Raw genomic sequence first — 60,948 nt, forward strand, 5'->3', positions numbered from 1 at the left:
CGCCTTCTTTGGTATCCAACTTGTCATAAACCTCCTTATATACCTTAGCCCTCGCGTTTCGAACAACTTTTTTAGCTTCCTTCTTTGCTATCATATACTTCTCCAAATTCTCATTATCACGACTCTTACTTAGATTTCTATAACACTCTCTTTTAACCTTAATAGCTAATTTGACATCTTCGTTCCACCATGATGTATCCTTACCTAGTGGTGCACCGCCTTTAGACTCACCCAATACCTCCTTAGCTACTTTTCTCATACCACACGCTATCTTATTCCACATTGATTCTGAATCCTCCTCGAGACACCAATCAACTTCCTTAACTACCTGCTCTACAAACATTCCTTGTTTAGCTCCTTTCAGTGCCCACAACTTAATTCTAGGATCTATCCTATGTCTATCCCTTTTGCGGCATTGTCTAATTCTAAGATCTAAAATTAAGACTCTATGTTGTGTAGCTACACTTTCTCCTGGTATAACCTTACAATCGATGCAACAACCCCTATCTCTCTTTCTAAGTAGGAAAAAATCTATCTGACTCGTATTAACCCCACTTTTAAATGTTACTAGGTGAGACTCCCTCTTCCTAAACCAAGTGTTTGCTAAGATCATATCATAGGACAAACAAAAATCTAAAATCCTTTCTCCACTTTCATTTCTTTCTCCTATACCATAGCCTCCATGGATATTCTCAAATCCATCCCTACTAATGCCTACATGTCCATTAAGGTCACCGCCGATGAAAAGCTTTTCTCCATAAGATGTCTCTTGTACTACTCCATCTAAATCTTCCCAAAATTGATGCTTAATGGAATCATCTAAACCTACTTGAGGTGCATAAACACTAATAATATTAATAATATCCGTACCTAATACTAATTTAATAAGTAAAATTCTATCACCCTTCCTACGGACCTCAACTACATTATCTATAAACTGACGACTCATAACAATCCCTACTCCATTCCTATTCCTATTTATTCCTGTATACCAAATCTTATATCCCCAAGGTTCTATCACTTTAGCTTTCTCACCTACCCATTTGGTCTCTTGAAGACATAAAATATCAATCTTTCTCCTACACATAACATCTACTAACTCTACCAACTTACCAGTAAAAGACCCTATGTTCCAAGTGGCTAACCTAATTTTATGGTCTTGGACTAACTTCTTTACCCCCACCCGTCCAACAAAGCGAGGGAACCCTTGCCTATTTGACACCACACCCGGGCGTCGGTGTGACGCGTCGCTTCTGGGCGACGACCTAGCAACCCTTGCACATTTATCACTGCCTCTGGGCCTAGAGAGTACAGCGCGTCGCTCAGTAGGGAACGCCCCAACGAAATTCTCATATTGGTTCATTTTCATAGGATATGACAAAGTTTTTATGCTGGCTGTCACAGGCCTACCGCAACCCTCCTCCTTTATCCGGGCTTGGGACCGGCAGTGTATAACTACACAGGCGGAGTTCAAATTCACAAATGATATTCAGAAAATTATAAACAGGCTGCATTTTGTCTCAAAGAATAAAGAATGCATCATCAGCAAACAAAGATGACTCCAACAAAAGCCTTTCACTAAAATTGAAGAGATTAGGCCTTCACTTTTTGCAAGATGTAATCGTTGACTAAGTCTTTCTATCATAAGTAGGAAAAGGAAAGGGGGAGATCCCAGACAAACACCTCCGTTGCTAAGAAATTCCTGCCATGGTTCCCAATTGATCACCACCACGAATTTGGGAGTGGAGATACATTGTGTGATGCATATCCGCAAATCCTAATCGATGAAGTGTGTCCTCCAGGAAATGCCAGTCGACATGATTGTAGGCTTTAGCAAGATCTATCTTAAACATAATAGAAGAGATCTTGCTATGCACCATCGAAGTGACTAGTTCATGAGATACGAAAATACTTTGTTGAATATTATGACCTTTCAAGAAAGCTCTGTGATTATCTAAAATGATACGTTGGAGGATGGGGGGTTCATGCATATCACCATTATCTTGGTAATACAACAACAACAACTACGCCTTCATCCTAAAACAATTGGGGTTGGCGATATGAACCAAAAAAGAAAATCATTCTGGGTTTTCCACATGAATCCTTCTCCTCCAATCATTTATATCCAATGCCATGTCCTCGGTGAAGTTCAAAGCATTCATATCATTTTCTATCACCTCCATCCATGTGTTCCTAGGCCTACCCCGACCTCTTTTAACTAATATATTTTCCCATTTCTCCATCCTTCTAACTGGAGCATCATTAGGCCTTCGCCGAATATGTCCAAACCACCATAAACGATTCTCTCTCATCTTATTTTCAATGGATGCAACACCTACCTTCTTACGTATCTCCTCATTCCGAATCTTATCTTTTATTGTATTTCCACACATCCATCTCAGCATACGCATCTCAGCTACACTCATTTTTTGAATATGATGTCTCTTGGCAGCCCAACATTTCGTACCATATAAAAAATTACACAAGCTAATGAGCTGGAATTTAAAGAAAGTGTGAGCTCCTTCTTACTTCAGGATGAGGATAATGTGAATCGAGTTAATACTCGAAAAGACTTTGCCTTTGGCAAAGAAATCTTTGATGACCACACAAACAATTTTGGCAATAATGGATCAAAAAGAGGTGCAAAAGCTACTTGGGAAGTCGTTCGGGCGAGAAGGGATTTCTCTATCCAGATTAAAAACTAGCAACTTCCTCACCATAAACAAGTTTATGGAGACTAACATTTTCTTCAATGCTTAACAAGAAACACCATGGATCCATAAAAAATATTGGTGTCGACATTAGACCCAGTAAAAAATTTAGAGAAGTAATCAAAAGCTTCTCTAAAAATGTTCTCCCGACCAACCATGCTAGAGCCATCTTTTTGAAGCCAATGTATTTATTTGCGCTGCGTATCCGTATTGGCCACTAAATAGAAAAAATGAGAGTTGTGGTTCCCTGCATTAAGCCATCGACATCTAGATTTCTTACGCTAGTTTGCTTCTTCCATTTGGAGAATGTCTGATAACTCATCTTAAAGAAGAGATTCTTTCTTGATGGCAGAAAAGATCTCTGCATCCACATGAGCCTGTAAACTAGAAATTTCTTTGCTAATGTACTTCTTTCAAGCTTGGAGATCACCTATTGCATGCTTTTTCTACTAATGAAGGTGTTGGCGAATTACTATTAGAAGCTTGGACAGTACTAGAAACATGGGGCAGCCACTGATTTTCATAGACCATCCACTTCTGACTACTTCTTGACAATCTAAATGAGTTGCACATGATGAAAAGAATTTAAATTGACAAAGTCATCTTGATATGATGGTTTGTTGTGAACACACACATTATAATTCAACACTGATTTGGGAAGGGCAGTCAAAGCTGATGCAAGAATTCAAAACAACCAATGGTCGTTGATGAAGCATCGATCCAATTGTTGGCTCGATAGTTAAGACCTAGCTGCTTGTTGTGCCATGTGAAATGACAAGATGGGCTATCCACTTCCATGATGAGGCTTGTTGATTCAATGAACTGGTTGAAATCTTTAGAACTCGTATGATGAGAGGAAGAACCCCAACACTCCCATAAAGAACAAGTGGTGTTCCAACATATGAAAAAGTCAAGGAACATGTGCTTATACCAGGAGGAAAGGAGAGGCCGACACTTCTTTGCACCAGAACTAAGGAGAACCATTCGACGGGGCCCACTTGAGGGAGTGTCTAACTGGAGTACACGCCCTCCCTCTCTAAAAGCCTTTCATGATTAATTAATGAGTACTTAATTAATTACTCCCTCTTAATATATAAGAATCTCAATTAGTGAAGAAGTTTTATTAAAGGAAGGACTTTGGAATCCTTTTTCAGTCTTTATTTTTTAGTAGGATTCTTTATAGATTAGGTGCTTAAATATAAACTCTATTTCAAAATTGGCATCTATAAATAAAGGTTTATGGTTCTCCTCTATACATTGAATAAGATAATGAAGTTTTTCAAACTCCATCTCTCCCTCTAGCAATTCTCTCTCTCTCTCTATATATATATATACATCTATAACTTCCTTAGGTTGGTTCATTATCCATTTCAAGGGTCTAATCTCTTCTTGTACCTGTATCTTCGCTATAAAATAATTTCTACCATGAAATTAGATGTAAGAGCTCTATCAATCGTGGTTCTGTTGATCAACCTTTCTTACGAACATATCTCAGGTATTTATATCATTTATTGGACCTCTATTAATCTCTAACATTTTCTAAGGCCGCCTAAGCCATTTAAACTAAGACCACATCCGAATGAGCAGTGCAATCTCATTCTACCAGTTATTTTGCCTATTCTTACAGCATCGAAAAAATTCCATTTAAGGATATACTTGGTCTAATCAAGGAGAACTTTGATTTTAGGCCATGAATGATCGATTGATATCAATTTGGAAATGAAGAGGGGGCAATTTCGGGTTCCAAAAGGCAGATGCTTATGGGCACTTTGGACGTGATGATCTAGACTTCACATGGGAGACTGTTAAGCTGCTCAAGTGGGGAAAAACCTAACTGCAGTGCTTTAAGGATGCATAATGCTTGTTGGTTCATACAACCTCCATGTCATTCTCTTTTCTTATTTTGTGTGCTTTGTTTGTTTTTGCTTGAGTCTACTGTGAGAGTAATCATGCAGCTGGATTCTGCATTTGGCTGAGTCTATTTAAAGCGCATTTTTTTTTAAGGAAGAGTCTGTTGAAAGCGAGTTGTGTTGAGAAAACCAGTCTGTTCAGACTATGAATTTAATGACAAGATGGAAAGAAGAACATATACTAATTAAAGAGTAAGATTGTAACTGTATTTCTCCATACTAATTAAGTTCCATACTTAATTTTGAGTAACTTGTGTCCACTGTTTCACCAACGGGCACTGCTTGTCTGGCTAGTGCACGTCACCTTGTGTTGGGAGGTTGCAAGTTCAAATCTCAATGGTATCATTGTACAACTGGTAGGGGTCAGCCTAACCCCAACTTGCCTTTCAAAAAAAAAAAAAGCCTTGTGTCCACTGTTTCGAGCCCAACATTATCTTCATGGCGTTGAGTCGTTGACTCGAAGAGTAAGCTTGCAACGGTATTTTTCATTACTAATGAAGTAACATACTTAATTTTGAGTAACTTGTGTCTACTGTTTCGAGCACAACATTATCTTCATGGCGTTTGAGCAGTTGACGCGAGAATTGAAATAAACAATAGTCCCATATCGAATGTTTTACAAAAGATTAAACTTTTTATAAAACAAGATTCGTCTTAAATTCAATGTGAGCGGTGAAGAAATTGGCGCCCTTGTGGAGTTGAGTTCCTTCCACGCTTGTCCGATTGTAGTGACGAACGATGGCGCATCTGAGCTCAAAATATTTTTTATTTTCTCTTTTCCATTTTTGTCTTCTTATGCATTTTAGTATCTTCTTCAGGTGGGTCACGTTTGGATCCGGAAATTACAGGAAAATCTGAGACCATGATATCATCAGATACCTTGTGTTCTGATGCCGTTCGTTCATGCGATGAACGGCATTCCAAATACCATGGTTGGGTTCGACTCTTCATCTTCTAAATGGGTCCTGTTTTCGTTTTAGTGCTGTTGATGCTCTAGATGAATGGCATCTATCTAAGGTTTGCAAAATGAACATCTGAAAAATACTTCATATATATGGTATGTGAGATGCCGTTTTTCACATGGATGAATGACCTCATCTTCTAAATGGGTCCCACTTTTTTTAGAGCAGTTAATGAACGGATCTAAGGTTTGCAAAATGAACGGCTGAAAAATAGTTCATATATATATGGTATTTGGGATGCTGTTCATCACATGGATGAATGGTTATCATAGCGAGGTCTGACGGATAACTCTCCGTCTCAGAGCTGGCTCTGACTTTATATGCACCCATTGAAAATGTGGCCAAATGTACTGATTTTACACAAAATACTCGCTACATTTGTTCTGAATCCAGCCCAAATTCAGCACTCTATCATGTGTTTCAAGCCCGACCTAGATCTAGAAGCTGACCCACTCATTGAAGTTTGGATCCAATATCAGGTCGACCCATTTGCAACCCTATTAGATCGTAGAAGAAATTAAGTTAAAGTCCTAGTCACCAATATCGCCACCTTTTTCAAAATACCACAATAAAATCAGAAAATTTTCAAAAGATATATTATTACCAAGAAAAACATGATATTTTCAAAACATCACTTGCTTTGAAAATATCATGGCTTTAACCCAATATTAACACAATAAAAGAAACTTTTTCCCTAGTTTCTTATAATATCTACATTTTTATTTATATTTTTATAAAACGTTATCTTTCCCAAGATCCTCGTGAAAAAATGCAACTGTAAAAAGACAGAGAGAGACCAACGGACAGGAGGCTCCGCTTGTTTGACAGGAGCAGTTAATGCCCATCACCTTGTGTTGGAAGGTTGCAAGTTCGAATCCCAATGGTATGGTTGTATAACTGGTAGGGGTCGGCCTAACCCGAGCTTTCTCTGTCGAAAAGAGAGAGAGAGAGAGAGAGAGAGAGAGAATTCAACTTTGGTGGGCTGTAGTCCATAGAGTTGGTGTCCTGGCCATTTCATTAATCTTTTTTGGAATTTTTTTTGGTTACTTGTGTTATTTTAATGCACCACCTTCTTCTACTTCATCTTCCTTTCCTTTTCCTAATTATTGTTCTCAGGTTTTCGTTCTCATGATTTACATGCAATTTTCATCCTTGGGCGGCATATGTTATTCTGGTGAAGGGAATTTCTGGACTCTCTTCCAATCTTAGTCATTGAAACAGTTCAATTTCAGGTGGGTGATCGTTAATTTCTGTCCAGTTAGCAGCACCGATTAAGACCCGGGTTCAGACCCAAAACTCCTATTAATACATGGATCCAGGTATAGTTTGTGAAATTTTATACTAGACCCGAGTTTCGATTAAGACCCACAATTTTTCAATGTAAAATTGATAAAAAAATATTATTTTACTGGGTATGATCCGGGTGTGGGAATGATTTTTCTTATAGTGGACCTAATTAGACATGGGTCCTGACCCAATACCATACCTGAAAATCGGTTTCAAGTCCGGTTTCATCTGGGTCCCAACCCAACCCAACCCAACCTAACGTACCCGTTGACACCCCTAATATAAAGAGTAACTCAGGTGGTCACGTAAGCAATTTCTTGAATAGGTAGGCGTTTATCTTCAATGTTCGAGAACTTGGGCCGTTAAATGTAAAATTGTCATAAGTATATAAATTACTCGAATAAAAAGAAAAAAGAAAACAGAAAAGATAATAATCCACCATGGCATCATCTCCATCCACCACCAAGTTTATATAAATTACCCAAAGAAAAAAGAAAAGAAAAGAGAATAACCCACCATCGATCCACCAACTCTCCCAACAAACCCCTCTGGGCCACCACTTTCCACCTTCACATTTGTGTAGAATGCAAGTCAAAGCGAGTGAGGACAAACCCACATGACCGACTGCACAACATGGCCCTTACATGGTTGGTAGAATACCAACCCCCAATCATAGTGTTGATGAGCAAAGAAGCTATAAATAGCTCATTCCTCTCTAGCTTTCTCATCATCCACCATACTCCACAATCTTCTACCTGAGCTCAATTTGCACTTATTTCACACAGGCTTGTGGAAGGTATGCACTTATTTCACACAGGCTTGTGGAAGGTTATTTGCTTATGTCATGCATTTGTTTGGTTATTTGACTGTTAGGATAGCAATATCTTGAAATTTACTTTTGTATTTCTCTCTCTCTCTCCTACCCTGGTTCATATGTTCTAAAACTATCCTTTGACAAAATCTCATGTCTACTGCAATTGGTCCCTGGGAAGCACCCCCAAACTAATTTCTCTTTCCACTTGTCAAATGATTAAAAGGTCCAACGGTAGCGACATAAATAATGGATATCATCCTTGCAACCAATTTTCTCTGTCCATGATGGTTGTAAAAAAAAGGATCATAGTCTGACCAGAACTCAAAACAGAGAATTACTGCTGCGTTCAACCCACATGACCCTATTAAGTCACTGTAGGCTTTCAATGCCACCAACTAACATTAGAAACACACCATCTGTGGTAACCTGTTCATGATCAAAGGCAGCAACCAAGTTTCGCTGTCCATCATAGATGTGAGGAACAGAACACAAATAAACCAGAACAAACAGAGTATTGTTCTCTTCCACCCACTTCTTTAGTTGAATATCCTTCTTTGCACATGAACTCTATTTTGTTTTGTTCTTTTCTAGAAATGCTAAATATATGCCCGGAGGTTGAGAATATATGAAGGGCAAAGACCCTAGTTGAAATTTCCTTGTTTACATATCAACTCTGTTTTCTTACTTTTGCTCATCCTTCTTTACAGTAGCGTATGCATCTAATGTTTGAAACATAGTTACCAGAGTGGGAATGGGAATTCGCATGAAATCATGATTGAGGGAGTGAGAAGCTAGTAGGAAGCAGCATATGAAATCGTTGACAAAGTGATATGTAAAAATACATGAGCATAAGAATCAGAATTCTTAAATGAACTGAGATTTCTGAAGGAATCACGATTTTTGAACAAACAAGTTTGTCACGACAAAATTGAGATTCTCAGCTTATGAGAACAGGGATTCTTGAAAAAGTTGGGTTCCCCGGTCAGGAGAATCCAGATTCATATCCTGGAATTGAGTTTTCCATCATTGGGATTCATGATTCTTGATGAATCTGATTCCACTTTTTACAAATCATGATTCCCGTGTAGCATAAGCGATTCTGGTAACTATGGTCTAAACGTCATGAAATCGACATTCTGGACTTATGAGAATAGGGATTCTTGAAAGAATTGGGATTCCCATTCAGGAGAACTGAGATTCTCGTATCATGTAATTGAGTTTCCCATCTTTGGGATTTGTGATTCTTGATGATTCTGATTCCACCTTTTATAAATCATGATTCCCATGTAACATAAGCGATATTCTGGTAACCATGGTCTAAAACACTCAAAAGCTTCTCATTTATATAAGTTTTTGCTGACTGTCAACAATTTTGGCTGTTGCAGATGGACACTTTCCTCTTCACCTCAGAGTCTGTAAACGAGGGCCATCCTGACAAGCTATGTGATCAGATCTCAGATGCCATCCTCGACGCTTGCTTGGAACAAGACCCAGACAGCAAGGTAGCATGCGAGACATGCACCAAGACCAACATGGTCATGGTCTTTGGAGAGATCACAACTAAGGCTCAAATCAACTATGAAAAGATCGTTAGAGACACATGTAGAGATATAGGCTTCGTCTCTGCAGACGTTGGCCTGGACGCCGACAATTGCAATGTCCTTGTGAACATTGAGCAGCAAAGCCCAGATATTGCTCAAGGTGTGCATGGCCATCTTACCAAGAGGCCAGAGGAGATTGGTGCTGGTGACCAGGGCCACATGTTTGGATACGCCACAGATGAGACTCCCGAATTCATGCCTCTCACCCATGTGTTAGCCACAAAGCTTGGTGCGAAACTCACTGAAGTGAGGAAGAACGGCACCTGCCCATGGTTAAGGCCTGATGGGAAGACACAAGTCACTGTTGAGTACAGAAACGAAGGAGGTGTCATGATCCCACTGAGAGTCCACACAGTCCTTATCTCCACACAGCATGATGAGTCTGTGACAAATGAAAAGATAGCAATAGATTTGAAGGAGCATGTGATCAAGCCTGTGATCCCATCAAAATACCTTGATGAAAGGACTATATTTCATTTGAACCCATCTGGTAGATTTGTCATTGGGGGACCCCATGGTGATGCTGGGCTTACAGGAAGGAAGATCATAATTGACACCTATGGCGGGTGGGGTGCTCATGGCGGTGGTGCATTCTCAGGTAAGGACCCTACCAAGGTGGACAGAAGTGGTGCCTATATAGTTAGACAGGCCGCAAAGAGTGTGGTTGCTTCAGGCCTGGCTCGTCGCTGCATAGTTCAGGTCTCATATGCAATAGGGGTGCCTGAGCCACTCTCCGTATTTGTGGATACTTACAAGACAGGGAATATCCCAGATAAGGACATACTCACTCTGATCAAGGAGAATTTTGATTTCAGGCCGGGGATGATTGCTATCAATTTGGATTTGAAGAGAGGGGGCAATTTCAGGTACCAAAAGACTGCTGCTTATGGGCACTTTGGACGTGATGATACAGACTTCACATGGGAGACTGTAAAGTTGCTCAAATGGGGAAAAGCATAAACTACAATGCTTTAAGATGCGTAATGCTTATTGGTTAATACAACTTCCATGTCATTTTCTTTTCCTATTTTGTGCTCTTTTGTTTTTTTTTTTGCTTGAGTCTATTGTTAGAGAAATTATGCAGCTGGATTCTGCATTTGGCTGTCTATTGAAAGCGAGTTATGTCCAGAAAACCAGTCTGTTCAGACTGAATTTAATAAGATGGAAAGAAGAACATACTATTTAAAGAGTAAGCTTGCGATTGTATTTCTCCATACTATTTAAGTTCCATACTTAATTTCGAGTAACTTGTGTTTCGAACTCAACATTATCTTTCTTCATGACGTTGAGGCGTTGACGTGAGAATTGAAAGAAACAATAGTCCCATATCGAAGCTTTTATAAAAGATTATACTTCTTATAAAAGCAGATGTGGTACCAATGTAGCGAGCTGTTAATAAGTTTGGTGTTTTGGTGGAGTTCAATTTCCTCCACGCTTGTTCGATTCTTGTGACTCTGAACATGACATCATTGTCTTTGGGCAGTCCATCATTTCATCAAGTCTAACACAATTCTAATATTGACTCATCCCATTATTGGTACAAAATAACTTAATTAAGCATCCATTTGATCACTTTGGTGATTACAAATGCATTTTAATAACAATTCAAATATCATTCTTTATGTCAATATTGTCTATATGATGCACAAAAATACATATTTCTAAGACATTAATGAAAACATCATGCATCATAGCATAATGTGAGAAATAAACTAAGTGTTATACATGTAAAGTGCTTAAAACTTCTTAATTGATTCTAAACTGATGAATCAATCACAACGATACTCCAAAATGGTCCAAGAGAGCCCCAAAAACATTGAACCGACACCATAACCATTCAAACCGATCATTTTATACATAAAATATTCAAAAAGAATAAAGAAACAGTGAAAATGGCTTCTGAACCGGTCATAAAGCAGTGAAACGGTCCAGAAAACCCACAAATCGGTTTGAAAAAGCTTTGAACCGATCAAAAAAGTACTGAAACAGACTAGAACAGTCAAAATCGATTCTATAAAACATTGAACCGGCCCTCAAACACTTAGAACCAGTTCGGTTATGCCTAGAACCGGTCCCAAAAAACAAGGAACCGGTCTGAAACTGATAGAACCGGGCCCAGAACCGGATGAACCGGTTTTGGAACCGATTTGTCCAGTTCCTGACAGATTTGTTCTGGAACGGGCTTTTCCAGTTCTGAACAGATCGGTTCTAGAACTAGTTTGTTCCCTATTATCCGGTACGGGAACTGGATCGGGTTCAATGTGGAACAATATCCGGGATCCAAAATCCAAATGCATCTGGGTACCGGGTCATTAGTCCGGGTCGGATACAGTGTTAGATCTGGATCCAGAAAGCTTTATTGGACCCGGGTCATGACCCCCCCGGATCGGGTCTGCAAACACCAGACCCAATCCAAAAAGTAAAATAAAACCTATTAGGGTTATTTTTTCATTCTTCTCGAAACCTCATAGAGAAAAAAATGGGGGGAAACTGCTAGCGATGGGCCGACCACCAGCGACCGGTGGGCTGACCACCGGTGACCGGCGGGCGGACCATCAGCGATCGACGCCTCTGGAGGAGCACAAAGCATCGCCGTTTCCCGGCGTTGAGGCTCGACCCAAAAGCAAAAAGGGGGTAAAGACGAGGCAACGACAAGCAGACGTCGATCCTCCGGCGTCTCCGGCAGCAAGGAGCAGAACAACGTCGGGAAAAGGTTTTCCCCCGCGTCATTGAGCCACCTTACGCCGGCAGACATCCCTCGGATGCCGCATGTCACCGAACGGCAAAAGAAACCCATTTCTCGGCGATAAACCCTCTCCCCTCCGGCGCTTCAGCCCGCGGCGACCCCGGATCCGGCTGTCCCAGCGGTAAGGCCCTTCCCTTCTCTAGTTTTTTTTTTTAGCAGTATCCCGGTGACAGATGCCGTCGACCGAGACACGAGAGAAGAGAAAAATGGCATAGCTGAGTCGCTGAGTCACCGAGTCGGGTCTCGAACCGAAATGGTTCGATTCTCGAGATGAACAATTTGACCCAATTTAATAAAATCAGGTCTCTCTACGGGTCAGGTCCAACTAGATCTGACTAAGATCCAAAAAGATCTGAGTTTGAACCGGTTCCAAAAATGGACCCAGCCCTAAGAAAAAACGTTGATTCCTTTTTTTCATCTTTTCTGTTTTAACAGAAATACAAAGAGAAGAAAAAACATGGATCGTAGGGGGACAAACCAGACTTATAACCGTGGCTCTGATACGACAATGTGGAGAATCATAGGAGAAACACATTATGTATAACACGTTGGTGAAGAGATATTGTCACATACCTGTCCCTGCCATGGCGTTTATGCGAGAGACGGGCAATCTCCTCAGCCGAACTACTCCTGTCGATGAGTACATGCCTTTAAGCAGTGGGTGAGCAGAGACCGATCTCTGTAAGCCTTCAATTTCACACACAGCCACTGCCCATCATGTGGTGTATATGTAGGTATCCAAAGGATACTTTCGAAGGGTCACCATGCATCATACCAAAAGGTATGATGTATGAGAAGAGGCACTTCCGAAAGGTCACCATGCATCATTCCAAACGATATGATGTATGGGAAGAGGCACTTACGAAGGGGCACCTTGTTTTCCAACACACACACCTATAAATGAAGATTTACTAAGTGCATCGGCAACTGACGATAGATGTTGTATTTCTTATATGCACTTGATCCACGTTGTATAATGTTGATGACAGATAATTGTTGTGCGAGTGCCAGACCATCCCTGCACCCCTGCACCAGCCTTGAAGCGTGCTTGTGAGCATCTTCCACTGATCACTTGTATGTGTGCTTCTGCCTTGCAGCCTGTGACAGTGCTTATAACAAAAGCCATTGACACGACGCCTTCACTCTATTGTGCTTGTGTGCGCGTTTGGATGATCTAGCGCCTGCGTGCGCCACTTCAGTTCCGCACTTGCGTGCACATTGCTTTGTTTAGCGCCTGTGTGCAGCACTTAAGTTATGAGGGACCAAGCTCTAAACGGGCCGAGACAGGACCAGTCCTATGCCCACCCCTACACTACAAAAAAATAGTTGATTAGCGACGGAGTTATATCGTCGCTACTTAGCGACGGATTAACGAGAGAAATGAATCCGTCGCTATATTTGTAGAATTTTACGAAACTAGAGACATATTATATTCCCTCGCAAAATCCGTCGCTAAGTAGCGACGGATTGTGCGAGAGAATATTTTGTCGCAATAAATACGGCAGTTAGCGACAGAATTGCGATGGCTAAAATTCCGTCGCAACATAGCGACGGCCTAGGCGACGGAATATTTTCTGTCGCCTTTCATTTTTTGAATTACGATGGCTTAGCGACGGAATTAATCCGTCGCTAAATGTCGCATTACCCCTAATCCCAGCCCTCTTTTTCCTTTCTCCTTTCGCTGCTCCCGCCCGCCGCCCTCTCCCTCCTGCCGCCCTCTTCCTTCGGTCGCCCTATACATCCCGTCGACCTCTCTGTCGGCCCCCACCGTTCGCCGGAAGTCGATCTCCATCAACCTTCCGCTGCTGTCGCCGCTGCCTGGAGCAACCGCAGGTATTTCACCGTGAAATGGATTGGGGGTCGACCCCCTGCGTTTTCCGGCAGGGGTTCGACTCCGCCAGAAGGTCGACCCCGGTAGGTGGTCGACCCCCTGCCGTGTCCGACCGGGGGGGGGGGGGTCGACCCCCCGCCATGTCTGGCCGGGGGTCGACCCCCCGCTGTGTCCGGCAGGGGGTCAACCCCTTTTGATGTCCGGCAGGGGGTCAACCCCCTGCCGTGTCCGGCCAGGGGTCAACCCCCTGCCTTGTCCGGCAAGGGGTCAACCCCCTGTCGTGTCCGGCAGGGGGTCAACCCCTTTTGATGTCCGGCTGGGGGTCGACCCCCTGCCGTGTCCGGCCGGGGGTCGACCCCCTGCCGTGTCCGGCCGGGGGTCGACCCCCTGCCGTGTCCGGCCGGGGGTCGACCCCTGGTTTCTTGCTCTTCTTTTTCTTTTTTCAGAAATTAGGGTTTTTATTTTATTTTCATTGTTTAGTTTTCTTTGATTTTCATTGATTAGGATTTTTTATTTTGATTTTCATTTATTAGGCAATTGAATCAAATTTCTTAAATTAAGGCTATTTGTAGTTAATTTAATTAGGGTTTTTTATTTGATTTTGTTTTATTAGGGCTTTGAATCAAAATTTAAAAATTAGGGCATTTTATAGTTAATTTGATTAGGGTTTTCTTGGATTTGATTAGAGCTTTTATTTTTATTTTCTATGATTAGGGATTTGAATCATAATTTTTTTAATTAAGGATTTTTAGTTAATTTGGTTAGGACTTTAAATCAAAATTTTTTATTTTATTTGAATAAATTACAAAAGCCTGTGCACTCTGTTTGCAAAAACTAGCTCAACTTTTAGATTATTACATTGTAGTGCCTGCTTATCCATGATAAAATTCAATAGCCACTTGGTGTATAGAATTACTCCTTTTCCTTCATTGTTAATATCCACTCTTACGTTCTTTTGTTATTGGAATAAGAGATAAATATTTTAACCTTTTTTTTTCTAACCATATATGGCTAACCAATTAGTTTATTACCAGGCATGTCCTTTTTATAAATCATTTGTTTAGAGTGAGTTTTTTTTCATGGTGACTTCATTTTAAAACATCATTTTTTTGTGCAGATTTCTCAACGGAACTCGCTTGTGCTCCGCCACCCATGGTAAGTAAGTGACAAAAACAATGCAAATCGGGTAAATACCCGTGGTGAGTAAGTGATGCAAGCGCATCACATGTTATTTAATTTATTGAATATAACACTTTATTGTTCACACACTCACTTAGTTGTTGATATCTAGGACTGCTTTGTTGGAGTTCGGAGATCATGCTGAGCATGATTTTAATGTATGAATATGGAAGTGTTCTTATTTTTGGAGTACGGAGTCCATGCTATGCATGGTAGTAGTTAGTGGGATATTGAAGTGTGTTTGTTGCAGGTACATGTTTGACATTTGTTTGATATGAATTATTTCGATGTATTGCAATGTTTGATGTGATTTTATCCATGCTTACATGTAGTTACTTTCAATTTGATTATGTCTTCCATGTGAAATTGTATACTGAAAGCATGCTTCAAATGAATGTATCGTGTCATGAATAGTTTGCACATGAAAATATTAAGTTATCAATGCATGCATCATAATTCTTGTGATTGTATGACATCATATATTGCATAATAAATTTGATATTTTCTTCATCATAGCATTCTGATGGTTCTCTTTTAACTGGTTAGGATATTATTCGTAACATCATACGACAGAATGACTGCAAATTGTGAATGAATGTACCGTAGGATAGTGGACAATGAGTTATCGCATGAATATATGGATGGTGTCGACAGTTTTATTGAATTTGCAACGGCAAGTGTCAGTACGGTAGATCTCACAGGTCGGATTAGGTGTCCCTGCAAGATTTGTAAGAATAATCGATTTGTAGAACCTCATGGCTTTAGACATCACCTATACAGGAAGGGTTTTGTGAGTGATTATCAGAACTGGACGTTTCATGGAGAAGAATTTAGAAACGATTTTGATGCACGGGTGAATGTGGTGCACGATAATCCATATACGAATTTGATATTTGATGCTGCAGGAACAGAACTGGGTTCTGCTATGAGTTCTAGTGATGTAAGAACTGCCGTAGATGAAGAATCACCAAACGATGCAGCTAGTAGATTTTATGATTTACTTAGAGATGCTGATGAGCCACTTTGGAACGGTTGTGAGAGTCACACTATCTTGTCTGCAGTTCTTCAACTAATGAATTTGAAGTCCGAGTATAATTTGAGTCAATCATGTTTTGACCGTTTGTGCATGATTGTGAAGAGTATGTTGCCTAAAGATGAGAAATTGTCATAAAATTTCTATCGTGCGAAAGTTATGGTCAACGCTCTAAGTATGGGTTACAAAAAGATTGATGCTTGTCCAAATCACTGCATGTTGTATTTCAAGGAGCAGGAAAATGACATATCATGCCCGTCATGTGGGCATCCTCGGTTCAAGCCAAAGACAAGAGGCAATGGTAGCACAAGATCAAAGGAAGTTTCATACAAGTCGCTCTGCTACTTTTCTATCACTCCTAGATTGCAGTGATTGTATATGTCTTCAAAGACAGCTAAACACATGAGATGGCATGCAAATAAAGTTTGACACGATGAAAACAAGATCACGCATCCTGTTGACGCTGAAGCTTGGAAGCACTTTGATCGTACTCATCAGAACTTCGCAATGGAAGTGCGAAATGTTAGACTCGGTCTATGTACAGATGTATTTAATCCATTTGGGGGTAGATCAACTCCATACTCATGCTGGCCAGTATTTGTAACTCCATACAACCTTCCACCAAGCTTGTGTATGAAACGTCCAAATCTTTTCTTGTCTCTGTTGATCCCTGGTCCGACCTCACCTGGCCAAAATCTTGATGTATATCTAAGGCCATTGATTGATGAAGTTGCTTTGCCTGCCTTAGAGCACATATGAGCATGCTATAATCACATATAAAGTTGCTTTGCCTGCCTTAGAGCACATATGAGCATGCTATATTCACATATTCAATTTTTTGACTGCCTTAGCACACATACGAGCATGATCGAATCACATATATAGTTTTTTGCCTGCCTTAAAGCACATCTGAGCATGGTAGAATCACATATAGAGTTTTTTTAGATGCCTTAGAACACATATGAACATGCTATAATCACATATTCAATTTTTTGACTGCCTTAGCACACATATGAGCATGATAGAATCACATATATATATATATATATATATATATATATATATATATAACTTTTTGTCTGCCTTAGAGCACATATGAGCATGATAGAATCACATATAAAGTTTTTTTTACTGCATTAGAACACATATGAGCATGCTATAATCACATATTCAGTTTTTTGACTGCCTAAAAACACATATGAGCATATTATAATCACATATTCAGTTTTTTGACTGCCTTAGCACACATGAGCATGCTATAATAACATATAGAGTTTTTTTACTGCCTTAGAACACATATGAACATGTTATATATCATTTATGATAGAATCACATATAAAAATTTTGGCTTTGCCTGCCTTAGAGCACATATGAGCATGCTATATTCACATATTCAATTTTTTTACTGCCTTAGCACACATACGAGCATGATCGAATCACATATATAGTTTTTTGCCTGCCTTAAAGCACATCTGAGCATGGTAGAATCACATATAGAGTTTTTTTAGATGCCTTAGAACACATATGAACATGCTATAATCACATATTCAATTTTTTGACTGCCTTAGCACACATATGAGCATGATAGAATCACATATAGAGTTTTTTTATTGCCTTAGATCACACATGAGCACATGATAGAATCACATATAGTGTGTAATTTATTTCATTATATTTTGTTTATCAATACTGACTGTTCTTTTCTTGTGTAGGCTGCTAGTGATAATCAGGGTAGTAGAGCTGAAGGGACAGATAAAGACAATGAACAAGAAGACGCACAAAATCTTGGCGATGATTAGAGGACTGTGTTGAAGAAGTTCTATTTTTTTTATTTTTCCTAATTGTAATTGTTGAATTGTAAATAATTAAACTTCTTAATTTTAAGGTGGAACGATTAATTGTTGTAGATTCTTGTTATATGAATTTTTTTGTGTGGTTTGTTTTTTATTTACAGGAAATATAAATTGTACAGGAAATAGAAATTGTATAGTTCTCGGTAATTAATTTTCAAATAAATTTTTTTTAATTTTTTTTCGCGTTTGCGACGGATTAGCGACGAAACCATCCGTCGCTATTCATATTAGTCTAGCGACGGCATAGCGACGGAAGTAAATCCGTCGCCAAGCCGTGGTCGCCGTTTAGTACCGGCGGATTGGCGACAGAATATAGCGCTCGTTATTCCGTCGCAATTAGCGACGGACCTGGTGACGAAATAATTCCGTCGCCAGTTAGCGTCGAAATATTCGCGACGTAAGCATACTGTCGCCTCGTTGTCGCTAATCCGTCGCTAACCATGTTAGCGACGGATTAGCGACGGAATGTGGTCGTCGCTAATCTACTGCTTTGTTGTAGTGCTACCTGCATCCAACAGTAGTACTTTTTTTATGACAATGGGGCAAAATCACCTCACTCATTGATGCAATACACCAGCTTCAGCTTTGCGGCAAAGAAGCTTTTGAATTCGGAGTGTCCTAGTGCCACTTGCTAGACCATATCACCCTCTTCTCTAATATAAACACATCTGAATTTGGGATGGATTCAGAACAAATGCATTTGACCACATTTTCAATGAGTGCATATCAAGTCAGAGCCAGCTTTGAGAGGGAGTAATTCAAAGTCAGTGTAGTGGTAAGCTTGCGACTGTATTTCTCCATACTAATTAAGTTCCATACTTAATTTTGAGTAACCTGTGTTTCGAGCTCAACATTATCATTCTTCGTGGCGTTGAACCGTTGACGTGAGAAATGAAAGAAGCAATAGTCCCATATCGAAGGTTTTATAAAAGATTATACTTCTTATAAAAGCAGATGCGTTATGAGTTATGCTCAGCTGTGAAGAAATTGGCGTTTGAGTGGAGTTGAGTTTCTTTCAAATCATTGTGACAAGTATCATGATATTTACAAAATTTTTGCAAAAAAATGTGAGAGTTACTCTAAACACTCTTTCTGTAAAAAGTTATAACTTAAAACCCTTAGTTTGCAAAAAACAAAAAAACGCACCTCTCTCTCTCTCATTGTTTGAGTTTTTTTATACTTTTTCTAGGATTCGTTTGAGGTTTTTTTTTTTAACTTATGAGTCTTATTCTAGTCTTTTGTTTAAGACTTTAAGTTGTGAAAATTTGTACCATATATAGGTGTTAATTACATACCAAGTCTTTCCAATTGCTTTAGCTATTGCATAAAAAAAAAGGCTTTTTTGGTCCAGCCTATATCCAAAAAAAAGATATTAGTATACAACGTAGAATAAACAGTTGAGAGTTCAAATGAAGCAACTGACCTGCCATCTTCCAACCATTGCAACCTCAACCTTTGCTTCTGCAAAATTCCATTGTTTCAGTACCTGACAGATCTAATTAATTGTAACATATGGTCTAAAAGTTACATAATTGTTAAAGAGATATTACCTGAAGGAACAACCCAGTAGTAGCCAGTAAATCCACGAAAATGATCTATCCGAAATTCATTAAAAAGATGATAGGCGTGCATTATTCGTTGTATCCACCAAGAGAAACCATCCTTTTCCATAGCTTTCCAATCATATAAAGGACTATAAAACAAACAACAAAACAACAAGTATGAGCTTACATCACGCACCAGATAAGAGCATATGGTACAAAAGTTAAAAATTTCTATAAAACACTACATACAGAGAGGTGATGAGGGATAGGGAGGAATAAGAAAAAAAATGTCTGTCATCATCAGTAATCTCACAGTCCAAAAGATGTTCTTGATATATCTTTTATTTTTTATTTTAATTTTTAATGTTTGAACTACTAGGTATTCAATTTCTTGTATTCATGAGTGTGTTCAGTTCATTGATGCATGTGTATCAGCTCTATCACATATTTATGTATGGTAGACTCCAATTTGTCAAAAATTGAAACTAGCCAGCCTAGGTGCCATCTCAGCGCCTAGGCTAGAGCAACTAGGCACTGGTCCCATTTTGGTTGGGTATTAGGTTGTTGATCTTTGCTTTGGAATGGTGTGTGGTTTGTGGGTTTGGCCCCATCCACTTTACCAAACCCCTTGGGGCTTGAACTTCATAGTTAAATTCCATTTTTAGACAAGAGACTGATGTGGGGTTGGATCCTGCCAGGATTGGTTTCATGGTTGGATATCTGGTTTTCAGAATTTTGACACCAGGGAAAGCTTCCCAAGATTTCTTTACTTTTTTCTAAGCAATCACATATTATGCCAAGGAAGAGATCTTATGCCACTTAATAATTAGGTTATGATACTCCATAAGATCCATATGCTATATGTTGCCATCCTGGTTTTAAGTTTTCACGTTTCTTGTTTTTATGTATTCATGATTTTTTCTTATTCTATTGATTAAAATATGCAAAATATTCTGTTTTGATACATTCAGCTAAATATTTGATCTATTTTGACATGTTTTGATGTGTTCTATGTAGGAAAAAATATAGAGAGAAATAAAGATGTATTATGGAACCATGCTACACTACAATCAGATGATCGATTACTTTGCAACTATTGTAAGGTACATTTTAATAAGGGGATAACAAGATTTAAGTATCATCTTGCAGGCATACCAAATAAGGATGTTGTTGCATGTGAGCACGCAACATCAAATGTGAAACATTTAGCATTGGCTTCATTTCATGAATTAAAGCTCAAGCCATTAGGAAAAAATAAAAAATCACAAGTTATTTATCTTCTACTGGAAGCGGCTCAGATTCTACTTCTATAAGAATTTTTTCTACTTCTCCAAGTATAGGTATAGATCAACGAAATACTCTAAGTGCTTTTATAAAGAAGAAAGAGAAAGAACATGCAGATATGTGTGTAGCAAAATGTATTATCATGAACAATTTACCTTTTAGGTTAGCTAGAGATGATGCATTTAAGGAGATGGTTAATGCCATTGCAAATTGTAGACTTGGTTATACCTCTCCAAGTAGTGAAACGATTAGAACAAAATTCCTTCAAAATTTAAAAGGACAAGTTGTAACATTTATTGATGAGGTCAAAAAGTCATGGTCGATATCAGGATGCACTTTAATGTCTGATATATGGACAAATAAAAAAAATCATTCACACATAAATATTTTGGCTTCATGCCCTAAAGGCACAATATTTTTGAAATCTAAATGTGCTAAAGGGAAAAAAACTGGTGAATATATTGAGGAGTATATATCAACTACTATTGAAGAAATTGGATCTGATAAAGTAGTTCACTTTATGACAGATAATGGCTCAAATTACTTGAAAGCAAGGGCTGCAGTGGAGGTAAGATACTCTCATATTTTTACATCATCTTGTGTTGCACACTGTATTGATTTAATGCTTGAAGATTATGATAGATTGCCTAATTTCTCTCATACATTATTGGATGCAAAAAGGATTACAATCTTCATGTATAAATCATAATCAATTTTGTAACTTATGCGAAATTATACAAATGATAGAGATATACAAAGGCCTGAGGTTACTCTTTTTGCTACTAATTTTTTATGTTTGTAATCTATATTGAAAATGGAAGATAAGTTGAGGTTTTTGGTTGCTTCTTCTAAATGGAGAAATTTAGAAAAGGTTAAAAAAGGAGGAGAAGGCAAAGATGTGACTGATATTATACTAGGAAAGGAGTTTTGAAAAAATAAAAGAGAAATAATTGCAACAACAAAACCACTTATAAAACTTTTGAGGATGGTACATGGGGATGGTTCTACCATAGGTTACTTGTATGAAGGTATAAATCGTGTTAAAGAAGAAATACAAAGTTTTTATAAATGTTGAGTAGATAAGTATCTACGAATATAGGACACCATTGATCATAGATGGGAGGTCAACTTGAGAAGTGACTTATATGTTGTTGCTGGGTATTTAAATCCATAACTTTTTTATAATGGTCTTGTGAAGATGAATAACGAAATCATGAAAGAATTGTAGAAAATAATGAAAAAGATGATGGATAAAGAAGATAAAAAGGATGAGCTTGCTTTAGAATTGACTTATTATCATTCAAAAGATCCAAAGATCTTTAATGAGATTACAATATCTCTTCTCCATACTGCACATCCACGTAAGTTTCAATTTTGATTTTCATTTTATAAATTTTTTTATTTTAAATTATATTATCAAATTTTTATTACTTGCTTTTGTTTTCATAAGGGATATGGTGGGAAATGAGTGGAGCAAATGTTTCTATTTTGCAGAATGTAGCAATTAAAGTACTTAGTCAACCATGCAGTGCATCTGCATGTGAAAGAAATTGAAGTGCATTTGAAGCAGTGCATACCAAAAAAAGAAATCATCTTGAGCCAACAACTCTTACTGATTTAGTTTATGTGTGCATGAACATGCACATGCAGAAGACTTCAATTGAAAAAGGAGCAAAAGATTCTTGGCCCATTATATATGACAACATTGATGCATTTGCATATGGCTCAATTGAAGAAAATAATGAAGAAGAGAAAATAGAAGAGGAGGAAGAGGAGGATGAAAGCATTGATGACCAAGGAATTAATGAAGACACTTTTGATTTCTTAGTTAGTAGCAAGTGAATAAATTTTTTTGTATAAACTTGAATCATTATGATGTTTGTTTTTTCATGAACTTATGATAATTTTGTTTTTATTTTTGATACTTGATTATTGATACTTAATGTATGCTGATTTAATTGATGTTTGATACTTATTTGAATGAAAGTATATTTTATGTACATGTTTGATACTTATTTGATGCTTGATAGTTTTTAGATACGGTTAATGAGATTGAAAATAGATTTTATATTATTTTCATGTAAAATTTAGGTAGTTTATTTTATTTTTTAGATTTTTTAATTTGTTCCTGAGATTTTGCTGAAAAAACTCAAGAAATATGCAAAAAGTTAAAAATCTCCTCAGAAATTCACTGCCGGGAATTTGCCATTTTAATTTTTTGTCACACTTTCATTGTAACACCCCAATTTTTATAACCCGAAAAATGGTAATTTTTTTTTTGAAATCCTTTTAAAAATCTTTAACATATGACAGCGGAAAAACTTGAAGGTTCTAAAGGTTGGCGTGCTACTTTTCACAATACTTGCATACCCATATAATTATGGAAATTCAAATAGAAATAGAATTCAATTTGCATAAAATAAATCAATGTCCACAATCATTCAAAATTAATTATATTGCCCATAGCTATAATAATCAATTAATAAATCAGACTCTAAAAATCGTGTAGATGCAAAGGAAAGGTAGGCTTAGTCCCCGTCGCAACCTTCTGCCTTCGCTTATAAGCTACTCCTCATTACCTGAAAAATATTAAACCATATAAGGTCATACACAACATGTCTCAGTAGAGTGAAATATGTTAAGCTTGTAAGACAGAATTACAAAACAAGAATTTCAATAGAGATTTCATGGTTTAGCATTGAAATTAACTGAAATGATCATACAACTAATCATGCATGTTTAGAATTTACATAGTTAGCAAAAAGATATTAATTCATACATTCGAAATATAAAATGCATGAGCAATTAATATGCATGACTTACCATATGTAGAAGCCCTTCAACTCATGCATATTTTCTTATCTTTAATCATATTTTCTTTCTTAGATTATGCATGTGATGCCAAATTAATGCACACATAACTTAAGTTATCACTTCTTAGCCCTGCTGATACGACACAGACAAACATTCTCATATCAGGACCATGGCTCAAGACATGTCTTACATACAGGGGTGGCTTTAGCCTAGCCAAATCTATTCACCAAGACGAAGTGAGGGATGTTAATATGAGAGAGATTCTCAATACCTTTCAACCCAATGCACCAGTTTTTCCTCGTGAGTACTAGAACCTCTACGCTGCATTCTAATACAGAGGTTTCCTCATAAAATCATGGGAGGGAAGGAGCAGCCTTCCGTGCCCATAACAGGCTTGCCCCACGAAGTTTTGTATCACCTGCTACTCTCCCAGCATGTATCTTGAGTTTTAATGTCACATGATTACTTGATTACAGTCTTACTTTTCTTGCAACATCAAGTTTGAACCACTTTATGGTCATGGATGCATTCTTATAAAGCATAGGAAAGATTCACTTAATCAAACTTGTAACAGAAAATTGAGCATATGCGTAGTATGAATATCTTACTCATTTCCACACACCATCTAGCACATGTACAAGGCCAATGCAATAAAGAACATGTATATGAACATCCACATCAATGCAACAGTCATATCATCATGATAACATGAGCATACATGTAGCCAACACATTTTCAGAATTAAAACATAAACTTGCATTCATTGGATCCTTTGATCCTTGATCTTAAATGTGTAAACTTTTTATTAACAATTCATGTCATTAGCATATAAAATTTTGCATAAGATCAAACCTGCATAATTATTCACATATTACATACTATTCTCAACGAACAAATTTTCATAAAAACATGCAAACTATGCATCTTTTGAACCTCGATCTAAAGATCGGTCTTGAATTTACCGAATTCTTAACTATGTCCGACTGGTACAGAGCTCATCAAAAAATTTTGGCTCAATAAACAGAGCTGAAATTTTTACAGTATATATAAAATTTTGCTAGCTTTCCGTAGCCACAAACCGTTTGTAAAAACTCTTCCGGATAAGGCAGTTATATACGTTTTACTATAGACCTATCATCTTTTGTTCTGACTATCATAGGAATGTGCTCATTGCATGAACAAAGCCCAAAATTTTATAGTAGATGTAAAATTTTGTTAGCTTTCCAACACAATAATACGTTTGTCAAAACTTTTTTGGACGAGGGAGAAACGAACATTTTACTAGTCGGAGGTCAAGCCAAAAACCTGAAGTTCTGAGATTATGCATTCGGGTGGGCCAAACCGAGTCACCCGAATCTCAAAATAAATTAGAAAAAAAAATGAACAATATACATGAAATACAATTCAGGAAAATACATAAAATTCATAGAATATTGAATAAATCATATATTATCAGAAACCATCAAATCTTGTATGAATCAAACCACAAAAATTACTTGATAAATTTACCGATTTCTTTTCGGAGAAACCTAATTTTGCTAAAATCGCAATAGCCCAATATTTTGACCATAGAAAACCCTAAAATTTTTACAGCAGACCTACAATAGCATATTCCACCAATACAAATCGATATTTGAGAGTAAATCATGGCATAAATCAAATATTAACTAATTTCACAAATTTCTTTTCTGAGAAGCCGATTTTTATGAAAAACCCGGTTTCAAAAAGGGTTTTCTTTGAGAGGAAACATGTTTTTGCCATGGATCCTTAGATTTGAGTCAAACTCATAGTTAGGAGGGTCTGATCATGGTCTAAACTCATGAAAAAACATAAAAATCCATGCCAAGAACTCTGATCTTGCAAGAAAAGCATAGATACCCTACCTCTTGTTGAAAAAAAAACATTTTTTGATGGATTAATGAATCTTTTCGCACGATCCGACCAATCAGCTCCTTCTTCTAGAAAGATGAGGGCTTTAGATAACCTCAACACATACTCGAGGTCTGAATCTTGCACTCAAGAAAGAAAAAGAAACCCTAAAGAAAGAGGGAAAGAGGAGGGAAGTAGAAGAGGGTTTTTGGGGGAGAGAGAATAAGCGTTAAAAAAATTTTCCAGCCACAATGGGGGGCGTGAACTAGGAGAGGGCTTTATAGCCCCTCTTGAGTTAGGTCATGGGCTGGAATAAATCTCAACCCTTGATCAAAAAAAGAGAAGTCATTAAAGCCCTTAATCTCTACTTTGACTAGTCAAGTTTTAATTAAGCTTGAATTTCTTCATTTTTTTTTTCAATTTAAAGCTTGAAGTAGGATGCCATATAGGATGAGACGGCCCACCTATGGACTCTTACTAAACTATAAAATATAGTTAATTTATGAAAAAATTATTATATTAAATTATAATTAAATAATTGTTAAATTCCAATTAAGATCATTTTTTTATATAACCACAATTCATGTGAAAATATAAAGGCATTAAGTATAAGCTAATTCCAACGTATTAAGCATGTTAATATGTATATTTTTACAATCTACTTTTGTTAATTGACTTCATTTAAATAAATTTTTTTTAAAGAAAAATCGATTTTTTCTTTTTAAGAGAAACATTTTCAATTGGCCATCACTTTGGATTTTCTCTAATATCCAAAACGCATAGGGCTTATATTTACTATATTTTAACATAATTATACCCTCTAAGTCTTACAAATATTTCCAAGCATTCATTTTTTTTTAATTAACAGAAAATCAAGATTTTATGTGGGCACAAAATTCAAGAATTTTCACAGTATTATAGAAAAAGAACTTAGAAATTTTTTCGGATATTACATTCACGCTTGTCTGATTTTATTGACCAGATCTCAGTCATTTTTATTAAATCTATTTGTTTGTCTTCTTATGCCCTTTAGTATGTTCATTAAAGTGAGTGGCATCCCAAATACCACGGTTGGAGTTGGACCCTTGGTCTTCTAAACGGGTCGGTTTGTTTTAGAGTTGTTGATGCTCTAGATGGAGGCATCAACGACTCTAAAAAAAAGGATCCATTTAGAAGATGAGGAATCTGATGATATTCATGCAGCATCCCAAATACCATATATATGAATTATTTTCAGCCGTTCATTTTTGCAAACCATAGATGCCATTCATCTAGAGCATCAACAGCTCTAAAACAAACCAACCCGTTTAGAAGACCAAGGGTCCAACTCCAACCGTGGTATTTGGGATGCCACTCACTTTAATGAACATACTAAAAGGCATAAGAAGACACAAACAAAAAGGTACACAATAAAAATGATTGAGCTCAGAAACACCTTAGTTCGTCACTTGAATCAGACAAGCGTGGAAGAAACTCAACTCCACCTAAACGCCAATTTCTTCACAGCTCACCCTAAAAGGTAACGCATCTGCTTTTATAAGAAGTATAATCTTTTATAAAACCTTCGATATGGGACTACTGTTTCTTTCTTTCTTTTCTCACGTCAACGGTTCAACGCCATGAAGAAAGATAATGTTCAGCTCGAAACACAGGTTACTCGAAATTAAGTATGGAACTTAATTAGTATGGAGAAATACAGTCGCAAGCTTACCACTAACACTGACTTTGAATTACTCCGTCTGAATCCAGCCCAAATTCAGATGTGTTTATATAGAGAAGAGGGTGATATGACACGCCGAATTCAAAAGCTCCCTTGCCGCAAAGCTGAAGTGAGGTGATTTTGCCCCATTGTCATAAACAAAAATTTCTAATGTTGGATGCAGGCAGGGGTTATGGCCCGGCCTGGGCCCGTTTAGAGCTCAGTCCGTCCGGCTTTAAGTGTGGACCGGAGATGGCCCGACCCGTTTACTAACAAGTCAATGTGAAGCTGGTCAGGTCTAGCCCGACTAGGTGGTTAGCCATTTGTAAATAATAATAATTAACAAGTTTTCAACTTAATATGCTCTCAATTAATTATCTTTTTAGTTTTCATAAAATTATTATAGCTAATTAAGTAAATAACAATGGTTACCAAGTTTCTATGCAATAGTTAATTTTTTTAATTTTATATTATTAAAAATTTAATAAATAACTCAGGCCTATCAAGCTGGCCCACATATATAACAGGCCAAGGTTTTTAGGCCAGAACCCGGACCGTGGCAGGCCAGGTCGGCTTAGCCCATCGGGCAGCTCAGCTGGTTATCCACCCTTAGATGCAGGAGATATACCACTATACTGACTTTGAATTATGCCATCAACCACCAATTTCTGTTGCCAACATTTTTTGTCATGCTCATGTTAGGTTGGCTTTTTTTTCCATAGTCAAGTTAGATTGCTTCTACCTAACCTTTTTTTTTATCTAAATTAATATGAATGGTTGAAAGTTAAACAATGTTGACACGGTAGCCAATATAAAGCCGTTTATGTCAAGTTTTCCCTACAACTAGTTTGCATAAGATATATATTTTAAAGGCAAGTTGGGTTGGGTGGACTCCTACAGAATAACAGCTGCCCCATGTGACAGAGGGATTTGATCCTGGGCCTTCAGCAACTTGGTGGTGAATATGATATGATAAGATATACTGTGCTTGGTAAGTGTTAGATTTTTTTTTTATATTCAGGATGAGAGACCTAGCTGTGATGGCTCTGCCTGCGTACTTACGATCACTATCTTGACAGCATAAAACTTCGTGGGCTTACTCCTTACCTCCAGAGAATTTGAACCTAGACTGCCTGCCTCGTGGCATAGGTCTCATCCCACTGGACCAAACCCTTGGGCTTGCTAGGTGCTGGTTGTTATCCTTTTCAAAGGGTGCTCCTTCTCTTCAATCGCGACTGATTTCATGCTTTGGTTGAGATCTTACAATCTTAAAAAATGGCGATATTTTGAACATATCGACTATTTTTTTAAAATATCACGTTTTTATCCAGACATTAAGGAGGATCCCATTCGCACGAAAGCATTTGGGTAATTTCACGTTAGGGTAACATAAAAAAATGCCGGTAAATTCTCTACATCGTGTTTCCAGCCTTAAAGCTGCTCAAAGATCAACCGCACTATAAAAGGACACTACAACCCTTACATAAAGAGCTAAATGCCACATGTGTCCTCATCCAACAAGGTTGGTCTCATCAAAGCAGGCCTCCAGATCCAGCCCAGGCGAGCAAGGTGGAGATGGCGAGCCATCTTCTGGCTCTCCGCCACTGCGAGAGGGCCAATCCGGTGGCAGACTTAGCGGAGGCAGTGACGTAGACGGCGAGGCGGTGGCGGCCGGGAGGTTTGGACGAGGACGCGTTGGTTTTTTGGAACTCCTTGAAAAATCTGCTTGCATGTTACAATCACATGAATTCAAGCTCATTTCCTACTGAACAAGCATCGTATATCACATTTATAAGGTTAAATCTAAAAAAATAAAAATACATGTTAGATATTCTAGGCGCAAATTTTTTTTATAGGCAAGCTAGGGTTAGGGAGACCCCTACCAGTTATACAACTATACCATTAGGTTTTGAACCTGCAACGTCCCAACACAAGCTGATGTGCACTAGCTGTTTCCTACCAAACAAGCCCCCGTTGGTAATTTAAGAGCCATCTTGTTGTCAAAACACAACATTGAAAATGAAGTTCGCGGCCTACAACACCATTCACCAGTGGATGTTTCTCGCAACTCCATCCTCAACACCATATTTTGGCAACACATGGAAATGGTGCTTCTATCAGTAGTGACAAATATCGCAAGATTGATGAAAATCTCACGATAATATCGTGAGAAATTGCCTCAAAGTTTAAAATGAACATTTCTCGAGAGATTTTCAAAATATCGTGAGATTTATGAAAAAACATAAATACCATGATTTAAACACGATATTTATGTTTTAAATGGCTATTATTATGAAAAAACCATGTATTTTTAAATATTTTTTATTAATATTTTCTTATATAAAATATTTTTTTATTTTTTTTTTATTGTTGAGATTTTGAGCAAGATTTATGAAAAATTTTCAATTTCTCGCAAGTTTTTGAAAAACGAGATTTTGCCGGTAAAAACGTTTGTCACTGTGCTTCTATATCAATGCAAGTCTCCCAAAAGTGCCTAAATTGAAATCACTTAAGCATTCTCATCAATGTATATCATATGTCCATGTCTCGCATGACGTCTTGTTTATTCTGTGTTTTACAATGAAAACTATTTTATTCTTTTATTTATTTATTTAAAGGCTGCTTAAGGATGAGGGCATTGGATGAGCCCACAAGTGCTTTGCACACTTACCTAGTGAGTCGTATTAAGGCATTCAAGTTGAAGGATGTAATGAGTTAAATACTACCATCTCTGCTTGTTTGGTAGGAACCGTTAGTGCACGTCACCTTGTGTGGAGACGTTGCAAGTTCAAATCCCAATGGTATGATGTATAACTGGTAGAGGTCTTCCTAACCCTAACTTGCATATAAAAAAAAATGTAATGAGTTAAATACTTGTGATCATACCTGACCCTAAAGCTGAAACAGCAAACTCTCTAAGTAGACATGGAAGCGCGACCAAGGGGATTCAACTGTTAACTGCATTGGGGTGGGCCATATGGCAGAGCATCAATCTCTCCGGGTCCAACCACCTCAATCTCTCCGGGTCAAATATTTTACTAATGTAGTTTTGCTATGATTAGTAAAATATTTGATGCCCTTTTCTTGTTTAGGATGAAATAAGCAACCAAATAATAGAAATGCAATGATATTTGACAATGCTACATCTCTATGTCTGAAAAACCGGATGAGCTTAGATCCACTTATATGTGTTAACATTGGTAAGAATAGATAGTTCCTGGTATGTTGTAGGTGATGCTTAGTCAAATATGGAGCTAAATTTGGATCTCTCCGAACTGGTTGAAGACGGACAATGTTAGGGCTATCAATTGTCAGTTGCTCGGATCCACATGTCCAGGACAAAGATCCACCAAGTAGTTCTCTCATGATTTTTGTTTTCAATAATCTTAATACAGTCAAGTAGAGGTTTCCCCCAGTGGGATTCGAACCCAACATCCCTTGGTTATGATACTGCAGCTCCAACGGGTCCAGCGATTCGGTCCCAGGTCCAAATGGGTTATTGGGTGACTTGGGTGTCCTGATTTGTCACTGAGACCCGGGTCATATTCGTCATGTCTTGGGCTGGCATAGATACAGTGATGACTTCCTCATAAGTCAATATTATTTATGCGTATTCATGGGTAGTTTACATACTGGTGCCTAGACAACTTGTTAGGTCTATCCAGCGATCCATATCCTGAATTGGACATCCTGAGGATCCATAAGGAGCTTTCATTCTGTTTTCACCAAGCTTTTTGTTATTTTAATATCTTTCTTTCTTTCCCGTAAGGATCAGACATGGGCTCAACTCAATCCGGCATTGGTTGCTGGCCTAAAAGAATATTGACTAACCTTATAATAACCGGATCTAGACTTGCAGGAACAGGTCCAATAGTGTACTTGGATCGAACTTAGATAGTGTGTGTATTAGTAAACCAAACCAGAGAAAGCCGGGTCATATCTGACCCGATCCCAGAAAACTGTTCAAATGTCAGATTCAAGGCCAGAACGATGGGACCCATCCCCAAACCTGACCCATTAACGGTCTTGCCAAACTGTAGGAACATGACTGACATTAACAAAACCATCAGGAACACACTTCCAAGTTTCAAGTTTCAAGTTTCAGCCCCAAAAGTAAAATTTAATGCTTAAAGGTAGGTATTATTTGTGATAATACATTATTATTTATTTTATACAAAGTTATTTATTAATTAATGTGATTACTTAAATTTAATTTCCTCATGCACAATTATCAAAAGAATCATTTGTAGCTTTGCAAACTCAAATGAATTCACAGCTAAATAATTTACAATTTATACTAAAAACAATAAGATGAGAGGGGTATTACCGTATTATGTATACAAATTTTATACATAATGAGCACATAAAGTCATTTATAGTTCTAAAGTTCACTTGTATTTCATTTACATTTTTTAATTAGTATGCTTTTAAGTTTATAACAACTATTAAGAATCCATCATAACAAAACTACATTAAAATTTGTAGTTTTCATTTTTTGAAATAATAAAGCATGTGAAACAAGTTTTACTTTGTACATGATAATGTGAGACTAATTTCTTTTGTTGTATAGTACTCCTACTCCATATATGAATGGGGTTTTTCAGTAAAACAATAAAATCGGTTTAAATTGGATATATCTGAAGCGTTTTTAACTGGTCCATTTTAAAGCTGATTTTTTATTAAATTTATTTTTCATAAAAATTTGTAAGTGAATCGATTCAAGACAAAATCGACCCAAATCAATAAAAGGTCAGCCGATTTTTTATGGGGGTCGAATTAACCCCATATTATTTTGACAAATAACTGATTGGATTTGAATCAGTCAGTCTAAGTGGATTCAGATCATTTTTAACAACATTGATTTGTACCACAGTGACAAAATTCAAAATGTCACAATATTTTTATCAAAATTTAAATATGGGGTTTCTACTGTTTACGTTTGAGTAAACCATTCATTTTCTCTCTCTCTCTCTCTCTCTCAAACTGGGATCTGGATCCCTCTTTCTCTCATAAAATTCCCCTCTGTCTCTCTCTCTCTCTCTCTCTCTCTCTCATGGCGACCCGCCGATCCGTCTTTGCGCTTCTTTGGATGCCGATCCTCCTCCTGCTCTGCCTGATCGGTGGAGTCCTTTCCTTCTACCTTCCGGGCGTCGCTCCCGAAGATTTCGAAAAGGTTCTGGTTTTTACTTTTTACTCGGCCCCCTCCCAATTGCCTCGTTCAAGATTCTGGATCTTCTCGAGCTGCGTTTGTGATTTTAGCTCTAGATCTCGTTGTTTTTGAGCCCTGATTTGGTCGATCCGACGTGTTTTTAGTAGATCTGCTTCTGTTCCCTGCGTTTTGTTGAGTTTCTCTGCCTACGGAGGGTTTTCTTATTGTGTTTCTCAGCATGTGTTCGGAAAACAATGATTGAATGCTTGGTCCTGTTTGGTGGAGATATTTGTTGGAGGTTTTTATGTAGTGTCTTGTTCCGAAAAGTTAGGGTTTACTTCGGTCATTGGACTATTTTGGATATGTGTGTGTGTTAGAGATGTAGAGAGCAGACGGCAAATAAATCCCTTTTATTCTGTATAAAATGGTGCAAAAAGAGTGTATGTGTTTTGCTTATACTTGGTATATCGATTTCAATGTACCTTAATAAGCCGGAGATGCTTTAGCTATTAGATCTGCTTGAGATTTAGGTTTTCCAAACTGTAATATATATGACGCAATGAATTTATGGAAGAACCTGGTCTAGTTTATGCGAGTCCTATACATATGTTGCTTGTTTTGTCATCTCGGGAAACTATCACTTTAATTAGTTTTGGGTGCCACCCATCTCCTAGTTTGAGATCAATCGTCCGATTTACTTTGTTAACTGGCCATCTGAATTTTTTAATTTTGGAGTTGGAGTTGTACCGGCCAACCAAGATTTGTAAATTTTGGATTTATCCACAAGGGTTTTGATTGCCATTGGGGGGGGGGGGGGTACCCATCGCTTAGCTGTCACAAAGCGAGAGAGAAGGAAGAAGAGAAAAGATGCTGCGATCATCTTGCAACTAATTTGTGGCAATCCTTAACTTATATTTCATGTCTGCTTTTGTGATTCTGTTGTTCTAATATTTCTTTTGAGCGGATATTTATTATATTGCAAGTTTCTAGTTTTTATACATTGGCTTGACAGAATAGATAAATCTCATGGGATTAACGCAGAAGGACCTGCTATCTTGTTGTATCCATGATTCCTTGTGGAGCGGTGCTTCTGATTTGTAACTTTCATCAACTTCCACTGGTTTTTTGTTTTGATCATTTTTTAGATGAGAACATTTCAACTGTGACATACTTTCATGGTTAATTGATACTGATTAGCTTGGCTATAGTTTTCATGTTATTCATTTTGCCTATGTATCTTAAAGTTAGATGTATGACTAGCTGCTATTTAAGCTGCAAATCTTTTTCTCAATTATTCCTGTAAGTGACATTGGAATAGTTCTCTCATGGAACCGTCTGCCTCCTGAAAAAAACCTATGGATAAAATTTTAGTTTTACATTTGCTTGATTGTTGTTTATGTGTCAAAACTTCTGGTCTCCCTGGTCATAGAGCATTCTCAGTTTGATGAGGAATGTAAGAAATATGCACTAGCCCAATGGCATACCTGTAGTATAAGTTCAGTTATGTTGTTTTGTAATTATAGTTAATGAGTACACTTACAGTATCCCTTTTATAATAGTGGTATTTTGGTAAATTACCAAACCTTAACCGGTATATGTTAAGAAGTACAGAGGACATCTGCCAGTGAGGATTTGGGTCCTATCGTGCTGCCGTTCTTGTTCTTCCTTTCCTCTTTCTCTTCTGTAGATGCACATAGCTGCTGAATGGAAGACTCTAAGGACAATCTTTTAAATTCCATGCGGGTAGGTAGGGGTCAAACCCCGTCTAATGTGTATGTCCAACCTAGTCTTAAGTGGATCCAAATCAAACTTGTGTTGATGGAGGTAAGCTTTGTGTGCTAAGATATGGTTACTTATAGTGATTTATATCATAATCAATAGGATGAATTTTCTGGAAATTTTGATTTTTATCATAATAGTGACATAGAATTTATTGAAATTAGTAAAAGCATATTCACAAATATCTTTTGAATATATTGCACAATTTTGTTGTGATATTTTTAAAGGTCGATATTATCTGAGAAAAAAATGATATAAACAACATAATGCACTTTTTTCAGAGTTTTTATATTATTTATAATTTTTTTTGTATTATATGTTTTTTATATACCTATATTTTCTAAAGATAATCCAAGAAAATTTAATTTTTCACAATATTGTGAGATTTTTCCTTGCTGATATTTTCCTGATAACAATATTTGTGACCGAGTAAAAGAAACATTTAAATAACTTTTTTATCGAGGAAAAGTTTATGGCTTCTTTGTTATTCAAAATGATGTTTGGCTATGAAATCCATGTAGGTGACAGTGCTAGAATATTAACTAGATGGAGGTACCTTGGTAGGTATCGCACAAAGACCTAAGCACAATGACTGTGTCCTGATTAACTATTTTTCGCTTAGTTTGTTCTAAGTTCTAACCATTGGTTATGCTTAGGAAAAAAGGAAAAGAAAGCGGAGAAGAGACAAGGATAAATCTGTGTATTTTATAGTCCTGATCCTTTTATTATACAACTTATTAGATAGAATCTGTCATGAGATTAACAGATTTCTGTAAAGGTTTGGGAACTGTTAAAGTTGTCTTTGACAGTAATCTTGAAGTTGACACTTACTGATAACTATAACTGGTTCCCTATTTACATTAGCATGGGGCATCACAATTACAATGTGATTTAGTAACCTTTGGTGGTGAGATCCTTTGCTTGTTCACTTTTCAAGTGTTTTTTTTTTGTTATGCTTATTGATCCTCTTGTAGATCAGAACAGAGATGTGTGTTAGTGCATGTTGTGGTTCTTGTCTCAGTCTTTTCTGTTACTATAGTGTGATGAACATGTTGTATTTGCAGGGAAGTGAGCTGAAGGTGAAAGCAAACAAGCTGACATCTACAAAAACTCAGCTTCCTTATTCATATTATTCTCTTCCTTACTGTGCACCGGAGAAGATAATTGACAGTACTGAGAATCTTGGTGAAGTTCTTCGTGGTGATAGAATTGAAAACTCTGTTTATGTGGTCTGCTATTTGTCTCCATCTATCTCTACTTATTTCAAGTTAATTTTTTCTAATAGTAGTATATAAAATCTAAAATTAATCTAGCAGTAGCCTGCTGCCACATGTACAAAGTCATTGGTGCTTTGGGCATTAAAAGAACAAACGATTTTGGGTGAAAACTGTCATACCTTGTCAGGTTTGGGGGGCTCATTTTTTTCAATCTAAAATGATGGTCGTGCAATCATTTCCCTTTTGATGATGAGTCATCATTAGGTTTTTGGTACATGACCGTGATACTTTTTTCCAGTTTAACATGAGGGAGCCACAGAGTTGCAAAGTTGCATGCAGGAAAGTACTGACTGCAAAGGATGCAAAGTACTTCAAGGAAAAAATAGATGATGAGTATCAGGTTAACATGTAAGCTGCACTTTTCTTAGCCCTTGAACATTTTCCTGGTTCCAAGCAATTATACATTAAAGTGCATCTGTTGCAAAACAGGATTCTGGACAACCTTCCCTTGGTGGTTCCAATCAAACGAACAGATCAGGAATCTACTACCATATATCAACATGGTTTTCCAGTAGGCTTCAGAGGCCAGTACTCAGGAGTAAGTAGCTACTTTTCATAAAGATTGTATCCCATTCGTGTTTTCCACTTGATTTGGGACAATAAGGCCTGGTTTATTCATGCAGACTACTAAAGAAAGACACTTTATCCACAATCATCTTCATTTTACTGTAAAGTACCACAAGGACGTAGCAATAGATACTGCAAGAATAGTTGGGTTTGAGGTCAAGCCTTACAGGTCAGTAGAGTTAAAACATTTCTCTTTGAAGTATTTCCAATAAACATGCATACGTTGGCATGTGACTTATTTCTTGATCTTATTGATCTGTGCAGTGTTAAGCACGAGTATGAAGGTGAATGGAGCGAAGGGGCTACCTTGTCAACATGCAATCCACATGCTCAACGATTTGTTTCTGAGAATGGATCTCCTCAAGAAGTTGAAGAAAACAAGGAAATCATATTCACGTTTGATGTGGATTTCCAGGTAGGGATCCAATATTTGATAAGCGACATAGTTCTATAGCCTGGCAAAGTTCCTTACACTTTTCTTTATCCCATTGATTTTGCAGGACAGTCCAGTTAAGTGGGCCTCTCGATGGGATACATACCTTCTGATGACTGATGATCAAATCCATTGGTTTTCTATCATCAATTCTTTAATGATTGTTCTCTTCCTTTCTGGAATGGTGGCAATGATCATGCTTCGGACCTTGTACCGTGACATTTCCAAGTACAACCAGTTAGAGACACAGGAAGAAGCTCAAGAAGAAACAGGGTGGAAATTGGTACATGGGGATGTCTTCAGGCCACCGAACAACTCTGACCTGCTATGTGTGTATGTTGGAACAGGAGTGCAGTTCTTTGGAATGATACTTGTTACGATGATCTTCGCTATGCTTGGATTCCTCTCTCCATCAAACCGAGGTGGTTTGATGACTGCAATGCTTCTGCTTTGGGCTTTCATGGGCTTATTCGCAGGTTACTCTTCTTCCCGTATCTATAAGATGTTCAAGGGAACAGAATGGAAGAAAATCACTCTCAAGACTGCTTTTATGTTTCCTGGAGTCGTCTTTGTTATCTTCTTCATCTTAAATGCGCTCATCTGGGGAGAGAAGTCTTCGGGTGCTGTCCCGTTCGGAACCATGTTTGCGTTGGTCTTCCTCTGGTTTGGTATATCTGTGCCCCTTGTATTTGTTGGGAGCTATATAGGATTCAAGAAACCTGCTATTGAAGATCCAGTGAAGACAAACAAGATTCCTAGACAGATCCCTGAACAGGCATGGTATATGAACCCCGTCTTCTCGATTTTGATTGGAGGCATACTTCCGTTTGGAGCTGTTTTCATTGAGCTATTCTTCGTTCTCACATCTATTTGGCTTCACCAATTCTATTACATCTTCGGCTTCCTCTTCATCGTTTTCCTTATCCTCATTGTCACCTGTGCCGAGATTACTATTGTGCTTTGCTACTTTCAACTATGTAGCGAGGACTACCTGTGGTGGTGGAGGGCCTACTTGACATCTGGATCTTCAGCTCTCTATCTCTTTCTGTATGCCACTTTCTACTTTTTCACGAAGCTTGAGATCACGAAGCCAGTCTCTGGTGTGTTGTATTTCGGGCATATGCTTATCGTCTCGTACACCTTCTTCGTGCTAACAGGCACCATTGGCTTTTATGCTTGCTTCTGGTTCACAAGGCTCATATATTCATCAGTGAAAATAGACTGATTGGCATAGTTATTTCAGTGTCTCCTTTTAGCAGTAGCAAGTGGCTAAGCATCTTGGATGTGGTCGACCCTGTGCCTCTTCCACGTCAAGTAGAGCATCTGGGATGGATTTTGAGTTATTAGTCTCATTTAATGCTGCTTGCCACTGGTCTAGCCTTTAGCCTTTTCTGCGGTAGCCCAAAAAGGATTTTTGTTTTCCTTTTTTTACTGTTATTGTAACGATTATTTAAGAACGAAATTGTTCTTACAATTGGAATGTTATATGGACCATTTTGACTTTGGCTTTTGCAGAATGAAGCAAAATTTTCAACTGTTTGGCTTGAAACATTGGAAAAACATCAGCGGCAAGCTGCAGCAACCAGCAAACTCATATTCTGTCTTTTCTTTTCTTTTAGTAACTTACGTTCATCTGTATGTTTGTTTGATCCTTGCTTGATGCATGAGAGTTCCCTATTCAGCTTTGTAGAATGTATTCAAGTCACAATGAGAGAGAGAGAGATGCTGATTTTTTGTCTTGGACTGGAGAGAGAGCCTGAAGGAATGGCTGTCGTTTATTTGAAGCCTTCAGTAAAACCGAGAATAATGTTTTCAACTGTATGCAACAGTGTTTTCTTATCTTTTTCCAAAGGTTTTTCTTGTGGACTCTCTGTCCATGTGTATAATTTGATTCAGGAGTATTTGGGTGCAAAAAATGCTTTCTATTAAAGTATAAAAAAAGACAAGAAACTTGTCGATTGTTTTTTCATGAGGAACAGAGAAACCACCCCTGAAATAGAGGCCAGTCGTGCTGGCTGTGCCTGCTGTACTTACAGTCAATTGTTTAAAGCTAGGCTGCCAACATCTTTTTAGAAATGCAATCCACAATACCTTTTTTCTTATTGTAACTTTATGATTATTCTGTATTATATATGTTAGAGATTTGAGTTTGTTTTTCATTTTTGAGTATTTCCTTGGAAGTTTTTTTCTTTTCGACAGAGAAAGCTCGGGTTAGGCAGACCCCTACCAGCTATACAACAACCATACCATTTGCAGTTCGAACTTGCAACGTCCCAACACAAGGTGACGTGCCCTAACTGCTCCTGCCAGACAAGCTGAGCCCCCGTTGGTCATTATTTACACACTTGGAGTAGACATGAATTAGGGCCGTCAATGGCTTTGACATTCTACTCATGAAGTTGTACTGGAACTTGCCTAGCAGGTTCAGATTGTGTCTAAGTCGAGAAAATCGAAGCCCAAACCTTTCCCATGTAATTTAAAGAGTATTGAGAATATACAGTTCTAAAGCGTACTCATTAAATACCTGAGTTGGGTCAGATAAAAGTCTGCTCATATCTGGCCCATATATTGTCTGGATTGAATTTCACTCAGCAGTTTTAATACCTGTACTAAAAAACAACGAAAAGTTGGGTTCGGGTATGATTCGACCCATTGACAACCATTATAGGAAGCCCAACATAACATTATCTAACAATGGTGACACCAAATCTTGAAGGGTCAAACTTCCTTTGCCAATATTCGGCCTCGCTGTAGCCTACATATAATATGACAGGTCAAATTTGGACTTGATTTGGCCAACTGAAAACCCATTGTGACTGATACCACTCTACTAATTTCTGCTCAATTTGATGCTGGATGGGGCCAATAAAAATGCTGGAATGCACGTAATTTAGTGAAAAACATCTCTCTCTCTCTCTCTCTCTCTCTCTCTCTCTCTCTCTCTCACACACACACACACACACACACACACACACTTGAAAAGATTAATTTAAAGATAACTTATGTAAATTACGGTTGCATGGTACAATTGATTCTGTTACGTGGAATTTCTGTACTAATTTTCAAGGTTCAAGTGTTCATCTAATTGTGATCGCTGATGGAGAGACAGTATTGCACTAGCAGTTTAATACAGACATCGTGATTGTATTTGCTGTGTTTAAGCCAAGCAAATACATAAAATATCTGAACTGGAAATTGGATGAAGTTTTGAAAAAGCAAGACCTCCAATTCCCACGATTGGCAAATGCTGGAAATCTGCCTGTTGTTTAAAACCGCAAATAGAAAATTTTTTAAGACCATTTTACTCTTCACACAAGAGAACTTCATGAAGTTCTCACGATATATCTTTCCGCCCGTCGGCTAAGTCTCACTGTGGAAACACTTTCGCTCAACATAAGTTCGTTTTGGTCATGTCTGAAGTGATCATGCACCTATGCACTACTATATAGGAAAACTGAAATATGCTTACCAACCAAATATGTATTTTATAAATCTAACCCTATAGTTGCATTCAACATGGTTCATTTTGCTAGGAATCAATTGTTGGATTGTCATAATCGGATCAAGAAATGTGATTTTTTTATTCTTATGTTTATGAAAATTTTAAGCCATTGATTTTCAACTCTTAAAAGATCCTTGTATACATTGTAATTGGATGATCCAAAAGTCTGTTTCTATAAAACTAAGTGTCCAGGTCATATCCATGAAATTTTTGAAAAAAAATAAAACAACTTAATGAAAATATTGGTTCACACTAGTAAACATATTTGGTTGGTATATATATAGTGGTTCACACATTAGTTATCATATTTTCAGTTCTCATGTTCTAGTGATTCTATATACATATAGATATAATATAAATATAGAGTATCTAGAATATGAGAACTAGAAATATGAGCATTTTTGACATTTTTATGTGCAAATCCAACCATGTGGATGTTCTTGGTATAGTGATTTTTTTAGGAATCAATCATTGGATTGTGTATTTTTTATGAAAAATGTGATTTTTGAATGCTTGAATATTTATGAAGATTATGAGTCATTGATTTTAAAGCCTTAAAAAATCTCTTTTATGCATCAAAATCAGATGATTCAATTCAAGAGAAAAAAACAAAAAATCTATGAAAATCGTGGTTCACACATTAGTTCTCATATATATATATATATATATATATATATATATATATATATATATATATATATATATATATATATATATATATATATATATATATATATATATATATATAGAGAGAGAGAGAGAGAGAGAGAGTCACTAGAATATGAGAACTAATGTGTGAACCACTATTTTTATGAATGTTTTGTTCTTTTCTCTTGAATCTGACAGTTCAAATGTGATTTACATGTTTGGTTTTATAAGAACCCGCTTTTAAATCATCCTATTTTGATGCATAAACAAGATTTTTTAAAGCTTTAAAATCAATAGCTCATAATCTTCATAAATATTCAAGTATTCAAAATTTTTATTTTTTTCATCAAAAATATATGATCCAATGATTGATTCCTAGCAAATTTACCATGCCAAGCACATCCACATGGTTGGATTTATAAAAAAAAGTGTTGAAAATGCCCATATTTTCCATTCTCATATTCTAGAGACTCTCTCTATATGTATATAGTTGTTAAAATATGAGAACTAATGTGTGAATTGCGATTTTCATGGATTTTTTTTGTTTTTTTTATCTTGAATCCAACCATATTGATGTGATCCACATGCTTGGTTTTACAAGAACCCACTCTTGAATCATCCGGTTTTGATGCATAAAGGAGATTTTTTAAGGTTTTAAAATCAATGACTCATAACTTTTATAAATATTAAAATCACATTTTTTTCATTGAAAATACACGATCCAATGGTTGATTCCTAACAAATCCACCATGTCAAGCACATTCATATGGTTGGATTTGCAAAAAAAATGTTGAAAATGCTCATATTTCTAGTTCTCATATTTCAGTAACTCGGTTGATTGTGCTCAGATCGCCTAGTCATCACTGAGTCAAAAAATGTGTTAACTTAGTTGAGTCATGGGAGTCATGCATATATAAACATATATAATATATTTTATATATAACTACATATATTATATGAAATATAATATAAATATTATATATTATATATAAATATGATTACAATGTAATAATAAAATTATACATTAAATATATTATAAAATATCATATAATGCATATTATATATAATATATTGGTAAAATATAATAAAATGTAGATAGTATATACATATATTTATATAATTTATATAAAAGTATTGCACTTGTTTTGCCCTATTTTCTCATTCAGCCAAGTTAGGCCCATAAAAAAATAATAGTTTTTGGTATTTTTTTATTTTTTCTCACTTCTAACACCATAGATGTGATCTATCGGTTTTGATTAGTGGGAACCCACTTTTGGATCACCGGAATCTGACACGTGTATAGTTTCTTATGACGATTCAAAATAAATGGTTATAAAGGCATCAATTTTTCCTAGCTCATAATCGATTCCTACTAAATCGATCAAGCTAAATAGATCGAACGGTTCAAATCTATCATAAACACTTCAAACTATGGGGCTTAATAGGGCAAAACGAGAAAAGATGGCCTAATATGTTCAGTTATCTTTACATAAAATATAAAGTTAACATGACTTGGCTGAGTCACGAGTCACTCGAGCCCAGTGACAAGTCACTAGGTTTTAAAACCATGGTCACAAATACACAAGTATGACTCAACACATTAATCAAATGTGATGCCAAATTGGAGAACTTTTTGAAAAAACAAGTGATTCAATTTTTAATAAGAATGCCTTTAATATTTTAATATAAAAAAATAATTTTATTGACATATTATTGGTAATATTAAAAATCTCAAAATAACGCCTACACATGTTAGAGTCGTGCTAGCATGTCATAGCGTGTTCTACTCTCTTACAAATATCGTGAGAAATTGCTTGAAAGTTTAAAACGGTAATTTCTCACGAGATTTTTCAAAGCATGACAAATATCGCAGGATTTACAATTTTAACCGATATTTATCATGAAAAGCCCAAGTTTTTTATTTTTATTTATATTTTTTTATAAAATTTATTTTTTAATTTATTTTTTATTGCCGAGATTTTGCCAAAAATGCAAGATTTATGAAAAATTTCAAAATCACAGGTTTTTGACTGCCGATATTTTGCCGTTTTTTAACTTTTGTCACTATGGTTCTACTTATGTCACCCGCACTTTCTAAAAGAATAGTGTCACTGTGACATAGATCATACTTATTTCACAAGGACACACTATTTTGACAGACTATATCTGGTTACATGAATGGACACCTTGTAACCAAAGTTGTTAGTATCAGTGTGAATAAATCCATTCATATTGTGGTGGCCAGAAATCATACGGTTCAGGGATTGATTTGGCTTATTTTTTAAAAATTAAAAAGAACTAAAATCTTTTTAAGATTTTCAATATTATTTTAATACTTTTGTGACACGTTATTTTTTAGTTAAAAGTTGGGCAATTCAGTTTAGAATCGGGATTGGTCGATCTACTTGAATCGTTTTGAAGGTCTGATACGATATTTATAACATTGGTTATGACACATTAACATGTATGCATATTATTTTAATATTTTATTTTCCTAGTATTTATATCAATGCTTCAATATGAATATATTTTAAATATTAAAATATGAATGTTTATTTTTTATTGATTAATAATTAAAAAAAAAATCCACATCGCCGTCTCTTACTTTTCATTTTTTTTTTTCAAGTTATGCATGCCATCCTAAATCTTAATGACATCTATTACCCTAGGCATTTTTTGAACTTTTCTTTAAATAAAAATAAGTTTCCTCACTCTCAAAAACCAAAAATCAAATAACCATCCATCTCACGTGTAGTGGTGTCAGCGGGTCAGATCCAGGTAGAACCAGACTTGTACCCAATTTTTAGGTATGGTATTGGGTTCGAACCCCAGGTCTAATCGGGTCCACTATAAAAAAAACCATACCCAGACCCGATAAGAACTATATGAACCAGACCCAGACCATACCAGGTAAAACCATATTTTTAACATTTTTACATTGAAAATTTGTGGGTCTTAATTGAAACTTGGTTCGGGTCTGGGTCTGGTATAAAATTTTACAAATTATACCCAAGTTCTTGTATTAATCGGACCTTCGGGTCTGGACCCGGGTCTTCTTATTTATAATCATACCAGGACCCTATAGGCTTTGGTTTGGATCGGATCTGGGTAAGCCCGACCCGTTGACACCCCCTATACTCACGTGCTCCTTGCACTTCTCATTTATGAGATGAGGGTATAATTTATCTTGTTATTGCATGCATATTTTTATTTAACAATTATCCAAAAGGAAACATTAGAGATCTTCTTCCACTGGCAAACAGCTGACTCCTTTAAAATAAACCAAGGAAACCATGAATGCTGCCACCTTCAAAGAAACACTTGAAAGTCACGCATAATAACAATTAACATCCTGTTTTTAGAATAATTTATATATGGTCACTTAATATGATGAATTTACAATTAACTATCTGAAGTTTTAAATCTTTAAAAAACGCCTCACTTTTTCAAAGATTGCTCTGTTGACCATAGTCACAGATATCGTTTTGGGGAAATTTTGGGATATTTTCAAAATTCTAGCTTTTTAAGAAAACCTCAAAAAAATATCCGTATATATGAAAATTATAAAATACATATAAAATTATAGTACGCACATAAATAATACATAAAAAAAATCTATCAGAAAAAAATGCAGTAATGCTTTCACATTAAAATGGTGATATTTGTTACTGTACTGTTGACACATCTGCAGTGCTTTTTACTTTATGAAATGATTCAATTCGCCTTCAATTAAGAAACTACAAAAGTTATATTTAACACTTTAAAGGAAAGGAAGATATCAAGACTGTCATTTTTAAGAGTTAACTAAAGTTAGTAAATGACAAATAACTCAAGTGGTCATCACAATTTCTTAAAAAGTTGAGTATATTTGAAACTTACGGTTGCTAAATGTGAATTTCTTGTAAATTATAAAATTACAACACTTGTGGGGTGTTTGCACTTTGGACGCACCCCTCAACCTTGAAAAACCGGGACGAGTTGGAACAATGATTGCGCTTTGATGCACAATACAATATCCCAATTCATCCTGTATACCTACTCATTGCTGCAATCTTATAAAACTTTGAGCATTTTGCGATTTTGAAAACTTAGGACACCATTTGTTAATTTCCACGGACGCTGAATAGACAATCTTAATATTTATGACCACTGGAATGCAATAATCTCTTATTTTTCCACTGAAATGTAATTCTGGGAAAAACATAAACTAGATTGGTAAAAATAAAAAACAATCCTAAATCCTAATGATGAAGGAAGGCTAAGGCTAAACTCTATATACTTCTAAAATCCGTGGAACCCTTCCTTCCCGTTCTTCCCTTCCCTACACTGTTCCCCTTTCTTCCCACGGGCCCTCCTCTCAGAGTTCGCGCGCGGACAGACTCTCCTTCGCCCCTCTCGTCACTCGCCGAGCGAATCAGAGAAAAAGCAAAAGCGTTTATCGGCCTAGTGGCGCGCGCTCGTCGTTGCAGCGGGAGAAGTGCAAGATCCGGAACTGTCGTTAGGTTAGCATCTTTTCTCTTTCCCTTCAGTTGGTCCACCACGAGCCCTTCACTTTCTCCCAATTCTTACGATTCTGATCGTTTATTGGGAGCGCCCACCTTGTTTTGGACGTTTGGCGATTTGGGGTTCGTGCTAGCTAACCTTGCACACCGAGTGTTTGTTGAAATGCTCCAACGAGCACTTGGGGTCGAAGTCTGGGTGTGGAACTGGTTTTCTGCGCGAAGTCTTGGTGTGGAACATTTTTTTATTTTTCTGAGTTCTGGGGATGCACCCATCCTTTCTCGTCTCACCTGAGCGGGGGACTTCTTACAGGCCAAAATCTTCCTTTTGATCGTATTGTCCTTCGGAGTTGTGACTGCCGCAGCCGACAGTCCCAGGGATGTGGAGCACTCGGCTGTCGTCAGCGGGCTTGAGTAGTGGGTGATGGTCGGGGAGAGAACCACTGAGTCTGATACCAATGAAGGATTTTGAGAAAGGTAACAGGATCCTAATAAGGCCTTCGATGGAAGTTCGGTGGGATGGATGGATTCTGCCTCAGCTATAAGTGTTGCAAATGGTATGCGTACTCCGTATCTGTTCTATACACCAAGAGCACCATGCATTTCTGAACGTGAGCTTATTGAAACTAAAACATGTACAAGGAGAGAATAGTTTAGAACTTGCAGATGTTCGTTCTGGTTTTTTATATATTTTTTTTCTTCTTATATATTGGTTTTTCTTTTGGAATGTTATTTGAAGCACTGCAGCATTCATTTGGTGCATACTTTGTTGTAACTGCTTGGTTTTACTTGTTGGCTTCCAAAGGTGATGATTTTAATGGATTATTGCCTTTAGGATGGTTAGCTTCGAGACGCTTTTGTATTATGCTAAGAATCAACGTGAGTAGAACATTATAGGAGAGACAAACACCATTAAAGTTTTCCGTAGGTGTAGGAATCCATGATTATCTTGAACATCTAAAGGACTCCTTGGGGTTTTAATAGAAAAGTGAGAAATATATACAATAGCAGCGTTAGTTGTTTTGGTTCCTTTGTCTGGCATAGCTTTGCTGGTTTATTTGTTTGACATAGTAGCATTTTATGTCTCAATTAGCATTACTAAAACCTAGACTGCATCATGCTTAAACTGATCGATTTTAAGCTGAGCTATGCTGAGTTCGCTAACAGTCCTATGTTTGGAGTTTGGACACATATTGTTGGTAGTTCCTTTAGGAATTACATTACTAAACTTTCTGGATCCTCTTGCTGTTGTTTTTAATAGGTTCTCATCCATAGCTAGAAGAAGAAAGAGAAAAAAGAAAGAATGGACGAGAAATAGAAACACTATGATACAATCTTTTAATAGGTCTCATGATGAAGACTAGTATGAAACATTGAACAGAACTTATTGTGATCCCATACAGAAGTGAAGCTTTAATGTGGATGACGAGATCAAGGCAACACTATCTAGTGCCCTCATTAATCTTAATAACAAATTCATGAGACCACCATGACATGATTGCTGAAGTGAGCTATTTACTTAATGCCAAGAAAGTTCAATATTATTAATGACCCATTAATCTGATAGTCTCTATGTCATACAGACACTTCACTTAGTGTGCTTGGTCTTAAACTCCAACATTGTAATTGGACAATTTCCAAAATCACCCCCGTTCCCCCAACAAAAAAATGTAAAAGGTTGCATGTTTTATGGTATCCAAAGTGAAGAAATCATAGCTTGATTCCCCATATTAAATCTAGCTAATGCAACTACTATAATTTACATACCTAACTGGATATATATATAATTTACATACCTAACCACTTTTCTAGCTAACCGGGATTTTGAAGGGGTTTTCCATGTTTTCCTTAAATCTGACTGTACAAATGCGTTCTACATGCTTGATTTTATAGGAATCCACTCTTGGATCATCGGATTCCGACACTCAGGTAGATTTTTATAAGGTTTAAAAAATCGACGGTCTAAGATTTTTTTAAATATTCCAAGCTTAAAAATCATATTTTTCATCGAAAAAACGTGATCCAAGTGTCATTTCCTAGCAAATCGACCGAACACATATGTGCGGTCAGATTTAAGTAATACATGAGGAAAACCCTTCCAAAGTTCAGTTAGCATGGGAGTTAGCTAAAAAAGTGGTTAGCAGCTACCACCTTCTCTCTCTCTCTCTCTCTCTCTCTCTCTCTCTCTCTCTCTCTCTCTCTCTATATATATATATATATATATATATATATATATATATATATATATATATACACATAGAGAGAGAGAGAGAGATCTCAATAATTGAATTCTGCTTTTCTCTAACTGTAGATTGGAGCTTTGACGAGGTGATATGTGGGGTCGGGTTAGCATGATAAATAGTTATTTGTTTAATTACTTGAGGGTAAACATTCTCTCTTGGTGGGTGTAGATTGTTTTGTATTCTTGATGCTAAAGAGATCACTGTTAATGTTGTTTGTTATCTTTGCTTAATTGTTCTTGAACATCAAATCTTTTTAGGAACTATAGGTTCTTGCTGGAGTCTCTATAATTGCATTCTGGAGGTTATGAAAGAATCTCACCCTTTTGAGCACTCAAAGGGGGGGTAGATAATAAAATCATGCATGCACAATTCAATATTAAGCCCATAATTACTTGGTAATTTTTGGTACCTCTCAAGCTAGTTTGGGGCATTTTAGTGCTTTCTTGTTATCTTTCTTCAGAAACCTATACTATGCTTCTCATACACTTTCCAGTTTTGTTGTCGGTGTGGATGTTGATGTTTATCCTATCTCTTGATAAAGCCTTTTCTTGTTGAATATATGGACAGTTTTAGTTGTAAGGTGTTTTTTTAGAACCTTTTTTTTTGGGCTTTACTTGGCACCTTCAGAGTATTGAACTCCTTTTTAGATGTTCACTGTGTATGTTTTGTGGATTTGACTGTACAGATATGATGTCCAAGTCCCTTTAGTGGAGAACATGCATTAAAGGAATAAAAAATCAACCAGAATGTGATGTTACCAGTTCTGTAAGAGTTTAGCTGATGACTCTGCAGGGTATCTACGAAGTTGATTGCAGTCATTTACATGCATTGTGAGGGCTTCTTGCATGGAAGTTGAGTTCTAGTTTTTTCTTACTGTTCTGTCTGAAATTTAGTCTATATTGAAGGAAATTAAGTCTGCATCTGGACCCTTAATCATATTTTACTTTATGGAGGAGTACAATTTCACTATTGGACAAGAGTTCCCTGATGTTAAGAGTTTTAGGAAAATAATCAAGGATGCAGCTATTGCTCAGCACTTTGAGTTCAGAATAATAAAAAGTGACTTGTCACGTTTCTTTGCCAAGTGTGCAAAGGAAGGCTGCCCATGGCGCATCCGTGCGGTAAAGCTTAATGATAGTCCAACCTTTCAAATAAGGAGCCTGGAAGGGTCACATACTTGTGGTAGGAACGCTAACACTGGACATCAGCAAGCATCAATAGACTGGATTGTCACTCGGATAGAGGAACGCCTTCGTGACAATATTAACTACAAGCCAAAAGAAATATCTGAAGATATTCATAGGCAGTATGGAATCACAATACCATACAAACAGGCATGGAGGGCAAAGGAACGGGGAATGGCTGCAATCTATGGTTCTGTGGAGGAAGGATATGGCCTTCTTCCTGCATACTGTGAGGAAATCAAGAAGACCAATCCTGGAAGCGTTGCCCAAGTTTTTAACACCGGGTCAGAACACCATTTTCATCATCTTTTTATTTCTTTTTATGCTTCAATTCATGGCTTCATTAAGGGGTGTCCACCCCTTATTGGGCTTGGTGATATGCATCTTAAGAGCAAGTATCTTGGCACTTTACTCTCTGCCACATCCTTTGATGGTGATGGTGCATTGTTTCCAGTGGCCTTTGGAGTCGTCGATGTTGAGAATGATGATAGCTGGATGTGGTTCTTGTCAGAGATACATAAAATGCTTGAATTGAACACTAGCAAAATGCCACAGTTAACCATTCTGTCTGATGGACGCAAAGGTATTGTTGATGCAGTGAAGAGGAAATTTCCAAATGCAGCTCATGCATTTTGTATGCGGCACTTGAGTGAAAACTTTGGCAAGGAGTTCAAGAATCCAAGACTAGTGAATATTTTGTGGAAGGCAGCTTATGCCATCACCACCAGTGGGTTTAGAGAAAAGATGACAGAAATTGAAGAACTCTCAGCAGATGCTGGAGAATGGATTCAACAAGTTCCTCCTTCCCGCTGGGCTCTCACATATTTTGAGGGACCTAGGTTTGGTCACCTTGCTTCCAATGTTGACGAGTTCAATAAGTGGCTTCTTGATGCCCGGGAGCTGCCAATAATACAGGTAATGGAGATGATTCATGCTAAACTTGTGTCTGAATTCAATGAACGGCGTGAAAGGAGTATGGCGTGGACAACCATTCTTGCTCCTTCTGCCGAGAAGCAGATGATGGAAGCTTTCAACCGTGCAAGTGAATACCAAGTGCTTCGTTCAGATGAAGTAGAATTTGAAGTGATCTCAGGTGAACGATCAAACATTGTGAATATCGGTACTCGGTGCTGTTCCTGTCGTGATTGGCAACTGTATGGTATCCCATGCTCTCATGCAGTGGCAGCCCTTCTTTCTTGCCGGAAGGATATTTATGAATTTACAGAGAAATGCTTCACCACATCAAAATACCGAGAGACATATATGGAGGAGATACATCCAATCCCAGCAAAAATCCTTTGGACAAAGCCACCCGTGGGTGGGGGAACAGATGATGACAAATTAACCATCACCGTTCGCCCACCTAAGACCCGCCGTCCACCGGGCCGCCCTGAAAAGAAGAGGCTCTGCTTGGAGGACTTCAGCAGGGAAAAACATACTGTCCATTGTAGCAAATGCAACCAAACAGGACACTATAAAACTACGTGCAAAGTTGAAAAGTAACTCATTCTGGGCAATTTGATAACAAGGTGAACATATGCAAATTGGGAAGTAGCCTGATTTCTTGAAAATATCAGGAGTCTACGGTGATTCCCTTGATTATTATATTTTCCGTCCCTTTTCCTGGTCCTCTAATGGGTGCTGCTTAGTCGTGGTATATATTTTTGGATATGCTATGTAGTTTGGGTGGCATCTTCTGTATTTTAGTGACATTTAGTTTGGGTGGCATCTTCTGTATTTTAGTGACATTTAGTTTGGGTGATTTGTGACTGCAATTTCACATCCGTGTGCATAGGTAATTTGTGTGCAGTTGTTCCTCCTCTTTAACGAGCATCAGAACAGCCTTTTTTTTTTTGTTTTTTTTTTTAACGACGGGGAACCCACCAGGATCAAGCTTGGCCTTATATTATATTGGCAAACCCTGGGAGAGTGGACCGGACGCATAGTACAACTCCATACCCTAAAAAGGCCATTCATAAGAAAATGGCTTTTCTGAGTTTAACTGCTGTTTTCAGGTTGACTCTGGTCAGTGAAGCTTATGTGAGCTAAATTCATACGGTCTATCAACGGGTCTGATCAAGCATCTGCATGTTGCTGTTGACCTGATTATGTAGAGGAAGTATTTTTTTTGAAAGACAAGCTGGGGTTAGTCAGACCCCCCACCAGTTATTATTCAACGTACCAATGGGGTTTGAACCTGCAACGTCCCACCATAAGGAGACGTGCGACAGCTCCTACCAACCACATAGGCAACTAATGCTCTTTGAAACCTTATAGAACCTATTCAGCAGAAAATGTGTAGGAAGGTAATCTCTTGAAATGAAATTGTATAGGACTTCATCAATTACAGGTTATTTACCTTGTATTTCCTGCACTGGGAGGAATTGCATGTGGGATTCTAATAATGGACCACATATTTACTCGTCAATGCATTTAGATGATAAACCGAATGATATCAAGGCTGTGTTTGGAAGCCTTGCCCTGGGATGGAAAGTGTCTCTGTGTTCCCAAAATGTGATATTGGGGATGGAGTCACCGAAAACATTTTCCTGTGAATGGTGTTGGGTTTACCAACTCCATCCGCAACACAATGTTTTGGCAACACCGCGGCTCACAAACAAGTCTGTTGAGGATACTACCAGACAATACTCCTAAACAAGGTATCTGGGAAACCACAACACCTCCAAGTCAAAGCTCCCAAACAAAGCCTAAAGCGTAATACCAGAGAAAAAGGTTTAGTTTCACTATCGGAACATCCATGATGGCCTGATTATTTCTTTAATATCAATTTTTGTTTCTTTTAACTGCCTCCTACTTAAATACGTAACAAATGACACCCTTGAAATATGCACTATAATACACCAAAACCTTGAGGTAAAAAAGAGTAAGACTGCAGTTTCCATGGATATACCAAATTCATTGGTTGACCAGTGGTTGTTCTGTTATGTCGAGCGAAGCGCATCAATACTTCTAGTTTCAACGTCTAATTACTCCCAAGTGCCAACATAGATAAAATCTTTCCCTGCCACTTATATTATCTTATTAGACCGCACTGAGAAATGAATGATTTGCCTCTTTTAATGGTGACATTAGAAAATGAAAGGGTTGGACAAATTTAATGTTGTGTTGAGAGAGAGAGAGAGAGACGAATCAAAGATATCAACATGACGACAGGTTCAACAACCGTTGAAACCGACAAACAAGACAAAGAACACATAAGCCAAAAATAGACACAAAATACAGATAAAATCCGAGGCGATCAGTCCGGATCCGGGGGAGGCCTTAGCGGCAAGTGGCGTTGAAGATCCGGAAGGCATATGCGTAACGATGCGTATACATCCGCCAAAATATAATTTACTAACTTGTTGAAATTAACCGGGGTCTGCCTGAAAATAGCATTGTTGCGCGACATCCAAACGGCCCACCAGGAAGAGAGCAACCAAGTTCTCCAAATGATCCGCCAACTTTTACATCTACGAACTGGCTGGGGTCCCCACAAGAGGTCTACAGCGAAAGACTCCTGGCGCACGGACACGACCGGTTTATTCCAGGTACCCTTAAAGATATCTTGAAAGACCTGACATTCCCAGAATAGGTGCAACGCAGATTCCTCGGCCCTCTCGCAGAGAACACATTTACTCACAATACAGAAACCTATAGACTTGAGGAAGCTATATGTCTGCACCCGATCATGCAAAATAAGCCAAGCAAGGAAGCGCGCTCTCGGAGGAGGACCTTTGCCCCAGATAATTCTCATATGGAACCGATTCACACCTGCCGGAAGGAGAGAAAGGTAGGTGTCTTTAATGCGGACGGAGCCATTCGGGGTGATCTCTCTACAAAGGAACTGGCTCTGAGCGACGTCGTCGCCCTCACCACCCCACACAGCAGACCAAGCTTGAATCCACGATTTCCGCAGATGCGAACTGGGCGACCTAATTGCGTGCTGACCCCCAAACAAAGACTCCACTGATCCATATTTAGCCTGAAGGAAATTCGCACAAGGGGACCCCGATTGATGCGCAAGCCAACTTTGCTTAACAACCAAAACAATACTTCTTAACCTAGAGTCCGAAATCCCCAAACCCCCTCTATTTTGCGGTAGCCTTATCGTTTCCCAACCCACAAGGTGACGTTTTTTATTGTTACCTTGCCCAGACCACAGAAACCTGGTCAATACTCTAGAGAGCTTCTTATTGATCCCCACAGGCATAAGGAACATAGACATAATAAATTCTGGCATCGCATTTAAAACATGCTTGATGAGAGTAAGTCTGCCGGCAATCAAAAGGTAGGAGGCCTGCCAAGTCGAAATTTTAGTCTGAACCTTTTGGAGAGTGGCGTTCCAAGTAACTGATGGAATCCGTGAGAGCTGAAGCGGCAGACCAAGGTAGGAGAAAAACTTATCCGAAGTGGCACACTGAAAGATCTTCTGCCCAATGGCCTGCATATGCGGAGGAACATTGATAATGGAAATGCAACACTTATCATTGTTTAGCGAGAGACCCGACATCGATAGGAAGAAGAGGATGATGAGCCTGACTCTTAACATCTGTTCGATGGATCCAACGCCGAAAACAATCATATCATCGACGTAAGTAAGAATATTGCTCTGGAACTCCTGAACTCCTAGTGGCTTAAAAAAACCACACCCCACGGCCCTCTTGAGCAAGACTACAATGCCTTCAGAAACGACGTTAAAAAGCAGAGGAGACAAGGGGCATTCTTGCCGAATACCACGCCCAACCTTGAACTGCTTACCACAGGCCCCATTAATCTGAATTTGGGATTGTGCATCAGTGATCAACTCATGCACCCAGCTAGAGAAGCGCCGACCAAATCCAAAGTTCTCCAACATGTGAAAGATGAAAGGCCAGTGCACCGAGTCATACGCTTTGTGGAAGTCAAGTTTCAGAGTAAAGAACGGCCTCCCGCTGGACTTCATAGAGTGAACCACCTCTGTGGCCAAAATAAATGAATGTTGCAGCCGTCTATGGGGAATGAAGGCAAATTGAGCATCTGAAAAGATCTGATTAGCGACAGATCGCATCCTGGTAGCCAATACCTTGGCGATGATCCGATAGATTCCCCCTAAGACCGAGATAGGACGGTACCGCGCTATGTCCACCGACGTAGCGTCTTTCGAAATAAGAGATACAATGGCCAGGTGATAGATAGATGGTAACTGACTATTGCGGTGGAACTCAGCGAACATACTCAGAATATCACCCTTAACACACGTCCAAAAGGTGCGATAGAAGTCCACAGGATAACCATCAAAACCAGAGGCTTTCCACCCAGACAAAGTTGTAACTGCCGCAAAGATTTCGTCTTCCGAAAAGGGCACCTGCAAAGACTTGGATAACGCATGGTCGATGCAACGAATGAAGTCCGTACCCATCGACCCACCGGCCGAGGGGTTTCTGGCATAAAGCTTGATGAAGAAATCAGTCACCGCTGGTAGAACCTGATCCCCAGAGTGGTAAACACCTTCAATGCATATGGAAGGAATGGCATGCCTACGATGCCTAAGAGAGGCAACAGAGTGAAAAAAGTGAGTATTTTCGTCACCCGCTTTAAGCCAAATAGCACGAGACCGCTGCCTCCACCAAATCTCCTCTTTCATGCGCCATGACCGTAAAAGCAGAGTCAACTCTGCGGATCTAGCATTCAGGCAGGCAATACCTGAGTTCGACATGGAGGCCGGGTCTGAGAGAGACTGGTGGATCGACGACAGCTCACGCTCCCAATCCTCTATATGCTGAAATTTACTGATATGCCTCGAGATAAGCCATGATTTAATTGCTCGAGACAAGCGGCGACACTTAACCACACAACAAGTAGCCGCCCTAGCTGCGGTGCACGAGCCACACCAAGATAGACGGACTACAAACTCAAAATCTGGCTCCGTGATCCACCATTGCTCAAATCTGAATTTGATGTGGCGGAAAAAACCATGCCCCCATCGGATGACCAACTGACTATGGTCAGAGACAGATGGAGGGAGAAGACAATATGAGAGGTCATTTAGCGAGGTCAACAGAACAGGAGAGACGAGAACACGGTCAAGCAAGCGGTAGCATGGGCGAGCACGACGATTGGACCAAGAGAAAGCTTCACCATGATGCGGAACAGAATACAGTTGGTTTGATTGAATGAAATTTTGGAACCCAAGCATAGAAGCCGAGCAAGAGATAGGATTACTCGAGTCGGAGGAGGACAACAGGCAATTGAAATCGCCCATGATGAGGTGCTGGTCCCCGAAAGACAGAAGGATCCTATTCAGGTCCTCCCAAAACTCCTCTCGACGGCTCGGCCGGTGCGGACCGTACACCATGGTGACCACTGCTGGCATCGGCTTAGCTGGAAGGGGAATGGCGATGGATAGAGAAAATGTGCCTTCATCAAGCTGGTAGACTCCAAGGGACGGCCTCCCAAGGACAAGGATACCGCCTGCAAATAGCAACGATGGCTTGAAGAAAGACACTGCATCACGCCAGATCTCAGATACTACTGAGCGACAAACCTCTGCCATCTTGGTTTCACAAATAGCGACAAGGTCAGGGTTTTCCTGCCAGATCCAACTAGCAAGGAACATGCGCTTTTGAGGGCAATTCAAGCCCCTGATATTCCAGCATAGAATCTTCATGTCAAGAAATCAGGAAATCCCCGCGGAGAGCGGATCCGCGCAGAACGCCTTGGAGATACCCCAACCTGAGATGCAGAGACCTTCGAAGACCGTCGCCTACCCCTAAGTGAGGCACCCTCTCGCCCCGACCGAGAGCTCTCTCCGATCGCCGACGAGGACAGCGCAGAGACTGGAGGAGGATCGGAGGCACCAACGTCCACCAACGGCAAATCCTCGATGATAGCAGTGAACGACTCCTCCATCATGATAGAGATGTTGTGCAACTGCGACTGAGAGAGTGATAGATGAAGACGCCGAGCTGCTACGTCCACTGAACAACCCAAAAAAGAATATAAGTGGTTGCATTGAGAATATTGATCGACCAGTGAAGACGCTTGCTGAACTGGAGGAACATCTTGCCCACCGAAACCTGACTCCCTGAGTGGATGTAGCACGATAGGAGATGAGTGTGGTCCGACACCTGCGAAGGAAGGGGGTGTAGGGATGAAACTGCATGAAATTCGACATAACGGATAGGGGCAGCAACGATCACCGATAGCCGACACCACGAACGAGGACCCCTCTATGAGCAAGCAGCGTATACTAGGCGGGGCCAGATCACCATTCAGACGCCGATAGGAAATCCCCACAGATACTACACACGTCGAGACCTGAGTCGATGACCGAAGCAAGCACACCCGACCAGAGCAAACCTCGATAGAAGGAGAGACGCCAAAGCCCCTAGCCCTAGAAGCCACCGAGATGCCAAAGCCCAGAGCCCTCGTTGCCACTAAAAGCCCAGAGAGAGAGAGAGAGAGAGAGAGAGAGAGAGAGAGAGAGAGAGCAGTGGGTACTGATAAATTGCGGTACACATGGTAGTTATAATCAAGGCCTTGAAGATGATAATGAATGGCTGGTAAGGGGGAGGTTACGAAGCAAAAGAAAAGGAAGAAAAAAAATGACACCCCTATGACAGTGCTCAAGGTTGAGGTCCTTTAAACGAAGATTTGATGATGCCGATGGTGGTAGTCATGGTGATGATTGATGACCATACTGTTTAGCGGTGATGATGGGCTTTATATAGTGGAAATAGAAGGATGATGATGTTATCAGAAGTATAAGAATTGTGATGACTGATGATGAGAGAAAATTATGAAGTTAATAACAATAGCAATGATTATGATAACATTACGATTGCTTTAACGTTATTCATGTCGTGGTAAATTGATGATGATGATGGCAATGATGATCATGATAGTGCAAGGTGAAAGATCAATTAATGACAGTAGCAGTGAAAATGAGATTACTAACGAACATAACCACAAAAGCATTCACAATGATGGCGTTGTTGATGACCTTGTGATAATGAATAACAATGATAATGCCTTTAAAAAAAAATGATAATGTGAACAGGTGATTGTGATGATGAGTCGATTACTAAGTTAATGAGAATAGCAATATGAGCAAGTCCATAGGCGTCCAAGATGAGCCAACCTGATAAAAACATAGGCGCCACTCATGCATGAGCAAACTAATTTGTTTTACAATCCAAAATGGGCTATCAAAGGTAATTTCCAAAGGTTGGAGAAGCTCGACACACCACCAACACCAAAACACATGCGCTGACACACACATGCTCTTAATACAACGAATACTTGAGTAATTACTCATCGAAAAAGAAATCTCTCTCTCTCTCTCTCTCTCTCTCTCTATATATATATATATATATATATATATATATATATATATATATATATATATATATATATATATATATATATATATATATATATATATAAAACTTGTGCAGCATTTGTATCAAAACACACACACACAAAGGAGTGGGACACCTAAGCTCTGTTTCTATTTTTTATTTTTTTGGTTTTCTTGTCTTTGATTGGCATCCAAGTGCATGAGTAAGTTTAGAAATCCACAGATGATGCTTTTAAAGAGCCAGAACAGCTAATAGAAATGTCAGTTGAATCATTTCCCGAAGCATCAACTGGTGCCTGATTTAAGCATTCCAAAACCAAAAGCCTTCTACGTTGCAACTTCAGAGAGAATGTAGTCGAGTCCAAAACAGCAGGCACCTGCAGATGAAGTAATCAAAATAACCAAGCTAAATCACTCCAGACAGAACATATAGACCACTAATTTCCCTGCTTGGCTATTAAGAAAACATAATACATCTCGGAGGAAAAGAAAGAACAGCTGATCATGGAAATCATTTCTAAAAGCAAATACATGCTTTTGGTGAAATGCATTTGAGGGGACTCAAAATGCGTTTCTGCAAACTAAAAAAATGCAGTGAATGCAGAGAATGCAGAGAACATGGCAGAACACACAAACAGAGAATCTATATAATAAAAAAGAGAACTTGGAAAATGTACTTTCAAGTCTTGGGGAAGCCTTTGAAGAATATAAAGGAGAATCAACTGGCAATCACCTTAAGAACGTGATAGTTCTAATATGCAGAGATTCAGATTAAGGAACCAAGCTTGCTATCCATTAATGAGGCTTCATACATACACATGCAAACTTTCCCAGTGGATATGGTTTCTAAAACTGAATGGGTTAAAGGGCAGAAAATACATTATGGAAAGCAAAAAAGAAAAAGGAGATTCATTGATGAAATTTATGCATACCTGACTATTAACCCGGCATACTTTATGCACACATAAAAGGCCAACCATTTCATTATAATCAGTTAGCACTCTTGATAACTCCTTGTCCTCATCAGCATGTCAGAAAGACCTTTCATATTCAGCATACAAATCAATGGTCAATTAACCTGGGATACAGAAAACTCAAGTTCCATCCATCCTTAAAAGATCCACGTGGAGCCGGATGGACTGGTTGAGCTTCCTGTGGTCATGGTCACACCTGAACTAATCTAAATTCCAAATTAGCTCCAGTATGATTTAGAATTGAAATTATACATGTAAGCAATTTCTCATACCAGGAAGTGCTTTAACAGAGAGCAGAGTATCAGCCAAGTGTTGCCATCTTGTACAAAAGGAGGACGAAAGAACAGAGGGCAGGAAACTGATCATGCAAACTGCATTTCAAGATCGTAACATGCTTCTTAGAGAATTGATGAAGGAAAGCATATCCCAGTCCTGTATTAAATCAGCTGACAAAATCTTTTTATGCAACACAAATAATCAAACCATTGTGATAAAAAACTCAAATACACACAAAAAAAAGTTTTTGCTAATAAATGATCAAACATAATGCACTTTGTACTTCCAGATCTTTTCCTCTTAAACATTCAGGGTCTTCCATTTATGTCTTCAGTGTCCAGATTGAAAAATATACGAATTGACAGACTTCAGTGGTTAGTTTAAAGAGCAAACAAACAAATTGTACAACCACAAGCAGTAAAATAATGAGCAAGATTTCTCATGCAACTTACCATACTGGAGTACGTACACTGTGGAACACAGAATGACTGAATGGCAATACGACCAACACACTTAATGGGTCCATTATTTCTGAAAGCACAAGTTTGAAATCTCTCAATATGTATAACATGAAAGAAACAGATGAATAAGTGATAACAGTGAAACCTGGCAAATCAGAAACAAAGGCCTCACAACTGGACTTCTGAAAATACCAATAAAAAAATACTAATAGCAACATCAACCATATACATACATATGCACATGTTATCATAAAAAAATATAAAAAAGACTTGCTCCAAACAAAAGGATACAAGAATACGATCAACCAGTTATATTGAATCATTGATTACAAAACAGGAGTGTATGAAACTGTTCAAATTGTCAAGCTATTCTAAGCAGGCAAGATGAGGCATATATCTGCAAACCCATGCATAAATCTCTGTGTTTATGTGTGAGTAAATTGGATATCCTCATTTTTCAAAGACAAGTATGGACCCGTGTGGACTTTGGGATGACAGCCTCCAGTCTACACATAAAGAAATGTGAGATCTAACCAGATAGGCAAAGCTGGGCCACGGCAAACCCCCCGATCAGTACATTATTAAAACTAATTATAAATCATTTACATCAGAAAAGCATTAAAAAATCCTAAAACTAAATAATGAATTTTTTAAAAAATGTGAAAGTATCATGATCAATTGAAAATTGATGAGTAATTGAACTTTTAATTTTTTTTACTCTTTAAAAAAGACCAGAAAAGGAAGTGAGCACACCACACACACACACACAAAAACACAATATAGTTGTGATAATGCTTGATGATATGGGAGCTGATCTTGTGTACAAGCCTATATACTCTAATGGTGTCTGAAAGTGGCGATCCCAAAAACTCAAAGGGCATCACTCCTAAAACCAGTATCCAGCCATGTTGTATCTGGAAATTCATGACAGCATGTTCAATTAAGTAAATACCCTTTATCCCAATAAATGGGTTAATTTCACACTTAATTTGACCAAGTAGAGCCCATCTTTTTTCCACCAGCACCACTCTATGGTTGGATTAGCTAGAAGCTTGTCAGATGGAAGAATGATGCCACCTTATTGGTTTCCATCCAGTTTGGCGTCTGATGGTAACAGAAAAGGCTTAGAGTGCACTTCAGATGTCTTGCAGTTGAGTTATACAAACATCTCTCTCTCTCTCTCTCTCTCTCTCTCTCTCTCTCTCTCTCTCTCTCTCTCTCTCTCTCTGAGTTATACAAACGTCTCCGCAGGCTTCATATCTTGCACTTGTGTCGCATGTGGCTTAAGGTTATGTCTTTCGTCCTCATGCAAGATGGTGATCCCGGTCCTGACGCGCAGTTTTTGCAATGGGCAATTGTGCCTAGCGATGTTTTGTGCACCAAAACTCTGTATCGGTCACTTCTTCCTCCTGGGGCTGACTGGCTTCCTGAGCTTCTTTTATGGGAGAATGGGCCAACTCCGCGCTCTCGGTTCTTAGTCTGATTAATTTTACACGATAGGGTACAGACGAACAACTTCCTTAAGAAGGTAAGTTTTCAGTATCCGAGTAGGTGCGTCCTTTGCCAAGCGGTGGAAGAATCCACCTACCATCTATTTTGGGCCTGCCCAATCTTTGTGGATCTCTTTAAAAGTATATGGAATCAACTTGAAGTAATCATGAGACAGGAATCCTTCATGCTCGACCTTCTGTAGGGTCTGCCGCGGGTTCGCAGTTACAAGCAGTGGCGGTTGATCTAGAGAACTTGGCTTCTTACTTCTTCGTGGGCTGTGTAGATGACTCGCAACAATGCGATCTTCCGTCAAATTTTGGTCGCTTTCAATAAGCTCGTCCATTGCATCTTGGCTAATGTGTATACAATTTTGTGCCTCTCCTCCCATGTTATCCACCCCTTCAGTCACCTTCTCTTCCTCAAGACCCTGGCTGATCTTTGTGTTCTCCTATTTTTATGTTTTGCCTTCGTGCTTTCGGCTAGGGATGACAGTGGGGTGGGGCAGGGCGGGGGACAAGGTCTCCACCCCCGCCCCGCCTCAAGATTAGAATCTCCATCCCCGACGGGGATGGATTTTAACCTCCACCCCCGCCTTCATCCCCATTTCATGTCCTCCATCTCCGGTTCAAACGGGGATGAGGCGGGGAAAAGTGGCAGGGACAGGGCGGGGCGGGGAAAAGGGCACGTCCATCCCTGCCTCCATCCCCGAACGGGGATGGATTTTAACCTTCATCCACGCCTCCATCCCCGTTTCATACCCTTCATCCCCGGTCCAAACGAGGCGGGGCCCGCTTTCCCCCGATCCACTACCATCCCTACTTTCGGCCCATTGTTTTGGGTCTGTTGTTTTTTTGTTTATGCGGGCTCAACTTTTTGTTGATCCCCTGCCTTAGTTCTCTCTCTCTCTCTCATATACGGAAAACATTTGCTTCTAATGTAACTACCATACTATGTGTACTCTAGTAGTAACCACCACTTTTTAACATT

General features: G+C 38.3%; 3 protein-coding genes, 2 non-coding genes and 1 pseudogene across 7 annotated transcripts; 4 read left to right on the forward strand and 2 right to left on the reverse strand.

Annotated features, from left to right (window-relative positions):
• Positions 1–5,288: 5,288 nt before the first annotated feature.
• LOC149835469 (small nucleolar RNA snoR114) lies at positions 5,289–5,376 on the forward strand. The gene has a single exon (XR_016432905.1). It is a non-coding gene; the product is annotated as a small nucleolar RNA snoR114 (small nucleolar RNA).
• A 2,221-nt stretch (positions 5,377–7,597) lies between these two features.
• LOC149835470 (S-adenosylmethionine synthase 1-like) lies at positions 7,598–10,418 on the forward strand. Its single transcript, XM_090010542.1, has 2 exons — positions 7,598–7,666; positions 9,070–10,418. The coding sequence occupies exon 2, from the start codon at positions 9,070–9,072 to the stop codon at positions 10,243–10,245; it is 1,176 nt and encodes a 391-aa protein (XP_089866668.1). The 5' UTR covers positions 7,598–7,666; the 3' UTR covers positions 10,246–10,418.
• Positions 10,419–26,859: 16,441 nt separating this feature from the next.
• Positions 26,860–26,947, reverse strand: LOC149835471 (small nucleolar RNA snoR114). The gene has a single exon (XR_016432906.1). It is a non-coding gene; the product is annotated as a small nucleolar RNA snoR114 (small nucleolar RNA).
• Positions 26,948–32,084: 5,137 nt separating this feature from the next.
• LOC149835472 (transmembrane 9 superfamily member 8-like) lies at positions 32,085–37,876 on the forward strand. The gene is made up of 7 exons (XM_090008534.1): positions 32,085–32,310; positions 35,130–35,294; positions 35,581–35,690; positions 35,772–35,880; positions 35,966–36,078; positions 36,174–36,324; positions 36,410–37,876. Exons 1-7 carry the CDS (start codon positions 32,191–32,193, stop codon positions 37,565–37,567), a joined length of 1,926 nt encoding a protein of 641 aa, XP_089864660.1. The 5' UTR covers positions 32,085–32,190; the 3' UTR covers positions 37,568–37,876.
• A 6,950-nt stretch (positions 37,877–44,826) lies between these two features.
• On the forward strand, positions 44,827–50,193 carry LOC149835473 (uncharacterized). Of its 3 annotated transcripts, XM_090008535.1 has the most exons (3): positions 44,827–44,994; positions 45,305–45,548; positions 47,920–50,193. In XM_090008535.1, exon 3 carries the CDS (start codon positions 48,182–48,184, stop codon positions 49,919–49,921), a length of 1,740 nt encoding a protein of 579 aa, XP_089864661.1. In that variant the 5' UTR covers positions 44,827–44,994; positions 45,305–45,548; positions 47,920–48,181; the 3' UTR covers positions 49,922–50,193. The 3 variants fall into 3 exon arrangements, with proteins under 3 accessions (XP_089864661.1, XP_089864662.1, XP_089864663.1); XM_090008536.1 differs by lacking the exon at positions 44,827–44,994 and having other exon boundaries at positions 45,007–45,548; XM_090008537.1 differs by lacking the exons at positions 44,827–44,994; positions 45,305–45,548 and having other exon boundaries at positions 48,425–48,702; positions 48,873–50,193.
• Positions 50,194–56,954: 6,761 nt separating this feature from the next.
• On the reverse strand, positions 56,955–60,061 carry LOC149835474 (elongator complex protein 4-like; annotated as a pseudogene).
• Positions 60,062–60,948: the final 887 nt, after the last annotated feature.

This window comes from Nuphar pumila, chromosome 6 (assembly GCF_984573655.1).
Source record: "Nuphar pumila chromosome 6, dmNupPumi1.hap1.1, whole genome shotgun sequence".
In the NCBI taxonomy this organism is placed as follows: domain Eukaryota; kingdom Viridiplantae; phylum Streptophyta; class Magnoliopsida; order Nymphaeales; family Nymphaeaceae; genus Nuphar; species Nuphar pumila.

Coding starts and splice junctions, on each gene's coding strand:
- LOC149835473 (XM_090008535.1), top strand. CDS start 48,182: ATGGAGGAGTACAATTTCACTATTGGACAAGAGTTCCCTGATGTTAAG.
- LOC149835470 (XM_090010542.1), top strand. CDS start 9,070: ATGGACACTTTCCTCTTCACCTCAGAGTCTGTAAACGAGGGCCATCCT.
- LOC149835472 (XM_090008534.1), top strand. CDS start 32,191: ATGGCGACCCGCCGATCCGTCTTTGCGCTTCTTTGGATGCCGATCCTC. Junction 35,691..35,771: donor GATGAGTATCAGGTTAACAT/GTAAGCTGCACT, acceptor GTTGCAAAACAG/GATTCTGGACAACCTTCCCT. Junction 36,325..36,409: donor CGTTTGATGTGGATTTCCAG/GTAGGGATCCAA, acceptor TTGATTTTGCAG/GACAGTCCAGTTAAGTGGGC.